This window comes from Lampris incognitus, chromosome 5 (genome assembly GCF_029633865.1).
Source record: "Lampris incognitus isolate fLamInc1 chromosome 5, fLamInc1.hap2, whole genome shotgun sequence".
In the NCBI taxonomy this organism is placed as follows: domain Eukaryota; kingdom Metazoa; phylum Chordata; class Actinopteri; order Lampriformes; family Lampridae; genus Lampris; species Lampris incognitus.
Genome location: NC_079215.1, coordinates 63,535,818 through 63,607,906, shown reverse-complemented (window position 1 = coordinate 63,607,906; position 72,089 = coordinate 63,535,818). Strand labels below are relative to the sequence as shown.

Genomic DNA, 72,089 nt, shown 5'->3' with positions numbered 1-72,089 from the left:
AAGCACTGTCAAAGTCAAACCCCCAAACAACAACACATCCCAAAATTAACGGAACACCCGAACATGCAAATGATGTAACGACACAAATCACAACAACCCCAACTCGAACATTAACAGTCCCATGAGCCCCTGCACTCTCCCAGCACAGAACCACTGACAGTCAGAGCGACCACTTCCTCCAGTCACTACATAGCCCCCATCTGAGGGGTCAGTTGTCCTTGACGACCTCATCATCCAACACATAGTTCCTAAATACCCAGGGTGCCATTGCTGGCAAACAGGCTGCCTGGGGCTCACAGGAAGCGCAACTGGAGGCGAGTTATACTGATTAGTGTATGGGGTGCTATTGTCGCCCCCCCTCCCAACAACAACAAGCGGAGCAAGGGGGCAGTATGGGGTGAGTCTGTCCTGGTGCAGCACCACCATGCGCCGCCAGCCGGGCATGCGTACCCGGTACCACCACCTCAGACAGCTAGCTCATGACCTTGCCGGGCCCCTGCCAGTGGCTGCAAAACTCAAGAGAAATCCCCTTCTTGCAAACGGGACAATACACCCATACGTTGTCCCCTGGCATGAAGGTCTGCCCAAGGCACCATATGTCATAGGTCCTCTTCTGCTGCACTATGGAATTGGCCTGGGCCCAGCGGGTGTAGTCGTGGACCACCTGCATGCGGTCCCTCAGTCTTCGGAAGTAGTCCATTTCTTTTCCCCCAGCAATCTCAGGCTCAGGCAGGGCCCCAAACACCAAGTACTGCTGCAGTGGGGCGTGGGAGCGCTGGGTTGGTCCCTTCTGGGCGGTGCAGGAGTTGCAGCAGTGCACATGTAGCTCCACGTCTCGTCAACAGCCAGGCCAGTAGAACCGCTCCCTGAAACGGTGGAGGGTCTTAGCGTTCCCGTGGTGCCCTGCCCCCACTGAGCCATGGACCATCTGAAGGACCTGGGGACAGAGCACATGGGGCTTTTTTTCCGTCACCGTCATCAGCTAGGTGTTGGTTGGTGCCCATGCCACCGAGAGTGGGTTGGTGGTGCCCGGGAGGATGCCAGGCTGCACCAGAGAAATGGTAGACCCCATTTCTACAAGGGCCCGGCAGGGTCGACCGTCGAGTTGGCAGTTCAGATACAGTCCTTTGGTGTGACCTAGTTGGCCAACCAGCGTGCATTAGCCTTGAAGGGGGGCTGGAGACTGGAGTGGTGGTCCCCTCACTAGGCCACTCCGCTGTTGTTTCTCCGCCGGCTGGGTGACTCTGGCTTTCGGTGCTGGTGCTGGGCAGTCGTGGGCTATGTGACCAGGCTCGTCACACCGATAAAAGCGGTCAATCAGCCAGGGTGGATGTGGCCTGGATGTCGGAGGCCATCACTGAGACTGCTGTGGTGGTGGCCAAATTTGGTAGACCTCTTCTGCCTCCTCCTCTTCATCATAGTTGGCCAACCTGATGTGCGGTCGGAGAACGGGGGGCTTCTGCTGGGTAGGTCGCACAGAGTACCACCTTGGCCCGTTCAGCTTTGCAGAGAGCCTCGCTGAGGGATGGGGCATGGCAGGTCTACCAAATAAATGTGGAAATTAATAGTTATGTGTTATTTGCTCCATAATTCAGATACCGTGCAGGTGTTGAAGGGGATGGTGGTGCACCAGGGGCCCTCAGATACCAACGTGGCCCCATGGCAGACCAGATCCAGCTTTACTACTCCTCCTTTGGCACGGTGCCTGACCTGAAGCTCACACTGGCTCGGTATGGAGAGTAGACAGTATGAGCACATGGTAACCTGCATGGAGGTGTTCGCCTCGGTTTAGTTGGATCTTCTGTGTTCCTGGAAAAAAAAAGAAGAAGTAATTTGTAGAGCGAATGCCATTTATTAATACAGATATGAGATATAACAGACAAATAATTTACAGAATATATATGTACTACTGCGAGTTGGGTTCTCGGGAATAGTGGTGTTAATCACCAGTGGTTGTGAATTTGGGCAGGTCAAGAAAGCTAACCTTACTGGGAAAGATTCATATGGCGAGGTGAGGGATGATCAGAGGTACACGTTCTGCGTATTTGAATAATTCTGTAACTGCCTCTCGCTACATCAATCCCTCCATCTCGCTCTCTCTCCCGTTACCCAACTGTATCTCAAATGTCCCATCCGTCCATGCATTCGTCTGTCCATTCCTCCCATGTTTCCAGATGTGTGGAGGACACGTTACCTCAGTCCCAGAGGCAGCTCTTCTACATCAGAGCAGTGACACTGAGGGAAGAGAAGAAGGAAGATAGGAACTGGACCAAAGAAGAAGAGACCTGTTTACATGCACAGGAAGAGACGGAGCTCAGCTTGGATTCCAACGTCCTGATTCGGTACAACAGCGGGCCGGTCCAGACAGGACAACCGATTGGTGTGTCCGTGAATCTGAGAGCCAACTTCAGCGCTGAGTTTGTTGTTATAAGGTGAAAGAGATTTCCTTCAAATAGTGACGCTAAACAAGTGGGTCTATGAGAGTCCTGTTTTTTCAGTGTACTTATTAGGCTTGCGGTTAGCTAGTTTGCGCTACGCCCTAGTTAAATCGAAATTGGACCTTTGCTCTTCTCTAGACATAAGAATTATAAACTAATTAGACATGCATTTATTTCAGTGCAAGGAAAGCAATGCAAATGCTTGGAAAATTCGAATTCTTCTTATTTTGCAAGTTACGCCTACATTCTTATATTTACTTTTTTACTTTTTTACTAGATGCTTATTGGAAAGTGACTGACGAGATTTAGCAGTTAGTGTTACCAGCTAGTGTCATAGAGTGATATGTAGTAATCATATCATAGTGGTGCTACAGGAAGTAGCACTACATTTGCTACAGAGGAATCATATCATGAGCGCTTGTCACCCTGAGTTCATTTAGAGTAATTGAGCCTTAGATCACTAACAGTCGGTGTAGTGAATTTAGGGGGCAGCCGGGAATCGAACCCGGATAGCCTGCACCACGGGCAACTGCGCCAACCGGCCAACAAAAGGGTCTGACCCAAGGGCGAGCGAGTCCAGTCATTCGTGGTCATTACACTACCCCCCCCCCCTCCCTTCAGGAAACGCTTCAGCATATCAGACCCCTCACGCCTCTGGGCGCATGTCCTTCCGACGGCCTCACGATCTCACCATCCCAATTCTGACACTAATGTAGTGGATTCAGGGGCAGCCGGGAATCGAACCCGGGTCGCCTGTACCACGGGCGGCTGTGCTAACCAGTCAACGAAAGGGTCCGACCCTTTAGTTTACCCTTTAGTTGACTGGTTAGCGCAGTCACCCGTGGTACAGGCGACCCGGGTTCGATTCCCGGCTGCCCCTGAACTCGCTACAGTCGGTTAATAGGAGAACCAAAACACCCACAGTAGACTGACACTGACACACACCAGTAGCAGATATATATCATCATCACAGCATAACATGTCAAGTGCACTTGTAGTAGGACACAATAAACACTAGACATTAGCAATAATGGTGTCTAAATAAGTAAGGGCACAACGGAAATAGTCAGCACCAATAGTAGTAGTACCAGTGGCGCCCCCAAGGGGTGGCCAGGGGTAGCCCGATACTATCCCTGCCCCCCCCCGCTGGCCCCCCCAGCCACGAGTCACATATGCAAATATGCTTCTGATTATGCATAATATGCTTCTATCTGATGTTTTACATGAGGTGCTGTTCATGATGTGCCACCCCAAGATTTTCAGTGGCCCCCACCCCCGGAAATGGGGGTGGGGGCGCCACTGAGTAGTGCATTAGTAGACGCAGCCCTGAAGGTCTGTTAGTTTTCTTTTGAAATGTATGTGTGACCGAGCCATGCCCGGCACATTTCTGTCACGTGGAGATGGACAACAACGTATTCTGAGCGGTGAAGGAAATCACACCATCCGTGTTAGCCGCGAAACGCCACCAGAGACAGAGACCGTGTGTTGTTGGGGAACGAGCTGCTGCAGGCTAACGGCTACAACTGCTGCTATCTCCACATGTGCTAGCACCTGCTTTCCTCTGTCCCAACTAATGTCTACTTTATTTGCGCGTCAAAATATTTTGTATACTCACTGTTTGTGCAACCGTGATGCATTTTGTGTTTGTGTGTGTTCATGTGTGTTTGTTTGTCTGAATTGTGTGTGTGTGTGTGTGTGTGTGTGTGTGTGTGTGTGTGTGTGTGTGATATCCCCAGGCTACAGGTAAAGAAGGGCCTGGTGTCGCTGGTGGCCCAGCGAACGTTAACCTCTGATCTGTGGGCGGTGACTCTTGAGAGATCTCAGACGTCAAAACACGACTTCATCTCCATTATATGCCACAAACACGGCCCACGCAAGCACACGCACAAGTAGGTCAAAACCAACACTCGCTCTGAACTCTGCACTCAGTTCACTCAAACCTACGATACGGGTTCGCACACAGTCACAGTTTCACTTGTTCTGAGTTGGTCGAGCGGGGAGGGGGGGGGGGAGGAGGGGGGACGTCTTGCTTTTACACAGTGAAACATTCATGCAACTGGCTGCAGTTGCATGCAACCGCATTTTCATGCAACTTGGCGGTTGCAACGGTGCAATTCAAAAAATAACCAAAGTTGCATACAACAAAAATAATGTATTCCACTAATGTTCGCACAGCATCACACTTCCTGCCCGTGTGTATATACGTATATATATATATATTTATACATATATACATATATAAATGTGTGTGTGTGTGTGTGTGTGCGCGCAGGTTTTCTATCCAACCCTGCTTATTTCATTGATTCGGCCTCCCCTGTCAGCACTGAGTCTGCATTGCTCTTTCAGCAGACTGCACAGCGCCTCCTAGTGGCATGACAACAGCCAGATAAAAACACCCAGCTTTCCCATCAATTGGTCAAACACGCCTGCAGCTTTTCTTAAGGACTCTCAGTATTACAAGCTACCGACCCATACATGTATGTGCCTTACATTCCCCACCTCTTGAATGCATGAACGAATCATCCCCACCTTCACCACCCTCTTCCTCCGCTCATTCTGCCTCTCTGCGTCCCTCCGCCCTCCTCCAGTCCCTCTCTCCTTCAGCAGGTGGTGTGTCTGTCGGTTGATGGTCTGAGACGGAGTTTCGGCGTTGCCATGACAGTCTCTGCAAATTGGTGGGTGGAGTATTCAGGGCGTAAAAACCACCTGTCACCACATGGGGCAGCGATGAGCACCTTCTCGTTCGCTGATCGACACATTGTCGGCATCGCACCTATTACGGAGGTATTTCCTTTATTCGCTCAGTCATTCGGTGCAAGGGCGTAACGTTTATGCATGCAATGTATGCACTTGCAAATGGGCTTGCAAGCCCCCCTCCCCCTCCCTGGGCCCTTTGCACCGCGATATTGGCCTATACAAATAAAGTTGGCTTCACTTGAGAAGTTCCACTGATGTACTTTACACCTACATTGTAATCATCTGTGGGAATACGTATTTGTAATCATAGGAGTGTGTTGTGTATTGTAAGTCTTGTGGATGCTTTTCAATGTTAAATAATGATATCGACTATAGTAGTGGTCCCCAACCAGTTGATCATGACCGACAGGTCAGCTGCAGAGGCTTGCAGAGTCGATCTCGGCATTTTTATTAAATATAAAGTGACAGTGGCAAAAGCCTTCTAGAGCAGTGGTTCTCAACCTTTTTGGGGTCCTGGACCCCCCTGCGTATTTTTGATCTACCCTGAGGACCCCTCCACCTGATCTTGGGGGAGGGGGTTGCAATTTGATAGAAACAGTAGAAACTGCATTTTAAATTGCATTATAGCATTTATTCACTCTTTGGGGCAAAAATAAGAGCTTTCAGTTGTAACTTAGATATAGTTAACAAAACAGAATTCTTATGCAGTAACTTTCAGATATATGTAACAAAACAGAATATGTATTCAGTAACTTTCAGATATATGTAACAAAACAGAATATGTATTCAGTAACTTTCAGATATATGTAACAAAACAGAATATGTATTCAGTAACTTTCAGATATATGTAACAAAACAGAATATGTATTCAGTAACTTTCAGATATATGTAACAAAACAGAATATGTATTCAGTAACTTTCAGATATATGTAACAAAACAGAATATGTATTCAGTAACTTTCAGATATATGTAACAACACAGAATATGTATTCAGTAACTTTCAGATATATGTAACAACACAGAATTCCTATGCAGTAACTTTCAGATATAGTTAACAAAACAGGATATGTATTCAGTAACTTTCAGATATATGTAACAACACAGAATATGTATTCAGTAACTTTCAGATATATGTAACAACACAGAATATGTATTCAGTAACTTTCAGATATATGTAACAAAACAGAATATGTATTCAGTAACTTTCAGATATATGTAACAAAACAGAATATGTATTCAGTAACTTTCAGATATATGTAACAACACAGAATATGTATTCAGTAACTTTCAGATATATGTAACAACACAGAATATGTATTCAGTAACTTTCAGATATATGTAACAAAACAGAATATGTATTCAGTAACTTTCAGATATATGTAACAAAACAGAATATGTATTCAGTAACTTTCAGATATATGTAACAACACAGAATATGTATTCAGTAACTTTCAGATATATGCAACGACAGAATTTTTATGCAGTAACTTTTAACAATGCAAACGGGAGCGAGATCTCTTATTAAAATACAATAAACTACACTTGTGAAACAGATGTAATTAGAGAAAAAAGTCCTGTTACCCTTTATAGTTTAGGTAGATAAAGGTCTCAGTCACATTTGAGTGAAATAATCCTATTTCTATAAATGCCATAGGATCTTTTTTTTAAAGATATTTTATTTTCACGGACCCCTTGCAATTACACCACGGACCACTAGGGGTCCGCGGACCCCCGGTTGAGAAACACTGTTCTAGAGGACATAGAACTGGCAGCGTTCAGTAAACTGCTGAGTAAACGGCTGTGGAATCATTTCCACTCATTCAAAGTCGATTTAAAAACAGCTGATAAAAACACAGCCAGTGAACGTGGACCCTCAAAGCAGAGGGCAAAAGCCTCCAATTCCCATGAGACATTGAAAAGGGAGTTTGTTTTTATGAATCTCAGACAGGGGCGTTTGATTCAAAGTGGGTATCTGGAGACAAACCATTCCACATTCCAGGATAACCTATTCCCCCTTAAACAGCAACATGTGGACCAAGAAGGTTGAGGAGCTAAAGGGGGATTTTAAAAGCCAACAGTCGCTCTCTTCTCAGCCTGTAGCGAAAGGCAAAGAGAAGCATTTATTTATTCTTTGATTCCATAGTTATCTGAGCAGCTATCTTGGGGTTTTATCTTTCTAATCACTTCCTCCTTTGTTGAAGAGAATAGTCACAGATGGCTTTGTGTATGTGTAATCAGTACTGGTGAGTAATGTAGTAGATTGAAGTAATGAAGTCTTCACTGTGTTCTGTACTGATGGAGGAATCAGTGCTGTCTTGCTCAGTCTTTCCCACATGTACCACAATGCATTGCTGTCATCCATGAAATCCTCGAGGCTAGTCTTGTGGGACCTTATCTACGTAGTTACTTACACAGTTTTCCCGAGAGAACGAGGATGCCTTTTAAACGGGATGCACTAAGTCCAAGGGGGTTTGAAGCCTCGCGAAGCAGCTTGTTTACACTGCGCACAAAAAATCGCTAGCTTTTAAACACACCGAATTCTCATTTTGCACCAAATGTAGCAGTTAAAAAAAACTAAAACAAGACTGCAAAACGTAACGTTACCTTAAGGTAGTAAAGCAAAGTACCTGCTCTTGTCAGAAGTGACCGCCAACTCTCTTGAATTATGAGCGGGACTTGTAATGCGCAAGATCCGTCACCTTTCTGTTTACTCTCTAAACCACGCCCACTTAATGACGCAAGGTTTTAAACCCACGCCCACTTAATGACGCAAGGTTTCAAACCCGCGCCCACTTGTTGCGAGTCTTCAAACCCCAAGGATTTAGTGCATCTGTAGAACCTGATAATGTAATAAATTCACGATAATGTAATAACCCCGATAATGTAATAAAAACCTGCTCTTGAGGCCATTGAAAATGCAATAAAACCTGATAATGTAATAACTTCCTGATAATGTAATAACTTCCTGATAATGTAATAAAGTGCATTTCAGAGATACAGTGGTTGTGAAAAACGGATGAACAGGTCAAAAGTTAATAAACATTCATGCATGTACAACTTTGACCTGTTGGTGGCGCTAGAGCTCTGGAGCTAGAGTTGCCAGCACAGTATTACTACTTGAACCCATTAATAGGTGGTCTGCTGTGAAATTATTACAATATTTCTATATTTAATATTTAATTATTACATTATCAGGACCTGCAAAATGAAGGCTAACCTGATCATGTAATAACCTCCTGCTAATGCAATATTTTATTACATTATCGGTAAAAAAGTTTATTACATTATCGAGAAATGCACTTTATTACATTATCAGGACCTGCAAAATGAAGGCTAACCTGATCATGTAATAACCTCCTGTTAATGCAATACTTTATTACGTTATCGGTAAAAAAAAAGTTTATTACATTATCGGGAAATGCACTTTATTACATTATCAGGACCTGCAAAATGAAGGCTAACCTGATCATGTAATGACCTCCTGTTAATGCAATACTTTATCACATCATCGGTTAAAAATGTTATTACATTATCGGGAAATGCACTTTATTACATTATCAGGACCTGCAAAATGAAGGCTAACCTGATCATGTAATAACCTGTTAATGCAATACTTTATTACGTTATCGGTAAAAAAAAGTTTATTACATTATCGGGAAATGCACTTTATTACATTATCAGGACCTGCAAAATGAAGGCTAACCTGATCATGTAATAACCTCCTGTTGATGCAATACTTTATTACATTATCAGTAAAAAAGTTTATTACATTATCGGGAAATGCACTTTATTACATTATCAGGACCTGCAAAATGAAGGCTAACCTGATCATGTAATAACCTCCTGTTAATGCAATACTTTATTACATTATCGGTAAAAAGTTTATTACATTATCGGGAAATGCACTTTATTACATTATCAGGAAGTTATTACATTATCAGGTTTTATTGCATTTTCAATGGCCTCAGGTGCATTTTTTTATTGCATTATCAGGGTTATTACATTATCGGGGATTTATTACATTATCAGGTTCTACAGCATCCCGTTTTAAACAGCGTGTTGAGAGTACATTAGAAACCCTGCTAGGATGTAGTTTTTAGTGTGACGTCATGGTACGCCACCTGGTGGCTGAAAAAAAAACCCTCAAGTTTCACTCGCTGCCCCCGGAGATGCAGAAACGATCAGGATCGGGAACAACCGCGGGTGTTTTTCGTGCCACAGATAGACAGACATGAGGGTTGACATTGGTGAAATCCTTTCAGGTATCTGTAACCAAATGCACGGTACGTGTCTCAGTTTGAAACAAGATGGGGAAAAAACAAGTTTCCTGACTCATGTTAAATGAAGAAGTTTATCAATGTACGTAACTGTTCCAAATAAAGAAAGCTCCCAGACTCTGGCACAGCCCCGTACAGAGGTCGTTACGTGACACACAAACACATGAATGCTCTAAATCCCATCTTTCTGAGCAACAAAAAAAAACCTACCCCCTTGTTTTCCCCTTTTCTTATATACCAGAGTGACACGATAATCAACACGGCCATTTTGACCACTGACCCCGTGTCACTTCCGGTCATTGTGGCGGCCGTCAGCCATGACGGCACAGTGTCTGACGTCACTGCGGCTGTGAGGTGTCAGACGACCAACGAGAACATTGTCAAGGTAGAACACACACACACACACACACACACACACCCTTATTCTGCACTTTTAAAGGGTAATTTTCAGAGTAAACAAATTAACACTGTAACCGGTTATTTTCTTGCCCGGTGCGGGATTCGATACGGGGTGTACTGCACCACAAGGCGGCATCACTAACCGCTCGGCTAAAGGGTCAGACCCGTTAGCTAGGGGCTAACGTGTCTTATTAGTAGTTTACAACACTAAAGATAAATACAAGAAATATTGTGGAAGACCTTACCAGACCGATCATAAATCATTACAATAGTGTAACGTGTATGGATAAGAAGACACGCCGGCCGCAGGTTGGCGGGTCTGACCCTTTAGTCGAGCGGTTAACGATGTCCCCTGCGGTGCGGGCGGTACGGGTTCGCTTCCCGGCCGCGGCAGCTCCTGTGGTTGCGCTGTCCCCCGAATTCGCTACAATGTAATACAATAAAATGCTGCATAACTATATGCGGTATAAATGACATTGCAGCATAGCCTGCAGAGCAGATATAAACACAGGTAGGGTCAAGACGGTTCGTTTCTTTCCTCCATGTTCTTGAACAGAAACATCAAACCATTGAAAAAAAAATTCAAAATATATCTCAAGCTATAACAAAAACACGATGGTCCCGCCAACAAACAACAGACACTATAAATGAAGGCCTGGTGGCATACAATGGGAATTACACGTCTAGCTAGCCATTATCACTCACAATGTGTTTACACATAACATCAGGCTGACTGTCATTCATACTCGAGGCTCAGCGTTTTCGGTTTTTATTTTTCAAAGCCATCCAGCGTGCCGGATTTCGCCACAAGAGGACGCTGTTGCATAACCTCACACGAACAGGAACAACTTTTGGATCCGTGGAAGCATAAAATCCTTGCGACAATCAGTTTAAACCGATCTGCTCCTTTTAATAAAATCTGGGTATTTTTCGGTGAAAATCGGTAAAAAACCAAAAACGCTGAGCCTTGTTCACACTTTTGTAACTGCACAATCCTGTTTTCAAGTGAAGAACTGTAACATGAGGCTTCATCTGAAACACATTATAAGTCCTAATGAAATCTCAACACCTCTGTGCACATATGAGGACATGTATATCTGCATTTTCTGTGATAGATCAACATTGCGCCCTTGCTGGTTAAACTCTGCCATAGGCCATGTTGTGCTAAACGCTAACATTTGCTAGCTAGTACTTTTGTCCTCCGACACGTCACAGATGAAAATAAAAGAATGCATGTTAACACTGCTATTGATCAGAGAGACAGTCTGGTCCCAACCCACCACTCCCCCTCTCGTCTCTGTGCTAGCAGTACATAGTTTTGAGCATCTTTAAAAAGATGAGTGAGAGGCTGAGCAGACCTAACTATACTGAAATAGTTGCGGAGGTGTAAATTATAACCTACGGCCAAAACATTTGACCATTACCTGTGTAACGACCATGAATGAGTAGACTCGCTAGCCCTTGGCTAAGTCTGTCCCTTTAGTCGACTGGTTAGCGCAGTCGCCCATGGTGCGGGAGACCAGGGTTCGCGTCCCGGCGGCGGCGGTTCCCGGCTGCCCCCCCGAATTCGCTACATTGGTGTCAGAAGTAGAAGGTAAGACCGTGAGGCCGCTGGAAGCGCGTGCACCCAGAGGCTGGTATGCGGGGTACCAATGTGGCGAATTCAGGGGGCAGCCGGGACGCGAACCCGGGTCTCCTGCACCACGATCGACTGCGCTAACCGGTCAAACTAAAGGGTTCGACCCGTTCACTACTAGCTAGCGAGTCTACTCATTCATGGTCGTTACACCTGCGGCCAGGTAAGGCACGTGCTAGGCCCGGCGAATATGAATAAAAACAGCAGGTAGCAAAATAAAGGCGTAAAATAAAAATACACGAGGACAACGTGGGAAGTATTTTGGTGAACTGTTACACACACCCATGCAAAACAACATATGCAACATAGTATATTTGCACACACGCCGGCTTGCTGACGTCATCCATTATGCACCAATGAGTATTAGGTATAAATGCACAAATTCACATATTTGTACACATACAGTGCGTAAACTGAACATATAAAGATCTGCCGGAACTTAACTCTCCCTCTCTGCCTGTTTGCCCTCGTGTTCACATCAGGTGTCCAGTGATTGCTCCACCCTCTTCGTGGATGGCAGCGAATCAGGGGTGGGCAGCACCTGCGTGGTGGTGGAGTTTCTACTGGGCATGCTCAGTGGGTCTGTGTGTCTGGCAGTTTGGGTTCCCTCGGTGCCCCTGCGAGTGTCCCTCTCGGACCCCGTTCTCAACGCCATAGACGGCTGGAACTACTTCTCCGAGCACGAGTAGGAGAGTCCAAATCTCTTTCTGTACTTTCACTGGCATTTGGTTAACAACTTAGTCCATGTGTATACCATCACCACGTCGGGGTAATAGTTGCCCGTGACAACAATCTTCAGAATATCATTCTAGCAGACCACTTTACACAGTACTATGTGACAAACACAACAAGACAACACAAGACCAACAACAATGCATCAGACATGAGTGTGGATGTTATGATGGTCTGCTGAGTTACTTCATACAATACAGGGTCATTCTTTAAATTACAGGCCATTCATCACAAAAAAGAAAAAAGAAAATAAAAAATAACCAAGTGGGGCGTCCGGGTAGCGTAGCGGTCTATTCCGTTGCCTAGCAACACGGGGATCGGTGGTTCGAATGCCCGTGTTACCTCCGGCTTGGTTGGGCGTCCCTCAGCCGTGTCTGCGGGTGAGAAGCTGGATGTGGGTATGTGTCCTGGTCGCTGCACTAGCACCTCCTCTGGTCGATCGAAGCATCTATTCTGGGGGGAGGGGGGGATAACGTGATCCTCGCACGCGCTACGTCCCCCTGGTGAAACTCCTCACTGTCAGGTGAAAAGAAGCGGCTGGAGACTCCACATGTATCAGAGGAGGCATGTGGTAGTCTGCAGTCTGCAGAGGGGGTGGAGCAGCGCCCGGGACGGCTCCGAAGAGTGGGGTAATCGGATGAGTACAACTGAGGTGAAAAAGTGGAGGAAAATCCCCACCCAAAAAAACAGCAACAAAACCAAGTAATATATGAGCAAAACTGGTGTAAGTGAACCATGATGAGTGGTGATTGCGGAGTAACACATGGGTAAGATCGGGGCTAGTATGCTTTCTTTTCATTATAATGTGACGTTAAATATAATCTACATCAGACACTTCACGGGATAAAGTCACACATCACATTGTACCATACAAGTATTTTGAATCGTTTTGTGTTACAGAAATAAATGGTAATTATCAGCTAAACTTGAATATAAGGTGAATATTGAATGTGGTACCATAGTAAAGATAGCACGGCTGTACCGTTCCTCTGGATGTACCGGTTCAGTCTCTCACTACAGTGTCAAGGTTGATATTTAACCCGGGAAACAAAAACCGTCGTTGTATTCTTGGTCAGATTTTTTTAGCAGCTGTAGCATGCGTCTTATATCATTCAGGCTTAGAATGTTGTAGTACATCATTACAAGTTTGAATTCCCTTCATTAGCTTTGTTGTAACCCAACCCAGCCACTGAGGATGGGCAAGCCAGTGCATTCTTAGTGCCGGTCCCAAGCCCGGACAAATGGGGAGGGTTGCGTCAGGAAGGGCATCCGGCGTAAAATCTTTGCCAAATCAAATATGCGGATCATAAATCAGATTTCCATACCAGATCGGTCGAAGCCCGGGTTACCAACGACTGCCACCGGTACTGTTAACCAGCAGGGTGTCGGTGGAAACTATGCTACTGTTGGGCGAAGGAGAAGGAGAGGGGGAAAGCATGTCCAGAGGCAGCTAGAGAGGAGGAAGGGGAGGTGTGTGGAGGTGAGAGTTGGAACTTTGAATGTTGGCACTATGACTGGTAAAGGGAGAGAGCTGGCTGACATGATGGAGATAAGGAAGGTAGGCATACTATGTGTGCAAGAGACCAGGTGGAAGGGGAGTAAGGCCAGGAGTATCGGAGGTGGCTTCAAACTCTTCTACCATGGTGTGAATGGGAGGAGTAATGGGGTAGGGGTAATTCTGAAGGAAGAGTATGTCAAGAGTGTGCTGGAGGTGAAGAGAGTGTCAGACAGAGTGATGAGTATGAAGCTGGAAATCGAAGGTGTATTGATGAATGTTATCAGCACATATGCCCCACAAGTTGGGTGTGAGATGGAAGAGAAAGAAGAATTCTGGAGTGAGTTGGACGACATGGTGGAGAGGGTACCCAAGGAGGAGAGAGTGGTGATTGGAGCGGACTTCAATGGACATGTTGGTGAAGGGAACAGAGGTGATGAGGAGGTGATGGGCAGGTATGGAGTCAAAGAGAAGAATGCGGAAGGACAGATTGTGGTGGATTTTACGAAAAGGATGGAAATGGCTGTGGTGAATACATGTTTCAAGAGGAGGGAGGAACACAGGGTGACATACAAGAGTGGAGGAAAGTCACACAGGTGGACTATATCTCATGTAGGAGGTGTGATCTGAAAGGGATTGGCGACTGCAAGGTTCAAGTTCAAGTACTTTATTTGTCACATGCACAGAAATACAAAGTAAAACATGCAGTGAAATGAAGGGGGGTATTCGTCTACGCTGGTGGTGACAAGGGAAAACGTAGCTAGGCAGCATCGAATGGTGGTCTGCAAGATGGCTTTGGAAACCAAGAAGAGGAAGAGAGTGAAAGCAAGGCCAAGGATCAAACGGTGGAAGTTGAAGAAGGAAGACTGTTGTGTGGAGTTCAGGCAGGAGTTAAGACAGGCACTGGGTGGTAGTGAAGAGTTGCCTGATGGCTGGACAACCACTGCAGAAATAGTGAGGGAGACAGCTAGGAAGGTACTTGGTGTGTCATCAGGACAACGGAAGGAAGACAAGGAGACTTGGTGGTGGAATGAGGAAGTCGGCCAATTATACAGAGGAAGAGGTTGGCAAAGAAGAAGTGGGATAGACAGAGAGATGAAGAAAGTAGACAGGAGTACAAGGAGATTCAGCGTAAAGCAAAGAGAGAGGTGGTGAAGGCAAAGGAAAAGGCGTATGGTGAGTTGTATGACAGGTTAGACACTAAGGAAGGAGAAAAGGACTTGTACCGATTGGCTAGACAGAGGGACCAAGCTGCAAAGGATGTGCAGCAGGTAAGGGTGATCAAGGATAGAGATGGAAATGTGCTGACAAGCGAGGAGAGTGTGCTGAGAAGGTGGAAGGAATACTTTGAGGAGCTGATGGATGAAGAACATGAGAGAGAGAGAAGGTTGGATGATGTGGGGATAGTGAATCAGGAAGTGCAGTGGATTACCAAGGAGGACGTGAGGGCAGCTATGAAGAGGATGAAGAGTGGAAAGGCAGTTGGTCCTGATGACATATACCTGTGGAGGCATGGAGATGTTTAGGAGAGATGGCAGTGGGGTTTTTAACTAGATTGTTTAACACAATCTTGGAAAGTGAGATGATGCCTGAGGAGTGGAGAAGAAGCATACTGGTACCGATTTTAAGGAATAAGGGCGATGTGCAGAACTGTAACAACTACAGAGGTATAAAGTTTATCAGCCACAGCATGAAGATATGTGAAGCTAGGTTAAGAGGAGAGGTGATGATCAGCGAGCAGCAGTATGGGTTCATGCCATGAAAGAGCACCACAGATGTGATGTTTGCTTTGAGAATGTTGATTGAGAAGTATAGAGAAGGCCAGAAGGAGTTGCATTGTGTCTTTGTAGATTTAGAGAAAGCTTATGACAGAGTGCCGAGAGAGGAGGTGTGGTATTGTATGAGGAAGTCAGGAGTTGCAGAGAAGTATGTAGGAGTGGTGCAGGATATGTATGAGGGCAGTGTGACAGTGGTGTGGGGTGTGGTAGGAATGACAGATGGGTTCAAGGTGAAGGTGGGATTACATGAAGGATCGGCTCTGAGCCCTTTCTTGTTTGCAATGGTGATGGACAGGTTGACGGATGAGATCAGGCAGGAGTCTCCGTGGACGATGATGTTCACGGATGACATTGTGATCTGTAGTGAGAGTAGGGTGCAGGTTGAGGAGAGCCTGGAGAGGTGGAGGTATGCACTGGAGAGAAGAGGAATGAAAGTCAGTAGGAGCAAGACATAATACCTATGTGTGAATGAGAGAGAGGACAGCAGAATAGTGAAGATGCAAGGAGTGGAGGTGACAAAGTGGATGAGTTTAGACACTTGGGGTCAACAGTCCAAAGTAACGGGGAGTGCAGTAGAGAGGTGAAGAAGAGAGCGCAGGCAGGGTGGAGTGGGTGGAGAAGAGTGTCAGGAGTGATTTGCGACAGAAGGGTACCAGCAAGAGTTAAAGGGAAGGTTTACAAGATGGTAGTGAGACCAGCTATATGGTTTGGAGACAGTCGCATTGACGAAAAGACAGGAGGAGGAGCTGGAGGTGGCAGAGTTAAAGATGCTAAGATTTTCACTGGGAGTGACGAAGAAGGACAGGATTAGGAACGATTATATTAGAGGGACAGCTCAGGTTGGACGGTTTGGAGACAAAACAAGAGAGGCAAGATTGAGATGGTTTGGACATGTGTGGAGGAGAGATGCTGGGTATATTGGGAGAAGGCTGCTGAATATGGAGCTGCCAGGGAAGAGGAGAAGAGGAAGGCCAAAGAGGAGGTTTATGGATGTGATGAGGGAGGACATGCAGGTGGCTGCTGTGACAGAGGCAGATGCAGAGGACAGGAAGTGATGGAAATGGCTGATCCGCCGTGGCGTCCCCTAACGGGAGCAGCCGAGAGTAGTAGTAGTAGCAGTAGTAGTAGTAGTAGTAGTAATAGTAGTAGTAGCAGCTTTGTTGTACCCCCCATTGTGCCTGTCACTTTGTGCATTATGCTATCAAACAATGCCCCAAAAATAAGCTGAAGGAACAAATGATAAAAGAATAGATGACATAAATAACCACTGCTAATGCTGTCATTATCCTGCCACTTTGTCTGTACCCTGTTTTCATATCTAAATCTGATTTAATCCTCTCTCGTAACCCAGATACTGACAGTAACTTTATCCTATTCTGTGTCTTTCAGGATTTACTTTTTTTGTTCAGAAATAGATTTTGTAAAACCAATTCAAAGCATGGCCACACACCCCAGAGAGCCTCTGTAATCTAGACACATTACACATCGTCATGCACGGACAAGATTGTACACACCAAACACACACACAAACACACACACACACTCCCATTCAGCTCTCAAAAATGAATTGCCTTCATCTCCCCAGGTGCTCCCCGGTGTTTCAACGTTCGACCGTGCAGGTTTTGACCCAGTTCATAGCTCTGGACTCCCAGAGCAAGACCACGCACCTCATGAGGTCGTCTGATTGGTTCGTCGATGTGACAGAGTTGACTCGTAATTGGCTGAGAGTGGAAAACCCTGGTGTGGCGTCCCTTGACCCACAGAACAACCTGGTTGGGTTACAGCCTGGAAGAACATCCCTGCATGTAGGTGATAATTCAGTGACCTTGTCAGCAGCATATAACTTCACATTCATTACAAGTCAACCAGAGACGGGGCGTCCGGGTAGCATAGCGGTCTATTCCGTGGCCTACAAACACGGGAATCCTGGTTCGAATCCCCGTGTTGCGTCCGGCTTGGTCGGGCATCCCTACAGACACAACTGACCGTGTCCGCGGGTGGGAAGCCGGATGTGGGTGTGTCCTGGTCGCTGCACTAGCGCCTCCCTGGTTGGTCGGAGCGCCTGGTCGAGGGGTAGGGGGAACTGTGACTCCACAAGTATCGCAGGAGGTGTGGTAGTCTGCAGCCCTCCCCGGTTCGGCAGAGGGGGTGGAGCAGCGACCGGGACAGCTCGGAAGAGTGGGGTAATTGGCTGGATAGAGTTGGGGAGAAAAGGGGGGGGAAAATCCCCCCCCCCAAAAAAAAGTCAACCAGAGACAATGGATCCCAATGGAATGAAACGTGATGTGATTGGCTGCCATTTTTGATTTAATCCAAAAAGTTGTGCTTCAGCACATCAGATTCTCTCTGATCTCGCCCGTCCTCTGTCTCGCAGGTCATCTCCGAACAGTGGGACGGGGTACTAGGCAGCTGTGACGTCACAGTGACCTCTGACCCCGTTACTGCCGGGGACCTCTCTGTGCAGGTGGTCAGCAACCTTGGGATGTCAATCATGGCCAGTCCGGCCCACCCTTCAGTTCTCACAACAACAGTGACGGCCTACAACATCCTGTACAACCACGAGCAGGTGAGAGCTGTGTGCCGGGTGCCGTCGGCTTTCATTTGACAGTCAGGTTTCTTCGGTGGCATCATCAGGAAGGTTGTTTGAGCAGTGGATAGCAAGCTAACGTTAAGCTAGCTGGGTATACAGAGGTATATTATTTGGGCGACACGGTGCCGCAGTAGTTAGTGTGGTCACCTCACAGCAAGAAGGTTCTGGGTTCGAACCCCGGGGTTGTCCAACCTTGGGGGTTGTCCCGGGTCGTCCTCTGTGTGTTGCATGTTCTCCCCGTGTCTGCGTGGGTTTCCTCCAGGTGCTCCAGTTTCCTCCCACAGTCCAAAGACATGTAGGTCAGGTGAATCGGCCGTACTAAATTGTCCCTAGGTGTGAATGTGTGTGTGTGTGCCTTGGCCCTGTGATGGTCTGGCGGCCTGTCCAGGGTGCCTCCCCGCTTGCCGCCCGATGACTGTTGGGATAGGCTCCAGCATCCCTGTGACCACAACTGGGATAAGCGGCTTGGGGAATGGATGGATGGATGGATATTTCTATAAGAACTCATTGCATCCACTCACGGTTCAATACACAAAATACTTTGCCTGCTTTGGCCTCAAGTGGTCTGGTGGGACCAGTTGGGGAGGCCGTCCGAGCCGCTCCGACAGCGCTCTTGTCATTTGAAATTCAGAGCATTCAGTTTGTCCCTGCTTGGAAATTTAAAGCGCTGCATTCTGGGAGGGCCCAGAGACACCAGACCCTCTGGATGGAGAAGACGGTTTGTCCCTTGCTGAAAATGGCTGAGGGCGAGGGTATGTCAAAATGCGATGGCTGTGCCTTCGTCAGTGGTTTACCAGTGGATTTACAGATGCACCCTTGTTCCTCTCCCGTACCAAGAGACCTCTCACACACCAGGAAAGACGAGCACGAATGGGCTTCAGTAGTTTTCAGTAGGTTAATAAAACACAGTAGAACAAAAATAGATGAGTTGGAGTGACAGCTTCTTTACTGTATGCCTCTTCAACCTCACAGTATGAATTTCATTGACTCACGCTGTGCCAAAGTTTACTGTTATGTTCACTGGGAATGGTCAGCAACAGTTGACAGAACTTTATCCTCAACTGTCTCTCTCTCTCTCTGTCTGTCTCTCTGTCTGTCTCTCTCTCTCTCTGTCTGTCTCTCTCTCTCCATTCATCCATTCATCTCCTACCAGGAAGCGACCATCAGTGTTTGGCTCCAGTTCAGTGACGATACCGCAGCCCTCCTTGACTCCTTCAGCGACATACCCTTCTTCCTGCGTCTCTCCTCATTGGCTGAGACTGTTGTAATGGTGATGCCTGGCCCCACCCAGCGCATTGTGGCCCAGGGGGACGGAGGCGGGCCTTTGCTGAGAGCAGAACTCCTCGTGTCCACCTGCAGTGACCAGCCAATCACCTCCAACTCCATCGCTGAGAAGGACTGGGAAGAAAATGGAGATGGTGTAGGGGTGGGAACAAGGAGGCTCGCCAGGGGATCTGGTTGGATAAGGGTCAACCTGGACCTCCTTGACCCATTAGGGAGTGAAGTCGGGGAGGGCGATGAGTTTGTGTTTGACATATCGGACATGCTAGTGGAATCGGACGGTGACGTCTACACATCAAATTTCGATGACGACACAGAGGATGTCCTCAACGGTAGGAATGCCACGGCCAGCGACTACTACGACCGATCTGTCCAAAATGCCGCGGACAGAGGCTGGAAAAATGGCGAGAAGCGGGGGATTGTCAGTCGGAACAATCTAGAGAGGGCCGTTCTGATGCCCAGCCATGAAGAGAGCGCGGTCTACTTCTCTCCCAGCCAGGAAAAGGAGGGCCGTTGGGCAGAGGAGGGACAGAAGGAGGAGAAGAGAGAGGGAAATGAAGAAGTGGAGATGGGGTTGGGTGCTGTCCTCTCTCTCATCTGTCTGTCCACGATCCTCTTCCTGGCAAACTGTCTTCCCTGTGCCCTGAGAGAGAGAAGACGGAGGAAAACAGTAGAGAGGGAGAACGACAAGGGAGAGATGGAGGGAGACACAGATCAAATGAAGGAGGAGGAGGAGTGGAAGAAGACGGAAAAGGGTGGGAAAGAGGGGGAGGAGGAGGAGAAGAATGAAGAAAAAGAAGAAGAAGAAGAAGAGGACAAGGAACGGGAGAAAATGAAAAAGATGGCCGCCAAGGAAGTAGAGATAATTTGCTGATAAATTTAAGGGCAGACTTTGGGAGGATGTTTCCACTTTTGTGAGGAGAAAATATTAGCGTCATTATCATTGTTAGTTTTAGGTTTTCAGTAAAAAGTGGAGAAACAAACCCGTGTACCCATCTGTCAGTCTCATGAATATGATTCTCCAGTGGACTTGTCATTATTTTCTATGAGGAGGAGACTCCCAACAGCAGGAGCTCCTTAAACTCTTTCCCCCCAAGCTTCCCAATCGTGTAGATCAATTTCCCATCCTTGGACTCAGGCACGTCGAAGCACATCGGAGTTGGAAGTTGAGGACCCAACAGAAAAATGCCTGCACACGACTCGTGCAGGTATACGAGTCTGTTGTTTACCCAGAACGACTCTCTTGATGCTGCCACCAGAACCAGCCCCGACTCATTCGTGTCTGTTAGCTATGTGACTTGTTTTTCATTGGAGATATATTTTTGTTGCGTTTTCACAGGGATGTCACTTGTCCTGTCGCCCGTCTCTCCTCGTGGCTTACTTTACACAAGCACGAAAACCCTATTTAAACACTTTGTGCTACAGTTCTCATCTTTTTAGGAATGCAACAACGGGGAACTCGTGTGGCTTCTTGGGCTCCTAGTTTAAGTAGGACAGAGCTGCCTGCACAAAGTGGAGTTAAACGTAGCTCTGCTGCACTGCTCCACACCACTTAAATGTCATTTCTAAGGGCGATATTGACGAGGCCCCTCAACTGCGGAGAGTCCCACAGCTTGCTTCCTGAATATGAAACCGCCACATTTCGGATGGTCAAGTACGCTTCCTGTTTATGGTGATTAGCCGTCTCTTTACTATGCAGGGGCCACAGCTCCATGGCCCGTGAGGCCAGACTGGCTGCTGTAGCAGACGTAAGTTGAATTATCAGGACTCGGGAGCAATTTCTTGTCGTTTCTTTCGTGTACTTGCGTGCACGAAAGAAACGACATTCCGTTTCCCCCCCAGCCCACAGCAGCGCGACACAAAAGACAACAACGCACATCCCAAATTTCCCCAAAATGACACCACCAAAAACAGAGAGAACAAAGCAAAAAGGAAAAGAAAAAAGAAGTACAAACACACACAAACAGTCAACAACACAGTCCACTCAGGGCAACACAGTCCAAAAATCCCACTGTCCAGAGAACGAACGCCAGCCACTGCTAGATGCCAGGATGACTGTTGGAACTGCCGGTCTGCAGGGGCTAGCAGCTAGCTTAGCCTGTCCCGCTTCCACGTCCTGTCAGACCGCCCTCCCCAGACCGTTACCTCTTCAGGCGCAGCTCCGATCAGGGCCGTGGTCCCTGGGCCCACAGGACGCAGCAGAACCAAACTCTCCCAGCCGGTCCAGCGCCAGCTCTCCCAGCCGGTCCAGCGCCAGCTCTCCCAGCCGGTCCAGCGCCAGCTCTCCCAGCCATCAAGTGAAGACAACACAAACTTAGACACAGCCGTGGACAAATGCACTGCATGGACGGTAGTGGGTGAGGCCGCTGCAAATGTTAAGTTTGTGCCGCCACCTTCCCACACCGGTAGTGGGTGAGGCCGCAGCAAATGTGAGTCTACAACATACAACCGATGTCGTGTATGGTTTTGTGTATTTTGGCCTAACTTTGTATGGCTCTCCATTTGCCCCGGGATCAAAAATCTCCTGTGCTACTGCCGCCGTGTGGCCAACTGTATCAGTACATTGGAGATGTCTGCAAGAGCAAGCCAACACAAGGTGACCGGGTGACCTCTGAGTTAACCAAATGGGCCTACGGGCGAATTTTTTTTTCAGACCCTGTAGAAAACAGACGACTAAAGAGACGTTCTGGGTTTAAATGGCAAATGCTGTCAGCCGTATTCACAAATCACAGGACATCCTCCACTAAAATGAGTCCAGTTTGGTGATGGACATGGGACATTAGATTTTGCTGTTCATTTGAGAATCCATGTCACATTTTGACAAAAAGGACAACGAGTTTGTTGAAAGCATGTCAGTGTGACAGGGCATCTCGATGGGCAACATGTTTTACATGCTGAATCCTGTCTTGCTCTGGACAGATCAGTGTTTCATACACTGGTGGGTCTCATCGTCTAAAGGCCTGTCAAAGTCATCATGAACTGGAAGCCCCCCTGAACCAGCAACGTCTGACTGAATAACTTGAGGCTGTGTTAAAGCTTTGACAGGAGGTTTCACGTGAATCGACTTGCAATAAAGTCTTTGTATGACCCTGGCTATTACCCAGCATGCCTCCGCTGTCGGAGAAACTGGATTCTGGTCACAACATTAAACCATAAAGACCAGAGACATTTTGTTCTGAGTGCTCAGAACCAATTTTAAACACACTTGGTTTACACACATGGGTACATTTTACAAGGTGGTTTTGAGATGACCCCTTAAATTGTCTTGTTCACTAATCATCCGTGGTGTGGAGGGGTGCAGCAGGATGCAGAGGAAGGGAGAAGAGCCACACCAGAGAACATGGTGCGTTGGGGAGACAGGCTTCAGATCCAAACCCATAATAATAATTATAATCATCATCATCATCATCATCATTACAGTTTATAGCCCTTTTCAAGACACCCAATATATGTATTTCATAATACATTGCCCCCTCTTCTGTTCAACATACAGGCTATTGTTTTATATACTTTTCAGTCGGGATGCCATGTCTTGTATAATCTTAATCAAAAGATGAGGTTTATAGCAAATGAAAGTTGAAGCCATACATTTGAAGTTATTGCCTTTAATCCTGACAACCAGGGCTTTAAGTCACAGTGCCCCCTATCGGCCATGACTGAACAATGACATACAATACATAGATAACCAACTCACTTTTTGAAGGGTAGACAGAAATATATTGCTTATTTTACTGCAATATATATATATTTGTGGGCTCCCGGGCCAAAAGGGTATCTGCATAGATGGGTTCACGGCAAGAAACAGATCGGGAACGCCTGATCTATAGAAGTAGTTTTCAAACTGTGGGTCGCTAAATAATTTTCTAAACATGCGGAAAATGTGTGTATAAAAGAATGACCAACAGATGGCAGTGTCATATATGCGTTGGGTAAAAACAGCAACAACCTCCTTGTGGCGACGTCCTCGCCATTTACAAGCCACTGGCAAGGCTATTGCTGTGTACGGTGGCGACGCTGCCATCTGGTGGTCATCCACTGTCATCGTTTTTTTTTTCAAACCACATTTTCTTTTCCAGTAGAGGAATCTATCAAAATGTTCTTAATGTGTTTTCGAAAATTGATCTAATGGTTTTAATGGTTTCCATCATCCATCAGAAACCACTAACCTGATCCTGATGGATTCCATTAGACACACCACTACAGACCACTACATGTCATCAAAATCCATTACAGTTCCCAATAGAACCGATAAGACCATCATAAAATGTGTTGTATGTGTATGTGGGTGTTTTTTTTTTACTTATATGTAAAGGCCAAAGAATCCAAATGTTTGGGTTTTTTTCTGTTGTTTTTTCCCCCAATATGACCCAGGCTAAGTCACGATCAATTTGACAATGTACTGTTGTAATGATAGGATTTTCAAATGGTTGAATATTGGATGAGTTAGCATTGATTTGATTTTTCCCTCCAAATTTCACTGTCGATGCATGCTCTATAATCCAGGTAAGAACATCAATGACGGTTGAATCAGTCCATCTGGACACAACGTTTATTGACAGACACGTGTCATCACTCATCTAAGTGACCTCTGCAGTCTCATCTGACTGCAGGTACCCCACCCTTATAAACAATACAGTAGCTGCAGGTACCCCACCCTTATAAACAACACAGTGGCTTCCGGTTACCCCACCCTTATAAACAACACAGTAGCTGCAGGTGTCCCCACCCTTATAAACAATACCGTGGCTGCAGGTAACCCCACCCTTATAAACAACACAGTGGCTGCAGGTAACCCCACCCTTATAAACAACACAGTTATATGACGACCGAAGGTGGTGAGGGAAGACATGCAGGTAGGTGGCTGGTGTGACAGAGGAAGAAGCAAAACCTTTCCCTTTTTTAACCGGTCAAAACGTCTCTACCACTTAGATGTCAATATCTGAATCAAGATCATATCGAAAACTGACTCGTGCAATATGTGGCTTATAATTGCACAATATACACATACACAATTGTATAGTCTATTACTATTGTTATTATCATTTCCTGTATTTTACTACCTATTTACTACTATTTATGCAAAATATAGTATTTGCTAATCTAGTGTTACTGTTGTTTTTTTTAATATATTTCTACTAAAATATTATGATATACCAATAAATACAATAAGGTTTACTGTACGCTGTTTATACTAATAGTAATTATGCATGTCGCAGCGACGGGCCGAAGCTTAATTTTTAATTGCAAAAAAAAACAAAAACATAAAACATACTGGAAATCAACGTCACAGCAATGCACAGAACACAGAAACTCACACCGAACAAAGCACACCCCCATTTAAAATAGAGCGGTGTTCTTTAAAATGAAATATGTATACATATATACATATATACATATATACATATATATATACATATATATATATATATATATATATATATATATATATATATATATATATATATATATATACATAAACCGAATAAAAATAATAAAACGAAATCAAACGGGGGAAAAAAAGAGAAAAGCGACCCGCCAGTGACGACACTTCCGGCCTTTCCACAACCGGAAGTGAGGTTGAACGTTTGCGCAGCTGTGAAGAAGACGACCCAGAAAGCTAGCAGCGACGGTTGGGGGATACAAAGGTGGCCGCTGAAGTGCGTCGTCGCTGTTATGGTTCAGGTCGCCGGCGCCTCTAACGTCGACTGAGCTTGTGTGGGCAGCAGAGCGGCGTAAACACCCACCCACCCCACTCCACCCACAGGACACACCAGCCAGCGACGGGTCAGCCGAGTCGCCCCGCTAGCCTCGTAACGATGTCGAACCGTCTCGCCTTCCAGACGCAGCTCGCCTCCATCATGGAGGTTTTGGCCAACGCGGCGGTCGCCGAAATATGCAAGCTGGTGGACGACGACTACGCGGTCGTGAGTCTGCAGATGTCCCAGTGTCAGAGGGAGAATAAAGCGCTGAAGAGGAAGCTCCACTTGCTGGAGCTGAAAATGGCCCGCGGATACGCCGAGAGGAGGCTCCGGGAAAGTGCGCTGAACAACAGCCGACCGAAGGTGCACTTGGCCGACAGGCTGCGGGGGTCGTCGTCCGCCACTGGTGAGAGCCGCGCCGAGCCTGACGCGAGAGTGTTTTGCCTTTGTCTTTGCTCGTAGTGTGAATTGGTAACACCGGTCTGTCGTTTCAGTCGGATCACGGCGAATTAACCCCTTTGTTAAGTAGCCCCCCCGGTTCGGACTAAGTAGCCCCCCCCGGTTCGGACTAAGTAGCCCCCCCGGTTCGGACTAAGTAGCCCCCCCCCGGTTCGGACTAAGTAGCCCCCCCGGTTCGGACTAAGTAGCCCCGAGCGTTCGGACTACCACACGCTCACCGCTGCGTGGGAGCTAGTCCCGTGGTATGGCGCTTGCGGTTTACTGGAAAACTCGTTTTGCGCACTTTCGACCTGGGCCGGGCAAGGCTTCCCGACCCGAGGTTTGCCGATCTGACAAGCTCTCTGAAGACCTCGAACCCGTTTCTGGTACCCCGAGTGAAAACCGCCGCTTGATAATCGGAATCAACTTTGTCGGCCAAGTCTTTATTCGTGCTCAATAATCCAAGTAAGGAAAGTCCAAAAAGTTGGACCAGTTCCTCCGGACACCCCGTGGTGCGGACGGGCAGGGTAGTGTGCGCTGCCGAGTGCCAGGAGGGTTGCCGTGACTTGTACCCCGGGGAAAACAAACACACGTCGGCCAAGAGGAGGATGGCGGCACAGCACAGAGGAGCCGACATGTCAGGCCCGGACTCCGCAGTCTGCACCCAGCTGCGGACCAGCGGCCACTCGTTCAAGGATGAGGATGTGCACATCCTTGATAGGGAGGGACGCTGGTTTGAACGGGGGCCATCTGTGTGAAGAGGGAACGACCATCCCTGGAGGGGGGAGGGGGGGCGGCTGAGAGTACATCTGTCGCCATCTTACAGTGCTGTGCTTGCAAACCATTCCCCAATCCTCTGTGAATGCTACACATGGCCGTTGTAAATCTAATTCAGGGGTTAGCCACTTAACAAAGTAAAAAAAGATAATCACAGACCTGAGTGCCAGTTCATAAACATAATAATAATAATAATAATAAACTATATTTACATAGCACTTTTCTTAACAATGCTACAAAGTGCTTTACAAAAGAAATAAAACCAGACAAGTAATGAGCATTTATCTATTTATTAGCTGCTGCTCCTTGTCTCCCCGTCTGGATTCTGCATGATCTGCGCTCACACACACGTGCGCACACTTTATTATTTATGCAAATGTATGAAAATTACTAGGGCACAAAAGAAAATCAATTCAATCTTACCAACGTAGTGCGACCCTTGTTTGTCCTTTGTTTGATAACCCATCAAAAATGACCTGCGAACTGCTGAGGAGAGCCTCCTTTATATACTAGTATATAGTCTTCGTGGGAGAATGGCTCCCGGTGCTTAGCAACGCACTGTGCGGCTTTGTGTTGCTGCCCCCTGCAGCTTCGGCGGCGCATCGAGTTGGAAACTCGCTGCTTTGCTTCCTGTGCCGGGCCACTGCCCTCCGCTTTAATATGAAGCCCCCTGCTTTTCTGGGCACTCTGTCTCTGATTGGCTAGTACTCGTCGCCTCCGTTGGTTAGGTTGGTTAAGGATAGGGTGGGGTTAGCCAATCAGAGATGGAGTAGGGCGGGTCTTCCTAGTCTTGCCCAGAAAAGCAGTGGGATCCATAATAACCCCTGCCCTCCGGATTGGTTCAGCTTTACCAGCCTTGTCTTAAGTTTTTCTCGGCCTTGTTTCAAGATGAGGTTTTACACTTGAAGTTCGACACAACATTTTCACAGCAGAGAGTGCACACAGCTCGGTCCTTTTCCCCCGATAAATCCAGATCCGTTTGCCCAAGAGGGGTGAAAGAGGGGAATATTAGACAGTAGTGCTTCTGCGGTCGTCAGTTGTTCTTTGACATAAAGCAAAACAGAAAGCTAGCTAGCCATCTTACTGTGTCAGCACTGCTGTAATGCTGCGCTCATGGCGGATGGGGGGGTGGTGGTGGGTGGGGGTGGACCACATCACTTGTGTGCACTCTCTCGCTGTCAAAAACAATGATGTATTTTGAGACTATTTAATTATTTCAGTATCATTTTAAATATAATTGTTCGTTTACTTCACAATTAGGCTGTATTTTACATTAAATTTTTTTTATAAAGGAGTATATTAAAAATATTTTTATTGAACTGTTCTGCATGCCCATGTTAACGGTCTCTTGCCGCCATGGGCACGGGTGCCATAGGTCGCTGACCCCTACTCTAGTTAAAGGTCACGGCAGTTTGCATATGAAACTGACCGTTGTTTTGGGTCGTTATGCTGCTGTGTTTATTAGGGTGGGGGATACCCGTAGTCAGTTGAGACTGAAGAGGTCACTTAGATGAGCGAGGAAACGTTTCTCTCAATAAATGTTGTCCAGGTGAACGGATTCAGCTATTTAGGATTTATTGGCCAAGTGTGCATGCACACGTGGAATTTGACTCCGGTACACAGCAGCTTCTAACACTTGCAGACCTCATCATCACCTCTGTAACCTACGGAGGTCGTGGGAGCACAGCTGATGCCTCAACAAGTCTCTTCCACCGTTCCCTGTCCATCACAGCTCCCCCCGCCTCCACTACGCTCCTCTGTAGCCATTCTCCGATCTTGTTTAGCCAGGTTTTTCTCCGTCTCCCTACTCCCTTCTTCCAGGCCTTGCAGGATGTCCTTTGCAAGTGTCCTTTCCGTTCGGCAAATGTGCCCAAACCAGTTTAATTTCCTTTTTTTGCCATTGTCAATAAACTGTCATTGTGAGCAATAGCTTCCTGAACTCTGTTCAGCACTTCAGTGTTGGTGACGTGCGCTGTGTATGGGATTTGCAGGATTCTTCTATACACACTAAGTTCAAATGCTTGTATTTTTTTGCCATAGCTTTTGTTAGGGTCCAGGATTCTGCACCACACAGAGAGTTGCTATTATGATGGTGCATTTTTGACTTCATTCCAAGGTTTTTATCTTTCCAGATCGTGTTGAGCTTGGTCATGGCGCTTGTTGCGATGGCGATTCTACTCCTAATTTCTTTTTCCGATCTTCCGTCTTCGTTTATAAGACAGACGTCACAGACAGGAAAATAAATAAATAAATGGAACAACAGCAGGACATTGGAGACGAATTATCTAGCAGTTTGTCTTGATCTGTGCTCGATAATCCAGGTAAGGAAATCCCAAAAAACCTAAAACATTTCATCTGGACGCGGCATTTAGTGGGAGAAACAATTCATCACTCATCTAAGTGATTTCATCAGTCTCACCTGACTGCAGGTATAAGGGTGGGCCCCCTTATAAACAGCTCAGCATAACAACCAAAAACAACGGTCGTATGCAAATTGCTGTGACCATTAACTAGAGTTACAGTGGCAGTTGATCCACTGACAGATGACGGGTGATACAGAGAGCTGGGAGAGTTCGGAGGGTATATTAAACTTTTGAATTTTTAATGTGCGACTTGGCGCTCTGTGATGTAGTTATACTTGAAACAGTCATGACCAAGTAAGACATTACCTCTGTAGTGACACTTATGGTTTGCCTATGAAGGTGTTGAAACAGAACGTATAAGCGTTTGACAGCGGTTGTTTTCTCTGTTTGAATAATAGATGGAGTTTTCGAAAGACAGATGGACATGGGTTTGTGGTCTGGCAGAGTGGCTGCGGAAGACGCAGGGAGTGAGCCAATGCATTCAAGTACCATCCAGGATAAGGTAAGGTCACAGCCAAAGAACTGGGGGAATATTTGTGCGACTGGGTGGGGCAGAAGTTTTGAGGAGAAGTTGGTTTCTTTTGGCTATGTAGAAAACTGGAAAAATCACATTCCAAGAAATGAGACAACAAAGGTGAAATTTCTTGATGTGGCTAAACTGAGTAATAGTTGAGGGCTGTTCTCTTGAGCATAGGAGCTGAATCACCCCCTATGATTTTTTTTTGTTTGGTTTTTTTCTAAATTTATTTCTGAGTTTTCCCTTTTTCTCCCAATTTAGTGGCCAATCACTCCCTATTCTAATTCAAACACCCACCCTCGTACTACACGCGTTCGCCAACTGCATCTCTCCGGCAGTCTCGAAGGAGTCGCCTCGTCACTTTCGTGACTAGGCTTGCTCTTGCAGACATCTCCAATGTACTGATACAGTCGGCCACACGGCGGCAGTAGCACAGGAGATTTTTGATTCCGGGGCATATGGAGAGCCATACAAAGTTAGGCCAAAATACACAAAACCATACACGATATTGGTTGTATGTTGTAGACTCACATTTGCATCAGCCACTACCGGTGTGGGAAGATGGCGGCACAAACTTAACGTTTGTGGCGGCCTCACCCACTACCGTCCATGCAGTGTCTTTGTCCACGACTGTGTCTAAGTTTGTGTTGTCTTCATTTGATGGCTGGGAGAGCTGGCGCTGGACCGGCTGGGAGAGTTTGGTCTGCTGCGTCCTGTGGGCCCAGGGACCACGGCCCTGATGCTTTTTCTGACACACCCAGAGACGCATTCATGTGACGAACACAAGCCGACTCTGCCCCCCTCCCGAAGACAGCGTTGCCAATTGTTGCTGCTTCATCGAATCCGGCCATAGTCGGATCTGACGAGACCGGGGCGCGAACCCCGGTCCCCAGTGGGCAACTGCATCGACACAAAGCCGATGCTTAGACCGCTACACCAGCGCGGACCCACACCCCCTATGTTTTGATTAGCCCTAGATGTAGATAAGGGCTGGGACTTGTTACTTTACCCCTCAGGAGAGCTTTACTTAACTTAGCCTCTAACTTTGGAAAGTGCTTTCAAAAGTTATATGGCTTGGTGCTTAAAAGCCGATGAATAACTTGGTAAATGATGCAAATGAATGTTTTCCTGTGTGCATGTGAAGTGCTAGCCAGAGAGGAAAACACATACCCAGAGTGGGGCCAATGGTCATTTGCTATGCATAGATGGTTAGTATTCGCTGCTGTCTTTCTAGCTACCTGATACACAACCAAACAGCCGACCAAATAGACTGTTTGTAACAAGGAAAAAACAACCGATAAATATGTCTGCAAAAAAGAAACGACCCATAATGCTCGTTGGCTAGGCCGGAAAGAGGGCAGTCGGTTTCCCCTCGTTAGCCGTCATAGCGGATGAGCTGGCTGAGTTTAAGTCGTGGTTAAGTTGAGGTTAGGCAGTGGTTAACTTAGTGTTTGGAAATCGATCGGCTATCTTCATCTAATCACATGGTTTCCAAGGGACTGTCTGTGGTGGAATAATAATAATGGATTACATTTATATAGTGCTGTATCTAGACATCCAGTGCGCTTAATTAAACAATAATTATTAATTATCACTTTTGATTTAAATCCCAATTTGAATTCAAATTCTAAAAAAATGTCAAAATAAAAAAAAATTAATAATCATTATTAAGTAATGATTAATAGTTTAATTATTAACAATGATCCCTTTCTTTGACTTGCTGGAGTGCTCAAGCCTCTGTGACGAAAGCTCTTGTGAGTTGTGTTCAGAGACTTGGAAAATCAAACCGTGCCGTTGTTTTACAATGGATGATCAGCCTTCCTCTGTACCGTCGGACTCTTGAGTTAACGGATGGACGGTTTCTGCATTTTATTCGGTGTGAGAAGTCTGTGGGATTGATGTGGAACTGAATGTTTGAGTGTGCAGTAACTGCTTGCCCTTCATTAATGACAATTCATTATTATCATTACAATGAAAGTGGGAGCATAATGGCTGACACGGTACTTCAGAGTTTCCCATAAGCGCCGGCTGTCGGCCGGACATTAAAACACTTCCAGCTGACTACTTTGTTTTTTTTTGTTTTTTTCCCTCGGTAGCAAGTTGCTTCCCACCCTGCTGGTGTAAGGCACCCTGCATTCGGCTGAGCGGAGGCTACGTCATGAAAGCGAAGGCTGACGTGTCGATCACTGCTGGTTTTGTGTGCATGTGCTTCTTAGTCACATGAGCAATAGGCAGGACAGGAAATGAGGCCACACATTTACAGGGTTTGCCAACTTGAGCCCAAATGGTTTTCTGCGTCTTTCTGGCAAGCACACTACACACATGGCTGTTTGTTATTGCGAGCTGCTGTTCACGCCGATTTATTGAAGTGGAGCGTTGTTTTAAAACTCGCCCGTCTGTTGCTTTAAACGTCAGTCCTGCCAGTGAAGCCTCCCGAATCAGTAAAACCCATGTGTTTCATCTCACCCGGCATGCTTTCAGATATGTCCGCTTGCTTGTGAGATTATGTTGACCGGGGGGGGGGGGGGGGGGGTCCTCCTTTTTCTCAACGAAATTAGGTTTTTGTTTTTTTGCCCCCCCCCCCTTTTCTCCCCAATTGTATCCAGCCAATTACCCCACTCTTCTGAGCCATCCTGGTCACTGCTCCACCCCCCTCTACTGATCCGGGGAGGGCTGCAGACTACCACATGCCTCCTCCCATACATGTGGAGTCACCAGCCGCTTCTTTTCACCTGACAGTGAGGAGTTTCACCAGGGGGAGGTAGCGCGTGGGAGGATCACGCTATTCCCCCCCACCCCCCGCCCCGAACAGGCGCCCCGACCGACCGGAGGAGCAACTAGTGCACCGACCAAGACACTTACCCGCATCCAGCTCACCCACAGACACGGCCAATCGGGTCTGTAGGGACGCCCGACCAAGCCGGAGGCAACGCAGGGATTCGAACCGGCAATCCCTGTGTTGGTAGGAAACGGAATAGACCGCTACGTTACCCAGATGCCCCGAAATGAGGTTTAACCCTCCAAGGTTTGATATACATTCGGTTGACAAAACCAGCGCTCTAACTAGGAACGCTTGTGATTGTAAGCTGAAAGCACGCAGGGAGATCGCCTCGATCCATTTGGAAATGCACTCGGGATTAACCGTGCACTGTTTATAACTTAGCCTCATCGGTGAACATTTCAAGGAAAGAAAACAGCCCTCATTATATTGCCCTTTATGGTACATAAGGAGGGATGTGATGGCTTCCACAGTTGGAACAGTCATGTTCATACTACCCGTTTAGAAGTGCCAGGGCTCATGGTCTGGTCACGTGTGACGTGGCTTCTTCTTTCCCGGGGTTATCATGCGGGAGTGACGGTAACGGTGTCGGTCAAAATCACATGTGGATGTGGGCCCAGAGAGGTCTGCTGCTTCCTCCCTCTCACTGCATGTATCGACACCTCCAGCCTTCTCTCATATCCCGGAGAAACCCATGTCGCACAAAAGCAGAAGAACACCACCAAGCCCAACTCGGAGGACCCAGCTTTAGCAAACCTGTTGGTCAATTTGTGCAAAATAATAAAAAAATATTTTCTTACCTTAAAGTGTCATTTAATAATGGCATCCATATTACAATACTGTATTTAACATATTGTTTGTTTAAGTCTATTCCTGTCCATTCAACTTGATAGACGGACAGACGGACAGCATATTCATTTTTAAACAAATTTTAGCTAATATAAAAATAAGCCTATACTATTTGTCCTGCTAGTTCTAGTAAAAGTAATAGAGACCTTTCGTACAGAGAAAGCTGCTCAAAGAGCAGTGTAACATGTTTAAAAGCTTGATACCATCTTTACATATATATATAAAAAAGAATACAGCCTTAAAAATGTGTGATGGACAACTGCAACTCGCGTTGTTGAGCAGCAGCAGCAGCCCCCCTCCTTAGGTGATGAAGCGGCAGCGTGCCCCCCACATGGGTCCCCAGCTGGCTGCTATTCTCAACCAGCTGGGCATTGTATGCACTGGTGGAAAACCCTGGTGCTTGCATTGCAGCTTTGCACAGCGTGCATCCTCGGCCTGATATCTTGCGGTGTAGCGCTTTGTGGAAGTGGTTCTTTAACTGCCCCTTGGTACCCTACCCTGACCCGAAATGAAGTAAAAAGTAAAATTGATGGTAAACTGCATTATAGAGACTCTGTTAATGGTACAAGCAAGCCAATGTCCAACAAATAAGATCAGATGAGAGCACCCGAGTGCTTAAAGAAAACACAGTGGTGTTGAAAGGTGTGATTTATTTATTTATTGCATACATAAATCTGTTGCAGATACGCTTTAGTTTCTGCACCACTCAGAGGACCATTTCAAGCACCACAAAAATGTGTAGGCCTACCTGCAATGCCTTTTAACCCGCCATATTGACGGAGCTTTATGTGCAGTGTGATTATCCATTTTGTGTGTGCTTTCACCTGTTCCAGTTAGTCTAGCCTCCATTCATGGAGGTTTTAGACCTGCAGCGACGGGTGAATCTAATCAGCTCTGTGCATAACTGTAGTCCACTGCCTTCCAGTTTCTACTGCATCAGTCATACCAGTTTCCTGTTTGTTGGCGTGTGCTGTTGACAATGGCATGTTTTTCATGATGCTTGCAAGATTTACCATGATGGTGGACGTAACTTGATATGTACAACTTGAAACTTCTCTCCCGTTTGCTGGTAGGGGCAGGTGAGAGTTTCTCGACAATTCTGTGCATGTCGTTGACATTTATCCATGGTAAATCTTGCAGGCATTGCAAAAAATATGCCGTTGTCAGTAGCACATGCCAACAAACAGGAAACTGGTATGGCAGCTGCGGTAGAAACTGGAAGTCAGTGGACTACAGTTATGCACAGAGCCCATTACCTACCTGGCGAGATAGAAAACCAGCATTACTGGTGGTACCTGAGTAAGATCCACTGCCTTACATATTTCTCACTCTCAAACACAACTGTTAGTCACAACTTTAAATCTAACTTCTCTGACCTATCTTAAACTCTCAGACTTCGGTACTTCAGACTGCCATTCAAAATATTAAATGATAAAACAAATGTAATGAACATTAAATGGTTATTTAATCAACATATCAAATGAGTAATCAACATTTGGAAACTTCCCACTGTGTCAGACGCAACACTTTATATCCTGATACCTAACTATATGGATGTAAACATGTTCATAAAGTGGTGCTGCGTATATTAAGTGTCAATGCATGAAAATGTCGCACAAAATACAACATAAAAATAGTTTGTTTAAAAAAGGAAAAGCCAACATTATTGTTTAGGTAGGGTTTAGCTATAATCTGAGACATTTCAAGTTATTATATAATGGTTGCTGAAAACTGAGACACATCAGTGCTTATGAGGGGCTAAATTTGTGCCATTGGAGCAAATACTGTTTTTTTTTTTCCTCTCTCTTCAGTTGTTTGTCTGTCATATATTTTATTTTTTATTTAGTTTAGCTGAAATGAATACAGTGTTTCTCACAGGTCTGAAATATACTGGTGGTGGTAGCTGGCATTACCTGCCAGCTCAGAAATGGTCTACTACGCGTGACAAACATCAAATATGAGACCTTTAACACAATAATTTGATATACTTAATTTCTATTAATTTAACAATGTATTTCACAGAGCCAACCCTCTCCTCCATCTACCCACATGGGTAGAGTAAGACAAAGTAAAAAACAAAAAAGAATAAAATGCTCTAACATATACCAAGATGGCACTGTTTGTCAGAGCACTTAATCTTTCTGGGTTTTCCAAAGTGCTCCAGCCCGTGAACATGGGAACACCTCTGGTGCTGGTCCATTTATCGATATTCAGACATGCAGCCAGGTGCTCCCCTTTCAGTTGACTATACAGAAATTAGATGAAAAATATATTAGTGCTGAAAAAAGATAAAATTCACTTGCCCTGCTGAGTAAATAAATGCATGAAAATTAGTAATCTAGCATTAACTAAAGTTAGTCTGTGTCTTTCTTACCGCCATAGCGCAAAGAGAAGAAAAATTATAATCTTTCTTATATTTAGCCAGGACAACTTTGCTGCATGTTGTGCAACGGTCAAGTTACGTGGGCTGAATACACTCTTGAGGCTTGTAGCTACCAATGCAACATAGTTGCAGATTTCTTTCATAGAATTCAAAGCTACTACCAAAGTCAGAACAATTGCACAACAAGGAGAAAGGGAGTTGCTTTACCTGGTCTGTGCTTGTACACTACCGTTCAAAAGTTTGGGATCACATTGAAATATCCATATTTTTGAAGGAAAAGCACTGTACTGTTCAATGAAGATAACTTTAAACTAGTCTTAACTTTAAAGAAATACACTCTATACATTGCTAATGTGGTAAATGACTATTCTAGCTGCAAATGTCTGGTTTTTGGTGCAATATCTACATAGGTGTATAGAGGCCCATTTCAAGCAACTATCACTCCAGTGTTCTAATGGTACAATGTGTTTGCTCATTGGCTCAGAAGGCTAATTGATGATTAGAAAACCCTTGTGCAATCATGTTCACACATCTGAAAACAGTTTAGCTCGTTACAGAAGCTACAAAACTGACCTTCCTTTGAGCAGATTGAGTTTCTGGAGCATCACATTTGTGGGGTCAATTAAACGCTCAAAATGGCCAGAAAAAGAGAACTTTCATCTGAAACTCGACAGTCTATTCTTGTTCTTAGAAATGAAGGCTATTCCATGCGAGAAATTGCTAAGAAATTGAAGATTTCCTACACCGGTGTGTACTACTCCCTTCAGAGGACAGCACAAACAGGCTCTAACCAGAGTAGAAAAAGAAGTGGGAGGCCGCGTTGCACAACTGAGCAAGAAGATAAGTACATTAGAGTCTCTAGTTTGAGAAACAGACGCCTCACAGGTCCCCAACTGGCATCTTCATTAAATAGTACCCGCAAAACACCAGTGTCAACATCTACAGTGAAGAGGCGGCTGCGGGATTCTGGGCTTCAGGGCAGAGTGGCAAAGAAAAAGCCATATCTGAGACTGACCAATAAAAGAAAAAGATTAAGATGGGCAAAAGAACACAGACATTGGACAGAGGAAGACTGGAAAAAAGTGTTGTGGACGGATGAATCCAAGTTTGAGGTGTTTGGATCACAAAGAAAAACGTTTGTGAGACGCAGAACAAATGAAAAGATGCTGGAAGAATGCCTGACGCCATCTGTTAAGCATGGTGGAGGTAATGTGATGGTCTGGGGTTGCTTTGGTGCTGGTAAGGTGGGAGATTTGTACAGGGTAAAAGGGATTCTGAATAAGGAAGGCTATCACTCCATTTTGCAACGCCATGCCATACCCAGTGGACAGCGCTTGATTGGAGCCAATTTCATCCTACAACAGGACAATGACCCTAAACACACCTCCAAATTGTGCAAGAACTATTTAGAGCAGAAACAGGCAGCTGGTATTCTATCGGTAATGGAGTGGCCAGCGCAGTCACCAGATCTGAACCCCATTGAGCTGTTGTGGGAGCAGCTTGACCGTATGGTACGCAAGAAGTGCCCATCCAACCAATCCAACTTGTGGGAGCTGCTTCTGGAAGCGTGGGGTGCAATTTCTCCAGATTACCTCAACAAATTAACAGCTAGAATGCCAAAAGTCTGCAATGCTGTAATTGCTGCAAATGGAGGATTCTTTGACGAAAGCAAAGTTTGATGTAAAAAAAATCTTATTTCAAATACAAATCATTATTTCTAACCTTGTCAATGTCTTGACTCTATTTTCTATTCATTTCACAACATATGGTGGTGAATAAGTGTGACTTTTCATGGAAAACACAAAATTGTTTGGGTGATCCCAAACTTTTGAACGGTAGTGTAAATTATCCACCGTGTCTGCATTTTCCAACATAATACTGGAGAACGTGTGAAATTGTCAGTGGACCTTGTGATGGCAAAACGAGCAGGTACAGGAGTGGTAGAGCGAAGGGAGAGTGTACACTAGTTAATTGATCACGGATGCCATCGTTCTCTCAGACGGACAATAAAAAAGCCAAAAATGGGTCACCGATCGAAGATACATCCTAGGATGCACTGGGACCACATCATCAGTGATGTTTCCTGAGATCCTCAGGCGTTTTGGGTCTTTCAACATCATACACCCTCGCTCAGGCAACCCAGCCAGGGTTGATCAGGCCCTGGCTTGCGTCCCAGCAGCATTGGCCCACAAATCACTCCTTCTGATCCAAAGCCATCTGGAGGCCCTCTCTACAGCCTTCATGGTAGACTTGATGGCTTTCCTTTTTGCACCCCCAGTGATACCAAGTGGAGTGTAGACCTTGCACAGGTGAGCGGCCAGTAAAACCTCTACATCCCACTTCAGTGGGCTCACAATGCACCATCCAGCTTCTCCTCCAGCACTAATCCACCAGCTCCTGGTACTTGGACCGCTTCCGCTCATTTACCTTTTCCATCCAGTCCTCCCAGGGAACTGTCAGCTCTGTAAGGAGCACCCGCTTTGAAGAGGCTGATGATAGCACTACATCTGGCCTCAGCAAAGTTGTCATAATGTGGTCCGGGAATCTGAGCTGCCTCCCCAAGTCAACCCGCAGCTCCCAGTCTGAAGCAGAGGTGAAGAGACCGGCTGTGGAGCTGGGCTGTGACTGAGGCTCTCACTAGCCCTGACAAAGGCAATGTTCCTCTTTCCGCATGCTTGCTTGTTGTTGGCCAAGGCTTTGGAGATGGCCTCTGCGACTGTCTTCAGCACCTGGTCATGTCGCTAGTGGTATTGGCCCTCCTCCAGGGCAGCTGCTGAGGATGTGTTCGATTGAACCTTTTCTAGGGCACAGATGACATGATGGAGAATAAGCCTTTTTTTTTCCTTCGGAATTTTTTCTCCCAGTTTTATCCGGCCAATTACCCCACTCTTCCGAGCCGCCCTGGTCGCTGCTCCACCCCCTCTGCCGATCCAGGGAGGGCTGTAGTACCACATACCTCCTCCGATACATGTGGAGTTGCCAGCTGCTCCTTTTCACCTGACAGTGAGGAGTTGCGCCACAGGGACAGCGCGTGGGAGGATCATGCTATTCCCCCCCAGTTTCTCTTCCCCCTGAACAGGTGCCCCGACTGACCAGAGGAGGTCCTAGTGCAGCGTCCAGGACACATAGCCACATCCGGCTTCCCACCTGCAGACACAACTAATTGTGTCTGTAGGGACGCCCGACCAAGCCGGAGGTAACATGGGGATTCGAACCAGCAATCCACGTGTTGGTAGGCAATGGAATAGACCACCATGCCACCTGGACGCTCGATGGAGAATAAGCCTTGCCCCAGAGATGGAGATTTGCTGGGCTAGGTAGAACATCATACATAGCTTGTACCATGAACTTGATCCGCTGCAGTTCTACCTGCCAGATATCGGCCTAGGATATCTTCCTCTCCAGTGAACCCTGCCACCTTGTCCATACTCCCAGCTGCCGCATGCCCACCATTCTGCTGGTTCTTTCCTCCTCGACACCTGTCCGCACCTCCTCCAGGACTAGATGGCGTTTGTCCTTGCCATGGGCCTTATCATAGTGAGGTTGTGGGATGGCTCTCAGCCCTGCCCGTCCAGTTGCCACCATGCCCACCAAAGCCCCGTGTCTCAGCCAAGACTCTATCTCCAGGCCTTCCTGGACTCTCCACTTCCTGCCTGTCCACACCATAATGCCTGCCTGCTGATGCCACTCTAGAGTCCTTGGAGTTCCAGTAGAGCAGTGCCTCTTATGTGAGAAACCCTGAACTCCTTGTCGAGGCTACTGATAGGGAGTTGGAGTTTGTTGCTCCTCCCATACAGTGCTGCACTGCTAAGGCTGCGCGGCAGACCCAGCCATCTCTGGAGGTAGCTACTGGTCTTCCTCTCCAAAGTTTCCACTGTCAACAGGGTTGCCAGCAGAGGCCAGAGGACTCGGGGTAAGATGCTATGTTGGTAAATCCAATCCTTGAACCTGCCAGGTAGGCCAGACTTGTCTACTGTGGTGAGCCAAGTCTCAAACTCCTTGACGGTTGCTTGGATTGCCTCTGCATCCCTAAGGCTACAGTCAAAGACCTTGCCTAGACTCTTGAGTGATTTCTCGGTAATGGATGGGATTGCAATGCCATTCAAAAAGAAGCGAAACCAGTCCCCTCTTCAACACCATGGCTCTGGATTTGGCTGGTTTGAAACTCATCCTCGCCTAAAAGATGAGCTTGTCCAGGTCCTGGAGGATCTACCTATACCACCAGGCACCAATGATGTGGTGAACAGTGAGGTTATCCATCAAGGCTCTGATGGGGGGGGCTGCCAAACGCCAGACTTGGACAGAGGGCCTCTGCACTCAATTTCAGCTGTCTTGACCACCATATTCATGGCAAGTGTGACGAGTGTAACTGAGATGGTACACCCAGTTATAATTCCCTTCTCAAACCGGTGACAGTCAGACGTTGTGTTCCCAGCAGTGACTCTGACCCTGAAGTTTCCGTAGTAGTTCAGAATGAGGTCCTTGATCTTACTGGGTACATGGTGTCAGTCCAGGGTCATCTCAATCAGCTTGTGGGGTATTGAGCCATATGCATTGGCAAGGTCAAGCCAAAGCACAACTAGGTTACCCTTCCCTTTGTGCGCCTCCCTGATCAGCCGGGTGACAATTCCGGCGTGTTCCAGGCACCCTGGAACTCCAGGAATGCCAACTTTCTGTACTGAAATAACAATGTAGGCGTTCTTATAGAGGAAGTCTGTCATACTTCTGGATAGGACACTGAAGATCTTCCCCTCGACACTGAGGGGCAAGATGGATCTGAACTGCTCCAGCTTGTTTAAATTCTCTTCCTTTGATGTCCAGACTTCCTCTGCCTGCCTTCACTGGTCTGGTATAGTTCCCTTGCACCAAATCACCCGCAGAATCTTCCAGAGGATACTGAGGAGCTCTGGGCAGCGCTTGTACACCTTATAGGGTACTCCACTGGGGCCTGGAGCAGAGCTGGCTCTGGCTGCGCTAACCACCTCCTGGACTTCCTTTCAGGTGGGCTCTCTGGTGTTGAATTCCACCGTGGGCAATGGTATGTCCCAAAGAGCTCTGAGGGGCCCTAGCTCTTGCTGTCTCACCAAATATACTTTGGTGGCCGTTAGTATACCTGGGCTGCCTGCCCAAGTAAAGTGTATGTGTGGGAAACATTGGAATACATTGTGAAGTTGTCTGTTTGCTAATTGGGATATATTGTGCTGTATTATTGTGATGTGCTTTTATATTTTGTATAATATAACTCGTTGCGCTTAAGGGAAAGGGTGGTAGTACAGGACAGTTTTGTATAATGTAACTTATTGCACTTAAGGGACGGGGTGGTAATACAGGCCAATCTACTGAATAAAGCTCTTATGTTAAGACAGGCTGATCTACAAAGTGAGCAGCATTTCAAATTATGAATACAAAATCCCTCACACTGCAGAGGAAGAGATTTTTTTTGTTTTTTTTTGTCCATTTGGCTAGTGAAATGGGTTTAGAAATCTAAGACTATGTTCAGATTGGCAGTCCAGGTGTCTGTTTTTTTTCTTTCTTCCATATTTGATTATTTCGATTTCTGTAGATGGTATATAATGTCCCATTTAATTCTATATATTTGAACTGTAAGCAGTAAAGTATGGCAAAGGAGACAAAATTGAATAACATTTTGTTTTATAAAGTAACATTTTGGGTATTTCGTTGCTCTCAGAAAATGGTTCAAAAATGTTGTGCACTAGCTTACATCGCTTTCCACATACATTAAGCTTAAAAAGAAGGAGGGGGGGGGTTCTTTTCTTGAGCACTATCCTGATATGTTTTTTGGCATTTTTGATTTCATTGTAAAAATTCCCCACCAATTTGGTAACATCCAGTTGTGGGCGAATGAAACAATATCTGTTTGTCTGACTTGCCTAAGAGGGTCAGATTTGCCAATGTTTGTGCAGCTTTATCAGTGTCAAGCAGGCTTTGTTGACTAAGCAACAAAAATGCTCTGTTTTCCCGGCAGTCGCCAGATGTGGAGCTGGTGGAGTCGAAGCCGCTGCCAGTGAAAGAGGAGTTGGATGGAGAGATGCCAGTAGATGGAGAAATGGAGGAAGGCATTCCCCTCATAGGAGAGGATGGTGAGTGTACAAATAGAGTACTGCTCCTGTGTATGTGGGTGTGCCTTCTTGTGTGTCAGCGTACAAGAATGTTGCATACACAGATGACTTTGTGTGCGTGTGAATTCAGCCGCTTTACAAGAGTACTCTTGTGTGAGATCGCAGACTCCCAAAATGATGACTGAACTATGAAACAAAGAAGCATTTAACTCTTGAGTGTGTGTTTGCGTGTGTATATACAAAAGTGAGTGTCAGTCTGAAGTTCAATGTTTTCGTTTTGCAGGGATGGTGGAATGTGGCCCCCGTGGAGGTCGGAGAGCCAGCCTTCAGCACCAGGACTCCCACACAACTTCCTGCCAGACCCAGATGTCACCCCTCCTCCCCCAGCCGCAGGCTCAACCCCACAAGGCCAGGCACCCCGGTGGCAGCAGCAACAGAGGAGTGGAGGTCAGTGGCTCTGAGCTCAATGTTAAGGGCAGAGACTCCCTGCTTCACACACCCCCTCCTCTAGAACAACAGGAAATGAATGAAGGTGGACAATACACAGACAGTGTTGATGACAACCCACAATTTGACGTGTTTTGCAACGAGGAAAGTGATAACTCGCTGGTCAGGGAATTTTTTAATGAGGCCACAGGGGTTGCAACAGAAGGAAGGAGACCATCTTGTTCATATCCAATGGCAATGGCCGCATTCCCGTCAACCTCCTCCAGTATGAACGGGTGGATTCGGGGGGCTGCAAATGAAGGCTCCAAGTTCCCCTCATCTCAGCCCGTCAGTGACAGCAACAGCAAAGTTCTCCACCGGACCAGTGCCAAGGAGAGACTGTTTGTCTGTAGTTATTGCGGCAAAGCTTTTAACCGGCCCAAGAAGGTGGAGATTCACCAGCGTATCCACACAGGAGAGAGGCCCTTTCGCTGCTCCACATGTGGCAAGATGTTCTCGGAGGCAGGGAACCTGAAGAAGCACCAGCGAGTTCACACCGGTGAGAAACCATACAACTGTGAGCTGTGCGGAAAGGGGTTTGCCTGGATACGAAACCTCAAGACGCACCAGCAAAAAAATCACCCCGGTGCTTATGTGGACGAAGAGACCTGGGCACAGAACTGAAGTGTGCTAATTATTTTCTGTCTTTTTTGGATTAATTTTGGAACATCCACCTCAATGTTTATAAATTGTAGGGATTGATACATGGAAACAAACTAGTTCAGACCCAGCATGGGATTCTTGTTCTACTGGACCTGCGTGACAACTTAGTTGGAAAAAAGTTCAATCGCCTCCTTGTTAAACAACTGCACTGTGGTTAACATGGTTTGATTTGATTCTATAACTATTAACAAGACTTGAATAAATTAACCTTAAATCCACCTTAAAGGTAATGGTAAATGTATGGCTTTTCCAGGCAACACTTGGATCAGCTATCCGGCCAGATAATTCCCCCAACACTAGATTCTGATGCAAATGGTTTGCAAATTGAAGTAAAGAAACTAATTTTTTGTGCCTTTTTCCGACAAAGAATCCCCACTGAATTTGAACTATTGGGTCAGTGGACTTGTAGCTAATGGTCAGTCTATTGTTCTATAAAAATAATTATTGGTGGTATGATTTTGGATTGCATTTAATACTTAAAATTAGTGTCTGCCATAAACTCGCCCCTGGTTTAAAATACTATTATCTTAGTTACAGGGAAAATGCCTCCCTAAGTTATTTGAATAAATTGCATGTGGCTCTGTTGTTCAAATGGGGGAGCCGCTTATGTGAATTTAGGCAAGTCTTGTTAAGTTGAGCCGTCTTTGATTCTTAATACAGGTTATACTGTTTAACCCGCTAATTATGTGGTTGCTTGCCACGACATGTATTTTATCCTTAACCTCTCAGATATTTATTTTCAGTTCAGTTGCTAGTTTCAGTCAGTTGATGCAAACTAAAGAGTATTGATTTAACTTAAAGCATTTTTAAACTTTGCTGACGTTGAGAAAGTTAAGATGGAGTTCCTCAGTGAAACACGGTGGGTATTGAGCTAGAAGGTACACCGAATCTGTCAATGAAAGACAGCGTCTGTCATGTTGGATTTAAGGCAACATTAATAGAAGTATGTGTTAGCTATGGCCATATCCTTTGGATCAGTGGTTATCGATCTCTGTGGCTCCTGAACTTTTAGAAGGCGAGGAAACTTGTACTTGTGTTTTCACTTACAAATCCATAGTATTGATGATTGGGTTAAATTGGATTTGTTGATAATAACGCTCGAGTTCCGATGCCCCATAAGGCAGTGTTGTAAAGCCGAGTCCAGCAGTCTACTATGAAGCTGATGGAATTATTAAATTGGAGTTATCCAATTAAAGTCGTGTGTCTAGACGGGACTGTCCAAAATGACCAGCACGGTAGTAATGATTAGTGTCTTTTTATTTTCTTTTTTTTAAACAATATCAGATAGAGTCTGTGGGTAGGATGTTTCCAGCCTCGGCGATACAGGCAAGGGAAACCTTTTGTGTACCTGCAACCCAAACTTTTATTAGTTTCCCTGTTGAAGCTCAGTTTCATTAGACTGAAAGTATAGGAAGAAATCAAGTGGCTCAAAAAAAAGAAAAAAAAATTCTGGAGCTTATTCCATTAGATTGTATAATCATATGAAAGCGTGTGTGTGTATATTTGTGTACATAAAATGAATATATGTTGCATATCTTTATGAATATGAAATATGGATGAATTACGGTATAGCTTACCAGTATGTGTCATATTGCCACCCTAACTAAAAACACCAGGAAAGGAGCGTTGCGAGGGTTTACCATATTTCACCGTTGGCAACCTGAACATCATCAGGATGTGTCGGCACAGGGAGCCGCCTACACAAGGAGGCCTCTGCCAAAAATATGAGAGCACAGAATTGTTCAGACATAGGCAGGCAGGAAGTGCATAGTTTGCTTTGTTGTGAAGAGCAGTGACTTGGGGTATTTTATCAGGGGTGGACTGACTGACTAACCCTGCATGCGAGTTTCTTTTCTCAAGTGTTCTGTTTGTACCTAACATGCCGGACAGCCACGCTTTCTCGTCTTTGAGTCAGCGACCACACATTCAGTAGACCCGCTGAAGGGGATGCACCAACCCTTGATAAACAGCTCAAGGTTTTTAACGAAGCTGTCTTATCGGCCTCCTGTGATTTGGTTTAGACGGTGGAGCTGAATATTTAGAGCATTACTAAAGGTCAAATATGAAGTTTGTCTTTTTGCATCAGGGGTAATTTAATTTGATAAGAACAACACATCCACACCAATCGTGTAAGTATGCTACTCAAAGTAGTGCCTTTCTCCAAAGAAACAAAACAAAATTATATTACCCAATTTTATTTCTATATATTAAAAAAAGTGACGGTACAACAAGATCAATACCATGTTGTGTTGTGGTCTGAATTCAAGCAACTGCTGACCCCCACATGGGAATGTACGTCCTAGCGAGCGGATTACAATCTCTTAGTTTGGATGTGTCCACATTTAATTGGCTGCTAAGGCGTACATTATTTTGAAAAACGAGAAACAGGAATTTCAGGGTGTTGTTAAACAGTTTTACAGTTCAACTACAAAATATTTTTGAAAGAAATTTTCAGATGTATTAAATCATATACTCGCATGCTAACAAATGCTAAGCGTTCCCTAGCTAGAGTATCTTGAACAACGAAAATGCTAATGTAAGCGGCTTTTATATTCGCTCGTTTATCAGACGTGTTTGTGTGGAGTAACGTACAAAAGAGTCAGCAGTTGCGTTAACCCTTCTGAACCGATTCTGTATGTGTGACTGGGTTACCGTAGATCACATAGACCTCTTAACAACTTGAACTTTCCCTTTAGGGCAGGGGTAGGCAACATGGTCCAGAAGGGTCCGGTGTGGGTGCAGGTCCAACCAAGGAGTTACACACCTGAGTCTACAAATCAAGGTCCTTAGCAAAGATTATGGGTTGACTAATAGAATCAGGTGTGTAAGTGCTTGGTTGGAACAAAGACCTGCACCCCCACCGGACCTTTCTGGACCATGTTGCCTATCTCAGTTTTAGGGTCACAAGATTCACAGGAGGTTGTGACCAAGCATTTCAGGGAAATGAAATAGGGAATTTGGGCTCAGGGATAAACTTGATTGAACTATACTTTTAAAATCACAAAATCCCTTTTCTTTGAGGCCAGGGTGGAGAAAAGAGCTCCAGCCAGTCGCCAGATGCCGGTTGATTTTGGCTGAGGCCAGCGTGTTTCCGCTCACGGTCGAGATGGCTGTTGCCAGTAGATTGCCAAAGTTCCTGTCAGGTTTAGTTGAAATTTAATTACCGGTGAGGGGGGGTGGGGGGGGATGACGACCCAGTTGGGCTTTGGACATTGTTTGAAGGAGTGCATTCTATGTAGTACAGTGATTTTAGTTAATACGATTTCCCCCCTTGATGTGTATCGGTTCAACTTTGTTTAAATGTCTTTATTTTTTTTTGTATGCAAAATGTTTTATTTATGAGAATAAAATGTTTCCTAAACCCTCAGTGAGTCTGTTCTGTTCAGTTACCGTGTGCTGTTGGTGAGTAGTTTTATACAAATATAAGGTTCATGTGCTCACTAAATGCCGCTCTCATTGTTTCTGTGAAGAAATATTTAGGAACTTAGGGCGTCCGGGTGGCATGGCGGCCTGTTCCGTTGCCTACCAACATGGGGATCGCCAGTTCGAATCCGCGTATTACCTCCGGCTTGGTCGGGCGTCCCTGCAGACACAATTTGCCGTGTCTGCGGGTGGGAAGCCGGATGTGGGTATGTGTCCTGGTCGCTGCACTAACGCCTCCTCTGGTCAGTCGAGGCGCCTGTTTGGGGTGGAGGGGGAACTGGGGGGAATAGCGTGAGCCTCCCACGCGCTACGTGCCCCTGGCGAAACTCCTTATTGTCAGGTGAAAGAAGCGGCTGGCGACTCCACGTGTGTGGGAGGAGACGTGGTAGTTTGCAGCCCTCCCCGGATCGGCAGAGGGGACGGAGCAGCGACCGGGACGGCTCGGAAGAGTGGGGTAATTGGCCAAGTACAATTTGGGGAGAAAAAGGGGGGGATTTATTGATCTTTGTTACTTAACTGATTTGGTTTTGTTCATGGTTTGAAGAGAAGAGTGCACGCAGTCCTAGCAATGGTTTGCTAACCTAAAATTAGCTTAACTAAGATTCAGCAGTTGTGGGCCCAAGGTTAAAGTTCTTCACTCATTTTCCATCTAAATAGCCAAGCAACTTGCACATGGAGAAACATGTACTAACAGCTGTCATGAAGATGGTGAATACATGAGAATAAAATGGTTGATCATTTAACAGCAGTGACACGTCAGTAACTGGCAAGAGGATTGTGTGATCACAAATTCAAGGGTCATGGAAAAAGGTGGTGAAACAGTTGAACACTAGCAAGTGTGGAATACTGAAGGTTTCCCTCTCACAAATCTCCTTTGTGGTGTTTGGGTAGCATAGCGGTTTATTCCGTTGCCTACCAACACAGGGATCGCTGGTTCGAATCGCCGTGTTACCTCCGGCTTGGTCGGGCATCCCTACAGACACAATTGGCCTTGTCTGTGGGTCGGAAGCTGGGTGTGGGCATGTGTCCTGGTCACTGCGCTAGCGCCTCCTCTGGTCAGTCGGGGGTGCCTGTTCAGGGGGGAGGGGGAAATAGCATGATCCTCCCACGCGCTACGTCCCCCTGGTGAAACTCCTCACTGTCAGGGGAAAAGAAGCAGCTGGCGACTCCACATGTGTCGGAGGAGGCATGTGGTAGTCTGCAGCCCTCCCCGGATCAGCAGAGGGGATGGAGCAGCGACCGGGACGGCTCGGAAGAGTGGGGTAATTGGCCGGGTGCAATTGGGGAGAAAAAGGGGGGGGGGCAACAACAAATCTCCTTTGTATGACAGCATGATAGTCGATCAGCTCATGCCCTTTCCAGTGATGTTCTCTGAGGACAGTCCTGTTGGATTATGGGAATAAAACTATCTTAGATTGTAAAGACAATCGCAGTGGTTCCCCAGCAGTGAAACAGTAGGCACTGGCTTTACCAGCCTCAAGACACCTCCCCGTATTGAACTGTATTGAAATTAATGAATAAGTAGATGCATAAATCTAGAGGCTTTTTGTCTTTTCTTTAAGAGTGATTATTTTTATTCTTTTTTGCCCCCCCCCCAACCTCTGGCAGTGCTGAGGTGCACTAACGCCCACCATTTCTGTTGTGCCTCCCTGTCTGCAGGCTGCAGCCGTGCAGAGAGAGGAGGAGCCAGACGTCGTTCTGGTCAAAGTGGAGGAGGCAGAGACTGTGACGAAAGCCCAGATGGGTCTCAGCATACAGGAGGGTGAGTCTGTCAGGATCGTCGATTCTCCCAAGTGGTGAAGCACCAAAATTAAAACAGCCAGCAGGGGGCAATAGTGGTTGGGCCCAAAAACAGCACGTTTATTACTGACCACCAGTCGAATTAAGCGTGTTATAAGGTGTGAATTACCTTGCTTATGACTGCAGTTATAGATCCTAAAACTTGATTGATATCGTTAAAGTTGGTCCTGCAGGCTGGTCGCCCTTTCCAATGCCTAAAAATAGGATACATGTAATTTTGAAAACAGACTTTTAGACCATGATCCCCAGCTTCAGTCAACATGCCTAGAGGAGCATGGTGACGTGAAGGACACTGAGCAAAAGCAGGGAGTGACTATGGTAAAATGTGTGTCCTTAGATTATAACATGGGGGTACAAAAGCTTCTGAACACCATCTCGTGCAGAGATTCTGTGATAACAGATGTTTATAAGTGTTTGAATATTAATCTCACTGAAATGGAATGACAAATAAATGTTCCTTATTCCTGATATAATGCATGACAGTTATTTTTCCATGAGCTCGTCAGTTGACTAATGGCCACAGAATTGTTAAAATGTTGATACATTCCAAGGCTAGAGCAGGGGTGGCTAACCATGTGCCACGGAGAGCCATGTGTGTGCAGGTCTTCATTCTAGCCGGACTCCACACCAGGTGATTTCACTGATTAGCAACCCTTCAACCAAAGAGGAAGGATGTATCAGTGAAGTCACCTGGTGTGGAGTCGGGTTGGAATGAAAACCTGCATACACATGGCTCTCCGTGGCCCGTGGTTAGCCACCGCTGGGCTAGAGGGTATTTTAGGGAGGCATTTTAAGTTCAGTTGAGAACTGTAATGGTTTAAAAAGAACAAAGGTAGCCTATAAGAAATTGTATATTCGGAAGATAATGTTGCGCTAACTCGTTTGTTTTACCTATTCCTCCTTACAGGAGTGGTGGAGTCCAGCACAGATGACCTTAAAGGTATACTGCCATTTGATGAGACCGCCCAAAACCCAAACCAACAACTCTCGGGCTTCCAGGAATCTGGGCAGGGCTTCTCAGAGGTCAGCTATGGCCCTTCATCGCTGTGGACCAACGGGGGGGATAGATTCGGCCATGACAATAGCCTTCCAGGCCCTTCCTCGCACTGTGCTTCGCTTTCCTACCTGTCGGGCACACTCATTAGGCCTAACCCTGGCAGCTCTGACTTGGGGTTGGCTGTTGAGAAAGCTGGAGGTTTCCATTCTGCTGCCTCGGTGCCATTTGATCTTCCTCATGTTATTGATCTATCAGAGGAGTCATGTCCCATTCGGGGTCAGGGTCAAATACAGGCAGTACAGCTCCCTGGCCAGGGGCCAAAACAACTTCCAGGTCAAAGTTTGAGTCAGGGTGGTACAAAACAGAAAATGCCGAGGAAGAGAATCTGCATCTGTAAGTTCTGCGGGAAGGGGTTCAGTTCCCAAGCAAATTTAGAATCGCACCTTAGGACTCACACTGGTGAGAAGCCCTATGTGTGTAACTTGTGTGGGAAAAAATTCTCCCAACTCTGGAACATGAAAATCCACCGAAACATCCACACAGGAGAGAGGCCATACCAATGTGCCTTTTGTCCCGAGAGGTTTGCTGACCCCAGCAACCTGAAAAAACACCAAAAGAGACATCGCCCTCAGACGTAGTAGAAGGGAAACGGTCAGTAGAGGGCGTACTGGCACACTGTGCTTAACTTGGTTTGGGTTGCCCCTGGCTTTATTTGGGCATAAGGGTTTATTACCAAAATTGGTGTTTTTCCATCATCCTTTAAGATTAAGTTTTCTTTTATTAATCCCCTTGGGGAAATTCAGTTACTGCAAATTAACCCATCCTAGCTGTGATCTAGGCGCAGTGGGCTGCTGCCTTCATGCTGCGCCCGGGGACCAACTCCACTTCTTTCCCCATTGCCTTGGTCAGGGGCACAGACAGGAGTACTAACCCTAACATGCATGTTTCTTTTTGATGGTGGGGGGAAACCCGAGCACCCGGCGAAAACCCACCGCAGACACGGGGAGAACATGCACACTCCACACAGAAAGGACCTGGGATTGACCCCCCCCCCCAAAGGGTCGGACAACCCCGGGGTTCAAACCCAGGACCTTCTTGCTGTGAGGCGACAGCGCTAACCACTGGGCCACCGTGCCGCCCACTGTTTAATGTTAAAGCCTGAATAGTTGAAGAAAAATAATCAAAAACAAAGACAAATAATCACATCACTGTGACAATGTTTGAGTCGATTATACTGCACCCACAGTAGCTAGTTTTTCATTTGGTGGCCAAAATCTAACACAACAAAAATCGAGGATGTCTACATCCAAGTTAATATGTTGATAAATTACCAGCCTGTGACAGACATGCATATGCAAATGTCCTTCTTTAATTGTTACTTCTTCACGGGCTTCCAGCTTATAACCAGACCTACAGATTTATTTAGAGCTGTTGTTCAGCATGGCCGTGTCATGACATTAGGGCTCCACTGAACAGGGCTCCATCCCTTCCTTGTAGAGTGCTGGTTCGGACCATGAGCGTCTCCTTTATCACTGCTGCAACGAGAGAGACTTGTTTGACCTGCGTCAAAACTAAGTAAATGTATAAAATCTATCCACTTCTGGAAAGAATCCAGTTATATCCAGGGCTGTCAGAGGGCCCAAAATGCTCAAAAAGTGGACCATATAAAAAATGTCCCAAGTATTTAGCGGAAGTGGTTCCCTCGCTCATTTAACACTTTCCTCCTTTCGGATGTCTCGTTTCAAGTTCCATTTTCTTACTAACTCTTAATTTTCAAAACTCGCCAATAGCGGCAGATAAGATACACAGGCATGGGCCGAGCATTAGATCAATCTTAAAAAAACATGTTTTATTCTAACCGCTAGATTATTTCTTCTAAACAATTATTGTAAAATGCTGAAGCAAATCACCGAGAACATCCAGAGACCCTCCCACTGATCAGAAGAGGAAGAGTAACTCGAGTAGCATCCCTAAGCTTGTTCTGGAGTCGGCAGGTGACGGCTGCGCACCAGCAATAGAACAGAGTAGAATCCAGGCGGCACTGGATGAGGATCAGTTTCATTTTGGAGTTTAGTCACTGTGGAAATTTGTCGGTCAGTGATACTATTATCTTTAAAACCTGTCTTTAATCATGTGCTTCCAGCAAAGGTAACGAACTTAGTTTGACTTAATGGTACAGTACATATTTATTCATCTTTAAGAATAATTCTGTTTAACAAGAACATGTATTTTGCAAGGTGTAAAAAAATGATGTGAAGTGTCATCCATTGTGGTACGATTTAAAACCACTTAAAATTTTCAAGTACTCGCATATGTAACACTGTCTTCTTCTTTTTTTTCCATTGTGTCACAATTTTGTACATTTCTGTTTGATGTTTAAAGGTTTCAATGTATTAAAGATATACTTAAAAAACACCTATTTGTGATTTTTGTCGTTACTGAGACGTAATTGCATTACTCCAATATGGGCAACAGTGAAATTTCAAAATTGTGACACAATCTTATCAAGTCATAGTGACCCCCATTAGCACTTGGCCCTTTACACCCCAAAGCCAATAAAAACCAAATCAGAATTTTCAGTCATTTCATCAAGCCACATACGTATTATACACGTTAAATTCCCCTGGGCAATTAATAGAATCCATCATTTTACCATTTTTCCTGTTGTTAGTGTAAACTACTAATAAGACACGTTAGCCCCTAGCTAGCTAACGGGTCTGACCCTTTAGCCGAGCGGTTAGTGATGTCGCCTTGTGGTGCGGTACACCCCGTATCGAATCCCGCACAGGGCAAGAAAATAACCGGTTACATTGTAGCAGCGGCGGGATCCGGAAGTGTGCAGATCCTCAGAAGTCTCTTCGGAGCGCGGGAAGAACAAAGCGCGAGGGCGCGCTTCCGGGGAGGGTGACGACTGTAAACTACTAATAAGATCCGTTAGCCCCTAGCTAACGGGTCTGACCCTTTAGCCGAGCGGTTAGTGACGTCGCCTTGTGGTGCGGTTCACCCCGTATCGAATCCCGCACATGGCAAGAAAATAACCGGTGACATTAGCAACACAGTCCACTCAGGGCAACACGGGCCCCAGAACTCCACCGTCCGGAGAGCGAACGCCAGCCAGCATGACTATCGGAACTGCCGGTCCGCATGGGCTAGCAGTTAGCTTAGCCTGCCCCGCTTCCACGTCCTGTCAGACCGCCCTCGGTGTTTCCTCTTCGGTCACAGCTCCAGGCATGGCCGCGGTCCCTGGGCCCACCGGACACGGCAGACCGCAGTTCGCGCCGCCATCTTCCCACCGTCGACAGATGGCGACAAATGTACATCGTACGTCTGATGTTCGTCGTTAGACCAGATCCCGTATTTATGCAGGACATGTCGAATACTCTCTTATGGGTGTGGTGAAGCGATAATGTAGCAATAATGTAGCAGTAGTGTAGCAATAATGTAGCAGTAGTGTAATATAAAAGTAGCCATCTTTTGTTTTTACTGGATGGGACGATAACAGACAGCTGACAAACTAATGACGCCGAGTCACTGACTGTCCAATCAAACCAGAGTATTAGATGATGTCATTTATTACTAGAAGCTGATTGGTTGTCTGAATGGTTCAATTATGTGGACAGCCAGGAGAGTTTCTCAAAAGGGTTTTAGTCAGATTTTCACTGCAACTGCACTTTTGATACTTTGGGTACCTTTACATTAAAAAAAAAACATTTGTTTAAAAAAAATAATGTATATATATATATATACAAGATTACAAAAAATGATTTTCATTGAACTGGATTTGTTTAATGATTAAGCTGACTTATCGTTGTGTCACAAAACCTATCAACAGAATTTTCAATTTAATTTTTAAAATCCGTTCTCCATTCTTCTCTTTCTTATCCCCTCATCTTATTCTTCACCCCCCCCCACCCACCTCTTCCTCCATCTCGTTCCCCTTCAGTCTGCGGTTCCAGCGGTCACTTCTTTGGTAACAGAGGAGGATGTTGTCTGTACCCAGTTGAAGGCGTCGGACCCCAACACGCCAGCCAATTCAAACCAGCAACGTGGATCGGTTGACAACAACAACACGCTCAGCTCCGAGTACTCCTTGTTTGGCCTAGAGACCCTCTTCTCACGCTGGGCCCCTGCTGATCCGACAGTATCGCCCCCTGGTGGTCCGTCATGTTCCTTCCCTAAAGAGGACGCAGAAGAGCCCGAGCAGGATGCTGTTATCATTGTAGAGGCCGAGTCGCAGCCTGAACTGGTGCTGCGACCCCCACAAGAGTCGCCTGGAGAGGGAAGCCAGGGTTTCTTCTCTCTGGCACGGCCCAGTAAAGTTCACGTTCAGTCGCCTGTCTCACAAGGTAATTAAGTGCAGGAAGTTCATTGAGTTTCTACGTAACAAAGGTTTCTGCGGATGCTTAAAGATCCAGTCCAGTGAAAATCAAGTTTTCCAGTCTCATCATTTTGTAACAAAATGTTTATTGCAAATTACTCAAAATGGTCTAGGACTGCTATTGTTTTGAAAATATGACTAGAGCCCCTTGAGAAACTCTCCTCCTGGTTGTCAACATAATTAAACCATTTCAGAAATAGAAGAAATGGATCATCTGATACTTCAGTTTGATTGGACAGTCAATGAGTTGTCATCATCAGCCTGTCAGTTAGTCTGTTTTTTTAATAGTTGCTTAGCAACATTACGCTAGTTAGCGAGCTAGCTAGCTGTCGACAAAGAGTTGTGAACCCAGCCTACTGAGAATTGTCTGTGTTCAGAGACGGGGTGGCGCTAACACGGTTATAACAAATCGAACGATACTTCTCAAGCTGAACTGATGATTCTCCTAACATGAGTATTACACAATGAAACCTGGTGGCCTGAAATAAAATCATTGAGCTGGATCTTTAAAATGTCTTAAAATTCAATGATGCAATTTGGCCTTAAAAGTCAATAAATTGACATAAATTTGAATTTATGAGGTCTTAATGTGTACATTATCGTTTTCTATCATTTTATTTTTGTTAAAATTAGTTGAGTTCTTCTGCATTTAGAATCAACGTTTTTGATAGCCTATAAAACCCTAACCCTATCTAATGTTATTATTATGGTACTGCTAGACCCCTCCTGATTCATTGCGCTAAATGTAAACAATGTTACTTGAGCCATCCTGTTTTGTTGTTTTGCTCCTGGTATCATCACTTAGCTTGACCACTTCTTGTTTTTTCTGCCTTGATCTGTATCAGCTGGGACATCGGTGTCCATCTCTTCACGAATGCAAGACCCATCCTCTCAGATGCCCTGGAGCAAACCGACAGCCCCAATGAGAACTGCAAAGACCCAGCCGCTGCCACAGCAGCTGCATTTTTATGGCAACAGGATGACCCAACAACAACCACCACCACACCAACATGGCATCCAGCCACCGCACAACACATTAACGACTACCACTACTGCCGTTAGTAATAATATTAGTGTTGGTACGACACGTATTAGTAATAGTTCAACCTGTAGGACTATGGGCTCCTCTGTGGTTCCCCAGTTAGGTTTACCTATACGGGGAGTAACGTCAACACTTAAGGGTGCCATGCAGCCAACGGGCCTTTTGCTTGCACGGCACCAGAGGAGCTACCAGGCAGCCAGTAGCTTGGCCGGTGAGCGACGCAGGAGGAGCTACGTGTGCCGAGCCTGCGGCAAAGCCTTCGCCGGCCTTTCAAACCTGGAAGCCCACCAGCGCGTCCACACGGGGGAGAAACCCTTTCACTGCACCACCTGTGGGAAATGTTTCTCAGAGGCGGGGAACCTGAAGAAGCACCAGCGAGTTCACACCGGGGAGAAACCGTACAGCTGCGACCAGTGTGGGAAGCGCTTTGCCTGGATCTGCAACCTGAGGACACACCAGCAGTCCGCCACAGGCTGTGGACCACAGCCAAGGGAAGGCGGCGGAAGTGTTGGCGGTTTGGAACAGTGAAGGGCAGTGAATGGCAGGCATATTGTTCCTTATTTTCACCATTTTAATTTGTTTGCCTCCCGGGCCCGTATTATTAACTGTAAAGTAATATACTATGTAGTGTTCGGTGGGGATAAGAGGAAAGAGCTGGAGTGAGGCTGGGATGAGTGCGTTGGGAACTGGTTTTGAAGAGGAGAAACCGTGCCATAATGGCACGTCAACACTATTTTGAGGGCAACGTTCCATTCACGGAGGCAAGCTCATTTTCTTAAGTAAGACCAAACCCAGGCAATCTTTTCGAGGATCTGGTTGATATTTGTGTCCCTTAGTGAGGAGGTTATGTCCCAGTTATATGCAGCTTGTTTGGATTAACTAGCCACATGTTTGTAGTTCTTTGGGGGGGGGGGTTTCTCTCTCTCTCTCACTGTTATGTGTCCTTAACAGATGATGAAAAACATTTAATCAAACAGAATTATGGTCTGACTGTTATTCTCATTAAAGAGGAATTTGCTACATGTAATTATGTCATCTAACACTACATTTATTAGTTGTGGGAACTCTCTAATGCAAAGGTTATGGGCTGCAGTGAAAGAAATACAGCGATCAGATCAGCTGAAACACTAAAACCACCGACAGGTAAGTGAATAACACTGATTATCTTGTTACAGTGGCACCTGCCAAGGGGGTGGGATATGTTAGGCAGCAAGTGAGCAGCCGGTTCTTGAAGTCAGTGTGTTGGAAGCAGGAAAGTGGGCATATGTTAGGCAGGTGGTTTTAATGCAAAGGCTGATCGGTGTACTTGGGCTGTTGAGGTGTAACTAACTCCCAGATAGCAATGTTGTACAGCAACTCGCTCGACATTACAATAACAGTTCAATGGCAGCTAGTTTCAGGTATATACCCGTGGTAGCTACAACTTCACATCTTAAAGTTTCTGTTAAAGTTTTACAAGTTTTAATGTGATATTACTGTTTCACCTAGCATTTTCATCCCCCCCCCCCCCGATACATGCACTTTCAGAGTAGCTTCAGCACTCTCGACCACCACCTGTTTGTTTTTCCATCTCACTACCTAAAGGTCCAATCTGTGCTATTTTTTTAACCAAATAAAACCGAGGTATATTTACGTAAATGGGTTTGAAGAGTTTGAGTTATAGATTGAAAGTAAGCATTTTGTTTCTTGATCAACTTACCATAGCTGAAGTGATGGGACTGTTTTACTCCAAAGGTTTGAACCATTATTGATGTAAGCTGACTTCTTACAGCATCAGAAAACACTAGAAACTCCGATTTAGTTGTTGTTTAGTGTTAGTTCTTGTATTAAGAAACGTGTCAATAAATTTGGAAGTGACCTCAGGCTCCAATCCTGTGCTTTGCATTTAGGTAATGGGGCAGCCCTTTTGTTTACGACTGGATCAGGGATTGTACCTTTAACGAACACTACAGCCATGTGTACTTCCTACAGGATTTCTATAGTAACTCTATAGGAACACTCTCGGGACACTTTTCTATGCTGTATAGTGTGGCTATAGCGTTTGTAAAGAAATGTCATAAAAAAAAGAAAAACTCAACAGTATTTGTAAAGTGGTTTTGAGTATTTTTTTCACGTATAAAAAACACATTTCGTACCTTTCCTTACTGAAGTTACCGTAGAAAGAGCCATTTAAGTGTACAAGCCTTTTGCATTTGCTCCTCTGCTCTCCTTCGTCGGTGCCGGGGAAGGGGGGGGGGGTTCCACCATTCCCGCCAAGAGCTCAGGCGTAATGGCGCCAGCACAGGAAACGTGTCGAGTCTGCCGCCAAAGGAAAAGACGAAGAAGAAGAAGAAGCAACACGCACGTCGAACACAGAAAATCTGTGATAAGTGCTAAAATACAAAGCTAAACATCATCTGGCACTGAATCAGGTTTAATTAAATGTTTGATATGGATTGATATTGTAGCGGATTCGGGGGACAACGCAACCACAGGAACTGCCGCGGCCGGGAAGCGAACCTGTATCGCCCGCACCGCAGGAGACATCGCTCGAGCGGTTAGTGATGTCTCCTTGTGGTGCAGCACACCTCGTATCGAATCCCGCACCTGGCAAGAAATTAAGCCGTTACATTGGTGTCAGAAGCGGGATGGAGCGACCGTAAGGCCATCGGAAGCGCATGCGCCCTGAGGCGTGAAGGAGCTGATATGCTTAAGCGCGGGGACGCGCTTCCCGAAGGAGGGGGGTGGTGTAACGTGCATGGATAAGAAGACACGCTGGCCGCTGGCTCGCGGGTCTGACCCTTCAGTCCAGCGGTTAGCGTTGTCTCCTGCGGTGCGGGCGATACAGGTTCGCTTCCCGGCCGCGGCAGTTCCTGTGGTTGCGTTGTCCCCCGAATTCGCTACAATATGTTGCTCACTAGTACTGTGTTGAATGACGGTGTTGATCAGTTTTTGTGTTTTTTTTTTATTGCGCACACTGCCCCTGGATTAGCTTGCCCGGGTTAAACCAAACTCTGCGGCCATGGAAAATTGTGATCTGCGGAGAACACTGACACATTTGGTTCGAATGAGTCGCTGAGCTTTGAATTACGAAAACAAACCGTTGAAGAAATTAAGGATAACCAGTTTAAGTTTTTGCTATAGTCAATTTTCACCCAATCTTTGTTCATTTGAGCTGAAAATATGTGAGCTGATACAGACGTCACTGTTGATCTCTTTCTTCACCTGCCATCGACTATGGGGTGCCCGATGTAAAAATTAGGTTAATATTTAAAATGATGGGTAACTTCGGTCCCCTTTCTGAAACATAGCTTCAGGAAGTCCTTACAGTGGATCACAAAACCTTAGCTAGCATCTGAGTCACACTGGCCAACGGTGGCTGGTTAGGTCAGCTAACAGTAACGCCCTTCAGAATGCTTTGAGAAGTCGAAATTAAAACTGCTTAACTTACCGTTAATGGCGTGGAAGAGACCGGTGGAACTGCGCACCCGCCATAGTCCACCGACTTCCGGTTTCTACTGCAGCGGTCATACCAGTTTCCTGTTTGTTGTCGCGTGCTATTGAAAATTACATATTCTTCGCGATGCCTGCAAGATTTACCATGGATAGATGTCAACGACATGCACAGAATGGTCGACAAACGTTCACCTGCCCCTACCAGCAAACGGGTGAAAAGTTTCAAGATGGCCATAGTGTAACGTGCATGGACAAGTAGACCCGTTGGTCCTTGACTAACGGGTCGGACCCTTTAGTCGACTGGTTAACGTTGTCGCTTGCGGTGTGGGACATCCGGGTTCGCGTCCCGGCTGTGGCGGCGGTTCCCGGGCTGCCCCCCCCCCTGAATTCGCTACAATATGAAGTTACGTCCACAATTATGTACAACTTGGAGCTTAGTCGACAGTTGTGTGCATGTCGTTGACATTTGTCCATGGTAAATCTTGCAGGCATCGCGGAAAATATGTCATTTTCAATAGCGCATGCCAACAAACAGGAAACTGGTATGCCCGCTGCAGTAGAAACCGGAAGTCAGTGGACTACAGTTATGCACAGAGCCGAATGGGTATTTCCACCTCGTCTCACCTACTGATCCGCGGTCAGTGGTGGGGCGTGGGTGCAGGCGTGGGCGGTGTCGGAGAGCCCCTTACTTCCACTTGTTGTAGTTTTTGAACGCACGAAGAGGGCAGTTGTGTCATTTTGAGGCCACACTTCCAAATCTTAACACCACACATACTGAAAACTCAGCACATCCGATGCCATGTCCAGCTACCTACACATACCCATACATTAAAATCACAGCCTGGTTAATGAAATGTCTCTCGTCCTCTAACTAGACTGGACAGTGGTTTACGGTGTACCACATCCAGACAGACCCTTTTACAGTGTGAGTGTCTATCTGGTGGAGACAAATTGCCCACTTGGTTGATGGGACCACTTCAGATGTTCCTCCATTTAGATTTCTTTTGGTTTGTTTGTTTGTTTGTTTTAAATCAGAACCAGGATCGTGTTTATCGGCCATGTAGGTTTGCACTACATGGAATTTGACTCTGGTTTCGTGGCTCTCTCAGTGTACTTAACTACAACACAACAACCTTCAGATATAGACACAAGGGTTGACTTATACAGGTGAAATAAGAGGCGATAAGGTGCAGTGGTGCAGAGAATACGTATATCAGACATGCTGAAATAGATGTTAGCAGGTTACTTACATACATGCCTGAGGTAGACGAGCATGACAGAGTGTACCAGTATACGTACAATGTACAGTACAGTATATACAACGTGTACAGTACAGTATATACAGCAGGTACAGTACAGTATATACAGCATGTACAGTACAGTATATACAGCAGGTACAGTACAGTATATACAGAATGTACCGTACAGTATATACAGCAGGTACAGTACAGTATATACAGCAGGTACAGTACAGTATATACAGCAGGTACAGTACAGTATATACAGAATGTACCGTACAGTATATACAGCAGGTACAGTACAGTATATACAGCAGGTACAGTACAGTATATACAGCATGTACAGTACAGTATATACAACATGTACAGTACAGTATATACACCATGTACAGTACAGTATATACAGCAGGTACAGTACAGTATATACAGCATGTACAGTACAGTATATACAGCAGGTACAGTACAGTATATACAGCATGTACAGTACAGTATGTACAGCATGTACAGTACAGTATATACAGCATGTACAGTACAGTATGTACAACATGTACAGTACAGTATATACAGCATGTACAGTACAGTATATACAGCATGTACAGTACAGTATGTACAACATGTACAGTACAGTATGTACAGCATGTACAGTACAGTATATACAGCAGGTACAGTACAGTATATACAGCATGTACAGTACAGTATATACAACATGTACAGTACAGTATGTGCAACACGTACAGTACAGTATATACAGCATGTACAGTACAGTATATACAGCATGTACAGTACAGTATATACAGCAGGTACAGTACAGTATATACAACATGTACAGTACAGTATATACAGCAGGTACAGTACAGTATATACAGCATGTACAGTACAGTATATACAACATGTACAGTACAGTATATACAGCATGTACAGTAGAGTATATAGAACATGTACTGTACAGTATATACAGCATGTACAGTACAGTATATACAGCATGTACAGTACAGTATATACAGCAGGTACAGTACAGTATGTGCAACATGTACAGTACAGTATATACAGCAGGTACAGTACAGTATATACAACATGTACAGTACAGTATATACAACATGTACAGTACAGTATATACAGCATGTACAGTGCAGTATATACAACATGTACAGTACAGTATATACAGCATGTACAGTACAGTATATACAGCATGTACAGTACAGTATATACAACATGTACAGTACAGTATATACAGCATGTACAGTACAGTATATACAGCATGTACAGTACAGTATATACAACATGTACAGTACAGTATATACAGCATGTACAGTACAGTATATACAACATGTATGGATTTATTGACAGTGTTCATTTGAATGACCGCCTGCAGAAAGAAACTGTTTTTATATCTGGTTGTTTTGGGGTTCAGTGCTCTGTAGCGCCTCCCAGAGGGGAGGAGTTGGAACAGGTTGTGACCAGGGTGGGACGGGTCTGCAGTGATGTTGCCTGCCTGTTTCCTGAGTGTGGAGGTGTAGAAGTCCTGAATGGAGGGCAGGTTGGCACCAATGATCTTCTCTGCAGACCTGCCCGTTGTGGTCTGTCCCTGTCCTGTTTGGTGGCTGAACCAAACCAGACAGTGATGGATGGTCAGAGGACAGACCGGATTGTTGCAGTGTAGACCTGAATCAGCAGTTCCTGAGGCAGGTTGAACTTCCTGAGCTGCTGGAGAAAGTACATCCTCTGCTGGGCCTTTTTGATGGTTGTGTCTGAGTTGGATGCCCACCTTGGGTCCTGGAAGACTGTAGAACCCAGAAATCTGCGGGTTTTATCTGTAGACACCGTGATGTTGAGTATGGTGGGGGGGTGGGCAGTGTTGGGGGGCTCCCCATGAAGCCCACTGTCACTGTCTCAGCCCCAAAAGGTAAGATAAAAGAATCTGACCTTGCCCCAGCATTGGCTCCTGCGGTTTTTCAAGACTGCCAGCACGATCAAAATTACGATTTTTCGTTACTCACATGTTCAGAATCATGCAAACAAGTAAAAACAACAAATCACGTTGTGCCTTAATTAAGCTTATTGTATTTCATCAGGCTTGCCTCCATGACTCCTGTGATTTATTTGAGAAATAAAGTTTCCTCAGTCATGTTTTTTCCTCTCAGAGCAGAAACAAACTCTGGTGGTTGATCTGATGGTGGCGATGATGATGATGATGATGATGATGACGATGATGATGATTGATCTGGTGGTGGTCTTTTGTGTTCTTATTTGTGCAGAATCAAAATGCAACACTGTGGATTTGTGCAGGCTACTTTAAGGTTTGATGAAGTCTTGGCTAGGTTATAATACAGATCATTTAGTCCTTAAGCCTCCTGGGTTCCTCCCACGTACATGTGGGCCCTCGTGGAGGGCCTCTGTAAGGATGCTGAGCAGCACAACAAGCACAGTAAAAGACCTGGGTTATAAAGTTGAACATCGTTGTGTTTTCTAACATTTCTGACAGGAAGTACAGCTGTTTTATTCAAGACCACAAAGTGAGGTTATTAATATTTTATACTTTTACTAAAACAGAGAGCTGCTATTTTCATTCATGTGGTTTAAAGGGCCGCAGTATTGACAATAAATATGTAATAGGGATCTTATAGGTCCCCAGTCTGCGTCCCTTCACTTCTTACAAGAGACTTTACAACCCCTTGTGTGTAGATTTGTATGTGGGTTTGTTGTAAATACCGTAACGGCAGTATGAAGGAGGCTGCAACAATGGATTCTGATTTCAACTAGGACTCTCACTCTAGAATAGGACATGTTTGCTGTACAAGCATTTAAGGTTAAAAACAAAACCTTGTATACAAAAGGGGGAAAAATACTCTGCAAAAATTCAGGGGTTTCCGTGTGTACCAAAAAAAAACCAGGAAATGCATAATTTTCCGGTTATTGGAAACACCTGGGAAATGATAAAGCTGATCAGATGTCCTGGAAATATTACTGAGGTCGTGGAAAACTGTAAAAGTAGGGTATCAAATTGCATTTTTAGCCACTAAGGTGTCGTGGTTTCTGCACAGTGTTCAGCTAGAGCTCATGTTCAGTCATGTTTTTCAGCCGTGGAGAGGTGACGTCAGAATGTGACGTCAGCCACAGGGCTATCCGAGGTAAACTCAAGGTGTCCTCCAGAGAGGGAACCCTGGTCCGAGGCCTGGTATTTGAAGCTGGCAGCTCTGTGGTTGGTCAGGATTGTAAGATACACTGGAAGACGAGCAGACAGCCATGACAACACAAGTACACCCACATGGGGGGGGGGGGGGGCATGCGGATTCAGTGGGCTTCTTCTACACATCTTTGTTATGTAACTTTCATTAAAACCGCCCTCGAGCCTCTAATTGGCACTGATACGTTTGACTTGATCATTATTATTTATTTTCTTATCATCTTGTTAGTTTGTGTAGTCGTAGTAATAATAATAATGATCGACTACCGCCACTTTCGGCTGCTACCGTTAGGGGTCGCTACAGCGGATCATCCGTTTCCATCTGTTCCTGTCCACTGCGTCTTAACAATAACAATAACAATAATAATATTAATAATATTACTACTACTACTACTAATGATAATAATAATAATGATGATAATAATAACAACAACAACAATAATAATTTTATTTATAGTAGTAGCAGCAGTTTGTGTATTCATCTCTGTTGTAATGTTTTACTTGTATAATCTCGTTTGCTTTTTAATTGCGTCTAATTTGCATTACTGATTCTCAAGCGCTTGTGCAACTGTCTTCTTATTGTATTTTTTCAGCTTGTGATCTTGTGACTGTTTTAATTTGTGTGTTTTTTTCCGAAAGTAAAGCACTCGTGCCATGTATGAAACCCACTATAATAATAATAATAATAATAATAATCATAATCATAATCATAATCATAATCATAATCATAATAATAATCATAATAATGACGATATACGACGCATGGTGTACTGTATGGAAAGCAGAAACCTGGTGTAAACTGCAGCAAAACAACGCCGTCGTGGATTCGGTGCAGAAGGGACAGAATAACAAAAGCTAGCAGAGGATGGTTTCGATCCATCGACCTCTGGGTTATGGGCCCAGCACGCTTCCGCTGCGCCACTCTGCTGTATGGGAAGCACGTGGCTAAGTTGGTATTTGAACTAGAATGTTGTGCTTCCTTTCCAAACGTCTGCTGAGTCTGTAGTCCAAGCAGAAGGTCTGACCGTGAACTGGCTCGCCACCTGGACGAGGCGAGCGGAGAATACAGCAAGACCTGGTAAACGTACTGCCACATACACAGGGATGGCGGCCGGGGGGCGGGGGGGGGGTAAACGATCTCCTCTATGGTAGGCGCAAAACGACAGTGGCCGAAAGTGGTAGTAGCAGTAAAAGATATGCCTCAAGCTCTCACGTTCGAAGGTGTGCGGGTTCCCCCTTGATCGCGTGCACCTTCTCGCGGACTGGACGTTACCCTGTTGCGTCCATTTTATGACCTTTTATCACTTCCTCGCTCTTGAGCAAGCGCTTGGTTCTCTTGAGCTTTCACAAATGTTTGACATTTAATCTGTGTATACTGTTTTTATTTGTACTCTTGCTTATTTGGGCTTATTCTGATTTTTGCCTTGTCTGGTTTTGTGTCTTTGTAAAGTACTGTAGCGAATTCGGGGGGCAACCACAGGAACTGCCGCGGCCGGGACGCGAACCCGTACCGCCCGCACCGCAGGAGGCATCGCTAACCGCTCGACTAAAGAGTCAGACCCGCCAGCCAGCGGCCAGCGTGTCTACTTATCCATGCACGTTACAGTACTTTGTAACATTGTTTTAGAAAAGTGCTACATAAATAAAGATTATTATAATTATTATTATTTATTATTATTATTAGTGAAGGGAATTCCGTCTCTTGATAGTGAGTCAGATCATGTGGTTCAGCTCAGCAACAAAACCGTCTCTTTCTCCCAAAAAGCTCCCCATTTGGTATCACTTCCGGCTTTTATAATTCAGCAGAATTTACCAACGTTCTCACCTATGATTGACATGCGTGCGTACATATCACTTAAATTAGTCAATGTAATTATACTGAACCTGAGCACTTCCAGAATACCATAACTTTGCATTATGTTTGGTAACACCAAAGTCTCACCGTGCTTGGCTCTTCGTGTCAGACCCGGACTGGCCACCGGGACCACAGGCAGAATTCCAGGCCTGGCAAGCAGATTGGCCTGGAGGGCCTGGCCAGTGTTAACAACGCTAAATGAAATGGGTAAATGAAAGAGAGAGCAACACAGGGCAGCTGCAACCCTCACAACTGCTCGTTAGCGACCGACACATCACTGGTTGTTATGAGGTGACCACAGGCCTCCAGTATTACGAGAATAAAGTCTTTAAGATGCCGAGCTTCCTTTAGCCCATGCTGTCATGGCGGGATGCTAAGTAGCTAGCTAGCCAGCTAGCGGTGCACTGTAACACATGGCTGTTAAACTTAATTTCTCCATGCACAAGCATGACTGCAATTACCTCACCCGACCAGTAATTTAAATTATATCTCATAGTTATTAGTATGTATACCACTATTCTAGTGTATTACTATAGAAGTGTTGTTTGGAAGTTTGTCCTGGGCACATAGGTTGGTTGGTTGGTTGGTTGGTTGGTTGGTTGAGTTAACTATTAACCGGCATGAGATTCGTTTGGAGTATGAGAGCATGCGAGTTTCAACTATATGAATCAGTAAAAGCTGGAAAACATTTTTTTCCATGAACACCTTTACAAAACAGGCCTCAAAGCTCTCATTCTGGATTACCACGACTACTTTCGGCTGCTGCCGGTAGGGGTCGCCACAGCGGATCACAAAGCTCTCCTTTTGGGATCAGTACCAAAATATCCATCTCAGGAACCAGGACTCAGGGACACTCATTCGTCGTTTCATTCCATGTAGGGAAGGAAGTCCATGAAATGAAACGGCATATCGTTCCCCCAGCCCACAGCAGTGCAACACAAAGACAGAAACACACAACCGAAACCTACAAGAACTACAAGAACACACATATTAACGACCACATATACCTAAAGTAAAACTAAAACTAAAACTAAAACAAAAGAATCACTGTCTAGGAGAACGAAAGCCAGCCAGGATGACTGTCGGAACTGCCGGTCTGCATGAGCTAGCAGTTAGCTTAGCCTGCCCCGCTTCCGCGTCCTGTCATACCGCCCTCGGTGCTTCCTCCTCGGGCGCAGCTCCAGGCGGGGGCCGTGGTCACTGGGCCCACCGGACGCAGTAGACCAGGCTCTCCCAGCCGATCCAACGTCAGCTCTCCCAGCCAGACACCCTCGACACACCTGCCCGCACTCCACACGACTACACCAGAAACACCACAGCCAACGCCAGGCGAGGCCGCCGCCAGACCGACCGCCCTCGGTGGTTATCGGAACTGCCGGTCTGCATGGGCTAGCAGTTAGCTTAGCCTGCCCCGCTTCCGCGTCCTGTCAGACCGCCCTCGGTGGTTATCGGAACTGCCGGTCTGCATGGGCTAGCAGTTAGCTTAGCCTGCCACGCTTCCGCGTCCTGTCAGACCGCCCTCGGTGCTGCCTCCTCGGGCGCAGCTCCAGGCGGGGGCCGTGGTCAGCCAAGTTTGTGATTTTTTTCCCTGTAAATTGTTCAACAGCAACGTAACATGATTGGGGAAATAAGCTAACAAGGTTAAAAAAAAGTAAATATTCATTACACATTGTCTTTAAGAAATAAAGCCTCCTCTGTTGTTTCAAACATAGAGCATCAGCATAATGGCTGGAAACCTAGGGAGCTGTACCTTACATATTCTTGTCTATTACATGATCATTGTAGTGTTGGGAAATTTGTCACTTTAAAATCACATATTTCCGTCAGCCTTGGCAGAAACACAAGATATTGAGATTACATCATGCAGCAAATGTCACTCCTGTTTATGGGGTTAAACTTGTTTTTCTTCCACATACATATGGAGCTTTGCCAAGTTTGTGTAAGAGAGCGTCTCTATGCGTGCTCAATAACCAGCACGGGAACATCAGTAGTCTGCCATTACACGTTGGATCCAGATGAACTGATGCAGCCTCCTTGGATTTGTTTTGGATACCTCGTTACAGCACTCGTAACGCAGTAAGGGTTTAACACGCAGCTCCCCTGGTTTCTGATGGTGTCATCCAGGGCACTGGGATTACACAAGGCACCCACCATCTAAGTCATGCCTGGTTGCCAACTCCACCCGTCAACCTCCTCCTCATCAGTGAAGCTCCCACTGAAGCCCGCCCTGCAAGCCACGTGAGGAGTAATTACACTTGCATGCCTGCACGCCTCAGCAAGTAATCCTGCCCGGGCCAAATAATCCCGATCGCATTCCTCCCCGAGCGCCGTGCATCCCGCTGGGTCGATTTGAGACAGCTGTCGGACCTGACAGCTGTGTTGAAGACATGGCCGTGCGTGTCCAAAGCTGGATACATCATCATCATCATCATCATGACAATCATCGTCGTCAAAGCACGACATCTGGACTCACCAAAGTAGCAGGCATATTGGCTGTTATCAGGGATGCAGCGATATCACTTTTTCACTGCCGAGACCAAATCCGGAATCGACCGATGCCCCATGTGCTGAGAGCAGCGAGGAGACCAAACCCGGGTAGCCCAGGGCAACAACGGGGCCCCACCACCAGGGCACTAAGCCAGGATCAAGTGCCCGCCCCGTACTCATGATCAGACGGCACATCCCACCGACCCCGGAACGAACACCCCCCCCCCGAAGGCACGCAGGCACAAAAGCCCTGACCTCGCCCCGCCCCGCCCCCAGGGCGGCGTGCCCACCTGCCCTGACCCTGTGACCTGCACCCCCTGCCCCCACGCCAAGCCCCAAACCTACAAACACACCCTGTACGCACACCTGGTCTGGAGTGGAAACCAACCCCTCCCCCAGGCCCACAATCACCCCAATAGGCCTGGGATACCCCCCACAGCCAAGCACCAGCACCCAGGACAACACCCATATGTGAGACGTTATACGGGATAAATTGCATTTTTGGATTGCGTGTCATAGAAAACACGTTATATACTTCCAGAAGGCGACGTTGGTGGTGACAGCAAGGTCTCTTTCCCACGCCGTGGTTAGTAAAGAAATCCGGTCAACATCATTAGAGTTAATTTTTTTTATTTCTGATTTTTCCCCTTTTTTCTCCCAATTTAGTGGCCAATCGATCCCCTATTTTAATTCAAACTTCCACCCTCGTACCGCATGCGTTCGCCAACTGCATCTCTCCGGCCGGCAGTCTCGAAGGAGACCGCCTCCCCGCTTTCGTGACAAGGCGACTCCAGGCCGAACCACTGCTTTTTTTCCGACACACCCAGAGACGCAGTCACGTGACGAACACAAGCCGACTCCGCCCCCCTCCCGAAGACAGCGTTTGCCAATTATCGCTGCTTCATCGAGTCCGGCCATAGCCGGATCTGACGAGACCGGGGCACGAACCCCCGTCCCCAGTGGGCAACTGCATCGACACAGAGCCGATGCTTAGACCGCTACGCCACCGCGGACCTGATCATTAGAGTTAGCGCTCGGGATTCCTTGAAAAGGGGTTTGTTTTTTTGAAGCTGGTGATATGAGGAAGATCATTAATCATCAGGGGTGGTTTAAGGGTGTGGTTAGTTAATGTGATATTTGCTTGTAGAGGCTGCCGCAGTTGGAGATATTGCAGAAAGCCGTGGCCACCAGTTTCCTGCCTCTTGGGTCCATGCTGGGAATGATAAAATTAACTGTTTTCAGGAATAGTGCGGCGAGCCGGCGTGGAAGAATGAGCCAAGAGGCGGAGATCCCTTTAATCACAACTCCCGCGCCCCCATCCACTGCACGACCCCGGAAGTGCTCCTTTATTCACACAGCGACCAGAGCGGACAACAGCAATGATGACCCCCCTCCCCCGATCTCACAACTGGCGACATTAGTCTAAGTCACGGTCCTAAGATCAGTCGGTCAGTAACAGTACTCTATCCAGTCTGAGTCAAACCCCCAAACAACACATCCCAACACGAACAGACCACTCGGACACGATCAAATATTACACAACGATCCCAACTCTAACAGTCCCATGAGTCCTTGCGCCCCCCCCCCCCACACACACACACAGCTCCACCAATAGTCAGAGCCACCGCTTTCCCCGGTCGCTATCAGTCGTCCTCGGCGACCCCATCACCTATAACACATAGCCCCCCAAATGTCCAGGGGGCTGCCTCTGGCGAACAGACCGCCCAAAGCACCGTGTGTCATGGGCCTTCTTCTGCCGCACTCCGGAGCTGGCCCGGGCCCAGCGGATGCAGGCCAGTAGAACCGCCCCCTGAGGCGGTGGAGGGTAGTGCCCCACCCCCACCGAGCCATGGACCATCTGGAGAACCTGGGGATGGAGCACACGGGGCACCAATAGCTGCAGGAGGTCATTCCCTCGTCAGGGAGCTTGCCACCTCCAGTACGCCAACCCGCCGTGGAACTCAAAGTTGCCCTATTGTGAGTGGTAGGCCTTTACCTCGGGCCCCAGCGTTGATACCTCTGTCCACTCGGGGCACCGCCCCGTCTCCAGCCAGCCCCCCACCAGCACCCGGGTCATGTCTGCATCCTGCTGCTGCCTCAGTTGCTGCATGGTCGACAGGAACCACCTTTCCTCGTTGCCGGCGGTCTGGAGGTCAGGGAGAGCTGATGTAGCCCTGCTTGATGAAAAGTTAATGTTTGCTGGTAATCCGGTTTACTGATTTCGCTCTGAAGTGTAGCTAAGCTGCCCAACTTCAAACGAGCTAGCTTGCTTTATTGCTAGCACAAATATGTACGACATTGTAGCAATTTAGCACCTTGAGGGCTCTGATTGGCTCGCGCTCCCGCCACAAGCAGGGCCTTTCCTCGCCTCTCCTTAAGCTACGCCATACGCATGCGCAAACTCCGCAATTCACAACGTTGAAGGCAGTCCTGAAAAAAGCAGAGCCTACCCTTCCCACTGACATACGGCATTTTGCTCTTAGAAGTTTAAGGACATAAAAAGGATGAGAGGACATAACAATATCATTAAAATACGCTATACCACAGCACACTTGTAACTAGAGTGGGGGTTGGATCTGCTGTGATGAATTTGTTGTGTGGTTATTTTGATTGAATTATGGCAGGGTAGGCACTGCCTACCCCGCCTACCCTGACCGCACGTCAATGAGTCCAGATTCAAGATCCTTTATTGTTACGTCCCATTTTAAAGTACAAGAGAGTACACTTCTTGTGTTTGGGCTCCTCGACACTGCAGCAAAATAACAACAAAAAGCAGCAATAATAATAAATAGTGTGCGGTGTGTTAAGGTGCTGTGCAGGCTCTGCCTTAATACATGTGCATATGATATGTGTGCAGCTGTTTGCATATTTGTGTGTGTTTGTGTATGCCAAGCTATGTGTGTGTGTGTGTGTGTGTGTGTGTGTGTGTGTGTGTGTGTGTGTGTGTGTGTGTGTGTGTGTGTGTGAACTGATGATCCGCTGAAGACCATAGGTCAGTACCAGTCGATCCGGCAACAGGCTTAGTGTCTTTAATGGTCTTTGTCCAAAAGCCTGGCTGCTTGGTGGAAGAAGCTGTTCCGGAGCCTACTGGTCCGGGCTTTGAGGCTGCGGTACCGCTCGCCTGGCGGTAGTAGCTGGAGCAGTCCATAGTTGGGGGGGGGGGGGGCTGGGGTCCTTGATAATCCTGCGGGCTTTGCTGACACAACATCCGTTGTATATGTCCTGGATGGAGGGAAACTCACATCCACTGGTGTCCTGGGCCGTCCGCACAACCCTCTGCAGTGTGTTGCGGTTGTGGGCAGGACAGTCCCCATGCCAGGCGGTGATGCGTCCAGTCGGCTGTGCCTCTGTAGAAGGCCCGTAGAATCCTGGGCCCCATGCCGGACTTCTTCAGCCGTCTTTTTCACCACATGGCTGGTGTGTTCGCCCCAGGTGAGGTCCTCTGTAATATGGACAGCGAGGAACTTGAAGCTCTTGACTCTCTCTACAGCAGTCCCGTTGATGGTGATGGGGGGCCCACCCTCCCCGCTCTCTACCTGTAGTCCACAATCAGGCCCTCCTCATTGGTGTGTGTATGCGTGTTTACCCTCAACAGCTACTCGGACTTCTCTTGGCGGGACACTGAAGATAATGTGAATATGAGTTGCCAACAGTCCTTAACAATAAGAGGATGTTGTCATAATTCGTTAGTCACGACGGACAAAGTTTGGCCACCCAGGCTTTCACCATCATAGGCTTGCTTTGGTTTCCAGATAAAGACGCAGATTGCAGGCTCTTCCTTTGGCTTGTTCCCATAGACCATGGCAGGCCATGTGAGGAGAGAGTTCAGCTGAAGTGTACACAGCGTCTGAGGGGGTCGCTGAACCGAGAGACTGGGTAAACAGACCTGAAGTTGGGTTTAATGAAGAAGAGCGTGAGCTGATGAAGACTGCTCTGTTTGAGATTTTCCTTTTTAGGACAGCGAGACTCTTGGGTGTTTTAAGACCGATGAAACGAGTCAGAAAGCCGAGACAGACAGACCAGCACCGTCCGGTTTATCGGGGGAAGCTATCTGGTAGTGTGACGTCAACATGAAGCTAAAGCCATTACAGCTCGTTTACACTAATGCACTCACACCAAATGCCAGTGCAGTCGAATCAGCCCCGAGGTAGGTAACATGGAGGAAATGGTCGCTCGTTCAAGTTAAAAATGTTCAGCTCAAGTGACGATTTCACTAATGAACCAATCAGCTTAAAGCATAGCTACTGGAAAGTCCCTCCCTCTCAATTTCAGTCGGGGGCCGAGGAGCCAATGGACTCATTTGAGTTCCCTTGTTTTGGCCCAATTAGACTTGACTCAGACTCGTTGAACTTCGGTCTGATACCTTAATTGGGCTCGCCTTCCAAGACCTTGACATAGGCGGTCTTCCCTACTCTGTTTCAGCTGGAATATAACTGAGTTCAGCAAAATGATTGTTGGAAACATGAATCATCTCATCTCATCTCATCTCATCTCATCTCATCTCGGCTCGTCTCGTCTCGGCTCGTCTCATGTCATGTCATGTCATGTCATGTCATGTCGTCTCATCTCATCTCATCTCATCTCATGTCATGTCATGTCATGTCGTCTCGTCTCGTCTCGTCTCGTCTCGTCTCGTCTGGTCTCATCTCATCTCATCTCCTTATCAGCTGCTTCTCCGGGGTCGGGTCTCGGTGGCAGCAAGCTAAGTAGGGCACTCCAGACGTCCCTCTCCCCAGCAACGCCCTCCAGCTCCTCCTGGGGGATCCCAAGGCGTTCCCAGGCCAGATTGGACATGTAGCCCCTCCAGCGAGTTCTGGGTCTACCCCGGGGTCTCCTCCCAGTTGGCCGTGCCCGGAAAACCCTCAAAGGAAGGCGCCCAGGAGGCATCAGATGCCTGATCCACCTCAACTGGCTTCTTTCGACGCGAAGGAGCAGCGGCTCTACTCCGATCTCCCTCCGGATGTTCGAGCTCCTTGCCCTATCTGTAAGGCTGAGCCCAGACACCCTACGGAGGAAATTCATTTCAGCCGCTTGTATCCGCAATCTCACCCTTTCAGTCACTACCCAAAGCTCATCACCATATGTGAGGGCTGGAAAGAAAACTGACTGGTAAATTAAGAGCTTTGCTCCATCCTACCCTCACTCGTGAACAAGACCCCGAGATACTTGAACTCCTTCACTTGGCCTCAGAACTGGAGGTGCTGACTCTCATCCCGGCCTTTTCACACTCAGCTGCAAACCGCCCCAGTGCGCCCTGGAGGTGGTGTTCTGATGAAGCCAACAAAACCCCATCATCTGTGAAGAGCAGAGATGCAATTCTGAGGTTCCCACAACGGACGCACTCCTCACCTTGGCTGCGCCTTGAGATCCTGCCGATGTATATCACAAACAGAATAGGAGACAAGGGACAACCTTGGCGGAGTCCCACGCCCACCGGAAACGTGTGTGACTTTGTATGGAGAATGAGAACACAGCTCTCAGTTTGGCCGATGGCTTGATGGAAAGGAGGCTCCGACCGACTATCGAACCTCGGATCCAAGAGGAGCAGTGCGGATTCAGTCCTGGCCGTGGAACCAACACGTGCATTACAATTTGAAAATGTTAAGTATCACTAACAAAAACTATAGTAGGATGACTAATTAAAAGAACGTGTCATTTTAACCTCTATGCTGTTTAGAGATTGTGTGTGTGTGTGTGTGTGTCTGTGGAGCCTACAGGGGTGGTAGTTCACACTCATCTCTACACAAACTCTGTCAACAGCAGAGCTTGATGACTCCTTTAATCCCTCGACTGACGGAAGGCGCGTGGAGGATTTAGTCCGGGATTTAGGATGTGAGTGAGTTTCTGGCAATTTACAAATCTGGTGGAAAATCTGCTGCGCGAGTGGCACTA

The 72,089-nt window shown here is 46.4% G+C and overlaps 1 protein-coding gene and 1 non-coding gene across 2 annotated transcripts; one reads left to right on the top strand and one right to left on the bottom strand.

Annotated features, from left to right (window-relative positions):
- Window positions 1-24,912: 24,912 nt before the first annotated feature.
- si:ch211-89o9.6 (uncharacterized) lies at window positions 24,913-56,071 on the top strand. Its single transcript, XM_056280119.1, has 8 exons — window positions 24,913-25,429; window positions 29,000-29,103; window positions 41,116-41,230; window positions 41,493-41,656; window positions 47,441-47,543; window positions 48,489-48,604; window positions 52,522-52,924; window positions 53,802-56,071. The coding sequence occupies exons 1-8, from the start codon at window positions 25,141-25,143 to the stop codon at window positions 54,524-54,526; spliced, it is 2,019 nt and encodes a 672-aa protein (XP_056136094.1). The 5' UTR covers window positions 24,913-25,140; the 3' UTR covers window positions 54,527-56,071.
- A 6,640-nt stretch (window positions 56,072-62,711) lies between these two features.
- trnam-cau (transfer RNA methionine (anticodon CAU)) lies at window positions 62,712-62,783 on the bottom strand. The gene has a single exon. It is a non-coding gene; the product is annotated as a tRNA-Met (tRNA).
- Window positions 62,784-72,089: the final 9,306 nt, after the last annotated feature.

What these genes read in the sequence shown, in the direction of transcription:
- si:ch211-89o9.6 (XM_056280119.1), top strand. Translation starts at nt 25,141, where the DNA reads ATGTCGAACCGTCTCGCCTTCCAGACGCAGCTCGCCTCCATCATGGAG. An exon ending in CAAGTACCATCCAGGATAAG is followed by an intron (nt 29,104 to 41,115) that starts GTAAGGTCACAG and finishes TTTTCCCGGCAG; the next exon opens with TCGCCAGATGTGGAGCTGGT. An exon ending in GGGTCTCAGCATACAGGAGG is followed by an intron (nt 47,544 to 48,488) that starts GTGAGTCTGTCA and finishes TCCTCCTTACAG; the next exon opens with GAGTGGTGGAGTCCAGCACA.